Source organism: Mercenaria mercenaria, chromosome 12 (genome assembly GCF_021730395.1).
Source record: "Mercenaria mercenaria strain notata chromosome 12, MADL_Memer_1, whole genome shotgun sequence".
In the NCBI taxonomy this organism is placed as follows: Eukaryota; Metazoa; Mollusca; class Bivalvia; order Venerida; family Veneridae; genus Mercenaria; species Mercenaria mercenaria.
Window position 1 is genome coordinate 63,888,938 of NC_069372.1, and position 72,089 is coordinate 63,961,026.

Consider the following 72,089-nt stretch of genomic DNA (forward strand, 5'->3'; position numbering starts at 1 on the left):
TACGTCCGATACATTTTCATACACAGGTTTATTTTTAGATTACACGCCACGCCTATATGTCATATCGATAGATGTACTTTACTATTCGCATTATGGTTAACGATTTCGCTTTACTCTTTGTTAGCTCACCTGAGCATTGCTCAGGTGAGTTTTTCTGATCGCTCGATGTCCGGCGTCCGTCGTTTGTCGTCTGTCTGTCGTCTGTCTGTCAACATTTAGCTTGTGTATGCGATAGAGGCTGTATTTTTCAACTGATCTTCATGAAATTTGGTCGGAATGATTACCTTGATGAAATCTAGGCCGAGTTTGAAAATAGATCATCTGGGATCAAAAACTAGGTCACCAAGTCAAATCAAAGAAAAACATTGTGTATGCGATAGAGGCTGTATTTTTCAATTAATCTTCATGAATTCTGGTCAGAATGATTAACTTGATGACATCTAGGAGGAGTTTGAAAATGGGTCATCTAGGATCAAAAAGTAGGTCACTAGGTCAAATCAAAGAAAAACCTTGTGTATGCGATAGAGGCTGTATTTTTCAATTAATCTACATGAATTTTCGTCAGAATGATTGCCTTGATGAAGTCTAGAATGAGTTTGAAAGTGGGTTATCTAGGTTAAAAAACTAGGTCACTAGGTCAAATCAAAGAAAAATATAGTGTATGCGATAGAGCCTGTATTTTTCAATTAATCTTCATGAATTTTGGTCAGAATGGTTACCTTGATGAAATCTAGGTCAATTTAGAATATGGATTATAAGGGGTCAAAAATTAGGTCACTAGATAAAATCAAAGGAAAATATTATATATGCAATAGAGGCTGTATTTTTCAATTGGTTTTCCTGAAATTAAGTCAAAATGATAATCTTAATGAAATCTAGGCTGAATTTGAAAATGGGTTATCTTGGGTCAAAAAGTAGGTCACTAGGTCAAATCAAAGAAAAACCTTGTGTATGCAATTGAGGCTGTATTTTTCGATGAATCTTTATGAATTTTTGTCAGAATAATTATCTTGATAAAATCTAGGTCAGATTAGAATATGGGTTGTCTGGGGTCAAAAACTAAGTCACTAGGTCAAATCAAAGGAAAAGCTTGTATATGCGATAGAGGCTGTATTTTTAAATTGATTTTCCTGAAATTAAGTCAAAATGATAACCTTAATGAAATCTAGGTAGAATTTGAAAATGGGTTATCTGGGGTCAAAAACTAGGTCACTAAGTCAAATCAAAGAAAAACCTTGTGTATGCGATATAGGCTGCATTTTTCAATGGATCTTCATGAAATTTGGTCCGAACGATTGCATTGATGGAGTCTACGTCAGGTTTGAATATGGGCTATCTGAGAACCAAAATTAGGTCACTGGGTCAAATCAAAGAAAAACTTTGTGAATGCAATAGAGGCTATATTTTTCAGTTGATCTTCCTGAAATTAAGTCAGAATGGTTTCTTTGATGAAATCTAGGTCAAGTTTGAATATGGGTTATCTTGGATCAAAAAGTAGGTCACTAGGTCAAATCAAAGAAAAACCTTGTGTATGCGATAGAGGCTGTATTTTTCAATTGGTCTTCATGAAATTTGGTCAGAATGATAGCCTTGACAAAATCTAGGTCAAGTTTGGATATGGGTTATATGGGGTTAGAAACTAGGTCACTAGGTCAAATTAAAGAAAATACTTACTTATACTCAAGATGTTTGCTCCAATTTTAATGATAACTGATCAGGATATTTTTTCCATGAAATCACTAGGTCAAACATGTTTACACTGTTTAATATGTTGTTTTATGGTGTGTTTCTCAGGTGAGCAATCTAGGGCCATCTTGGCCCTCTTGTTTTTAAATTGATTTGAATTATTAAAGATTCTTCTATTCTGTTTTTTGCCTTTGCGAGCCAAAAGTTCAAATTTAATGTACGCATTAATTTCGATTTATTTTCTATTAAGGCATAATAGCTATTTGCGATCGTGCTGTATGAAACTTTACCGGTAATTTAACTGAAAATCGGCCGTTTTTATGTAATTTTGTTTAGTTTAATGTTTGTATCTTAATGAAAATGATATTCTAGCTATATCTATCCTTTATCGATGTTGAAAGTTTGAAGTAAATCTATTGGGTGATAAAAGCTCTACACGCGTTACCTGTGTACAGGACACCTAAAATTTCGTGGTATAATTCTTAGCTAAAGTTTGCCTGTTTACCTGTTGCCTGTTTTCGGTTGCCTGTCGTCGTCTGCTTGTTTACTGTACGTCCTCCCTACTGGAATTTCCTATGGTGACTTCTTCCATATACCTTTTGCCCTGCTCTGTATGTTGTTTATGCCACCACAGGTCCCTAACATCTATTTACAAATGCTGGCCTAGCTTATTTAAAATTTGGTTAAAATTGATAAAATTTGATAAAACTTTAATAAAATTGGTAAAATCAAAATCGGCCTTTGCCGAAAAACGAAAACACAATGACATTTGCTTCTGATTTTTATTATGTCAAAAGGTTTAAAATTTTACTTTAGAATTATATTTAAACTAATTAGATAAAATCAGGTGACCATCCTTACCGAAAAGAGTGTGCAAGGATATGTCTCCTGTTGTGTTTTTTTTTTTTAATTATAGTCTAAAATTAGCCTTAATATGGCTTGAAATTATGTATATGTTTACAATTAGAATAATATAAAAGTTTTTAAATAATCGGAAAGTTTAAGGCCTTTTAACTATGTATTATAGAACATTATAAATAAACATGTATATATACATTTAAATTAACTAATATTATAAGGTAAAATAATAAAATTTATAATAATAAAACCTTTTTCGGGCTTTTGTGGTATGTTTCATAGAAAATCAGCTCCTGATACTGATTCTGGTATGCAAGGTATGTGGCCTATGGTCTGCATTTTGGCGGTAAGAGCCAATATACAAGACTGGACGATTGATAGACTTGCTTCTGTTTATCATAATAAGCTACTGTAGAGCTACTGTGTAGTAAATAAATTGCAGGTGATATTTCTCACCTTTATAGCAAATCAGTTCTCACCTTCATAACGAGTTTAGAAAGCTTGATTGAATTAGGGCTAAATAAACAAAGTGATAAGATACAACAGTGTTTTTATCATATTTTTAATAAATCAAGTTTTCTAACAATTACATCTCATCATTGCTGTTTTTTATCAAAAATATAAAAAATGCATTCAGGCACATAGCTTTTAGAAGTAATAAATTATGTGTATTTTGAACAATGATATAACAACAAAAAGAAGCTGTAATGGAAAAATATTTCAGACGGTTTGCTTCAAACATCCAACAAGTACATATCAATATAAGCTAACTATTGACAAAGGGGAAGGAATTGGTAAGGGGCAAAAATGGGGTCGGGGTTAGGGGAGGAATCCGAAGGGGAAAGTTGAACAAGGACTTTTTAAAAAAACGTCGCACTACAACATAAACCACAATAGCGCAGACACTCATGTACCAAAGATAAACACATAACAACGATCAACTGAATAACATAGAAAATGAACAAGCAACACATAAGAAAACAGTTGAGCACCGTTATAGACTCACAAGCTTACAAACGCACTCACACAAGTAGGAAAAAAAAACACAATCAAGTGATTTGGCTGCCAAAACAAAGAGGAGCCACCAAAACTTACTAAAAGTAAAGTGGGGGTGGATGCAATAAGTAGCATAAATGCAAGTGAAAGGAGAGGGCAAAAGGGGTGGGGGGGGGGGGGGCGGAGGAAAATCGCTTACAACAAACAAGAAAACACAATACAAGACAGACAAAACAACCCCTTGAAAATAGGGGCACCGCCTTGGAACGGTCAGTAACCTAATTAAAGGAAACTAGGGTTTAAACGCGTTTAGGGCATGCCAACCTCGCACTTACCCTATTTTCAACAAGTTAAACAAACACAATAAAAATAAAATCCCCGCTGAAAAAAGGCTCTAACATTAGTGCAAAAGTAACAGATAAATAAAGCAAAACATAAAATTAAGGTAAATTTAAGGTACAATTACACAAATGTACTCAACAACTTGTCTGAAGTCAAAGAAACAAGGGCCTAACTTTTAAGGGCACGACTAAGAAAACTATGACAAAAATCAACTCCCTCCGTCCGTTGTATGTACGACCAGCGAAAGTCGCCTTGTTCTCGGTGCTTCCGAGGAATCTACTTTCAAGATTTTATTTACTTCACAAAAGCGGGTTTTTAGTGCTGTGTGGCGGCAGTAATAAGTCGCCGCGACTTGATCTCAGTGCTTTTCTGGTCCTTCGGGATCACTGATTTCAACTTATTTAGAATTTAAGATTGAATACTGCTTAAGCCGGTACTAGGATGTGGGCAGTGTTGCATTTTCCATTACTGCTCATGAATAGACTCAGTCAAACCGAGTCTGCAATTTTCACTGTTTGCCCTGTTCTCGGTGCTTTTCCAGATTTTATTGATATGAGACAAATGAAGACCAGCGAAAGTCGCCAGACATCTTTCCTGAGTGTTTCTCAAAACAATATACAGCGTTGGCTAAAAACTAGAATTTACATGTACGTACAACCTTTAAGGAACGCTCAAGTATTATAAAATTAGTAACTGAAATAAAATTAAATTTGGAATCTTGTCACTAATCGAACAAGTACTAATGAAGCAACGTTATTATGAAAGCATTTAAATTTGTCGGCACAAAATATATTGGTTTAGGTAAAAGAAAACTGGGACGTAAATTCGTGGATTTCAAATGTTTTACTTTAAAAATATATATCTACAGAACTAGATCTAGAATATTATTTCTTTTGTTCTTAGATGTGAAACCTATACATGTCAAACACCGTTCTTATGGTTACCGAATTTACAATCTACGCTGAGGGAGATTAACGAGAAATCATATGTCATTTTACGATAGCGTCATTTTATACGACCCATAATTTGCAAAAATAATGAAATTGTGAAATATTCAGGTGCCAATTAAAGTGTCAAAACCGTAGCGCCTAAGTATAGTGTTGCACAATTAGCCGGGTTATTTTGTATGTCAAATGTGCTATTTTATGTTACTTAAATGTGTTTTCTTTTGTACACGACTAATACAATAGAATTTGTTTAGAATCATGAAGAAAGAACATTCCATACATGGCTGTTGTTTTTATTCCGGAGTACTAGTATAAGCATAGTAATCATATCATAAACTATTATAAACTGGTTGCTAGACTTTACAAAATTACAAGGTGTTGAACTTGTGAATATGTTATTTCATGACGGAAAACGTGAAATGTGGATTGGGTAATAAATGCATTGGAAGCTTATCTAGCAATTAATCTATAATTTTTAATAGTCCAAAAGTACTGGTAGTTTTTTACATGTCGGTAAAAAATATAAATATAATCATTTGAGGCGAGGTCGAATTAATGCAAATAACAGTCGCAGCATAGTGCGGTATTTCACAATAGGATACGTCAAACTACTACTTTTAGTATTTACTTCGACGAGCATGTAGATTACAAGACACGGGTAAATGTCTAAACAAATTAGTCGGTTTTGTTCCGACCCATACCTATGTTTATCATTGATGGAGCTCCATAAACTACACGAAAGCTGCAGGTACAAACGCCTCGGTAGCCTAGTAGTAGAGCGTCCGCTTCGAGTGCGGGAGGTCGTGGGTTCGATCCCCTGGCGACGTCATACCAAAGACGTAAAAATTGTACTAGTAGCTTCCTCGCTTGACCTTCAGCATTAAGAGGATAGTGCTAGGACTAGTCAGCCCGGTGTCAGTATAATGTGACTGGGTGTCTACGGCGTGATATTCCACGTGTTTACGGCGTGATATTCCAGTGGGGCAGCACTATAAAGTTGGGCATTGTGCTCCCTGCTACGTCGTTCATATGACTGAAAAATTGTTGAAAAGGACGTTAACCCATTCCCGCGCCCCCCCCCCCCCCCCCCCCTCCCACACGGACTAGATCAGACGGCTATCGTGCCTTAAATGGGGACACTGAGTACGATATAATTTAAATTATCTTGGGCACAGTTTGTTCGTTGAAACTTAATTTCGCGGTTGTGATAAACCTGAGAATCCACGAAAATAATCGCTTACGAATAATAACGATCTCGTAGTATTTAAGTTATAGAAATAGAAGGATATGAATTTATAAATTTACACCATTGTTACAGGAAATAAAGCACTTTTACTTTCTTATGGTATATACAGTTTATTGAGAAATACCAAGTTAGCTGTCACCAATACTAGATGCATCAAGAACTGAACTTCTATGAATGAACATATTAAGTACTTAAGGTATTAGATCACTATTAAATAGAGAATATCGTTTTTGAAGAGTATTCAATTCCTACCATAAACCTACCTTTACTGCAATTCTTAGAGGAGCACAGGTTCAAGACCTGCTGGGACCAATTGTTTCCTTATTTTCCTTTTTCTCTAGTAAGTTTTTACTTCTTTCAAGACTTATTATTGATTTCTTGTAAAAAAATGGGAAAAAATGATCTTATAAGCGATTTCTTGTTGTTTAAAGTGAATTTACTACTTTTACAGAAGGGGCAGTATTACTCATCTTTAAGAATATTGAGTTACACGCGATGAAATTTCTCTATTATACTTCCACTCTTACATTATATATCGTGGAAGAAATGTAGTTTTACGTCTCACCAAACGTTTTGGATAGTGGCTATCACTTTGAAATTTGTTTCTACTTGAGCTTGAGGAGATACCATAAGTTATACAATATTTATCAAAAACGGCACGGTAAAATTTGTTTAAAAAATGCAAAATAGTACTAAACACGATTACCTTTCAGAATATACCAAGCAAAGGCTATTTTGTAAACATTACTATTAGTGATCTGATACCTTAAATACAATTTTCTCAACTACAACATTAAAATTCTCTAATATGGTTAGCGAAAGATTTTAACGATACGTCAGGCATAACTTTGTCGTCTCAACACAAGAGATTTGTTGTTTCAATATTTTCGTGTTATAAGATCTGCAGAATCACGAGGGATTGGTTGGTGTCCGAGCCCGTTAGGGCGGGGGTACCAACGTATCCCGAGGGATTCTGCAGATCTTATAACACGAAATGAACATGCGCAAACGCTATTCTAGCATAAATAATAAATAAATAAATAAATAATAGCGTAAAATCTGATAAATGAATACAATGTCACTCAACGTCATTAATTTTCCACGAAATGCGCGGGAATGTCTGAGTTGTTTTTTACGTTGAAGTCATTTTGTTTTGAATTATCCGTTTTGGGGCCACAGAATGCGCATATATAAAAAATGGTGTTATAACAGCACGCGAGCGCGAGAATCTTTCTGTTAACACACGTTTTCTCCTGTTAAAACACCCCCGAAAAGTGTCAAGAACAGCAGTTTTATGCTAGAATACACATAAAGTTAGCCTATTCATCCATATAAGTTTGCGATAACTAAACCAACCATGATTTCGAAAATTTAAAATAGGATCTTTTTACAAGGTACAAACATTTTGTAACAATAAAACACTTCGCAGAGCGTAATAATAGAACAAAATCAACGATATATATTACATGTATGTTTTGCAATATTAAAGATATTTCTTGGTTTCCGTCCTTAATTCCTTGCTTAAAGGGAATTCCTATAGTTTTTATGCGCATCTTTCTGCGCAGCCGACACTTTCTATGGAAAACTGAACTGAAATCAACATTTGTTGAAACATGTTACAGACAATCTTAAATATGAGAAATCTTGAATGAAATAACATTTTTGATAAGTTTTAACAGTAATCAAATGTTGATACTGGTTTATGTTGTATTGACAAGTATCATGCCTGACAGGTATTTTGCTATTTTTGTGGTTGTGTTTTCACATCGCATTTTAGTACAAAGACAGTGTTGTTCATATAATATAAGAGAATTGACTTAGTACTGATAAGACAATATCACCTTTCAGATTATTTAGTATTCAGTTATAGAAAGAATTAAGAATTTTTAAAACTTTTTTTAAAGTTTAAGCAGACATACATGTAATTAATTTGGCCAGGTTTGCGCCATTTCCGTCCGAACAGGTGTTGTATTCTAGCGGTCTTAACATAAAATTCAGTCTGGTGACCCATACATTTTTAGCCATTTTTATGCTCACAATACAATTATCTGTACACAAGAAAAACAGGACAAAAATTCTATGAAAGAGTTTTCTCAAAATTTAAAAAAAATATTCTTCACTATGGGTATTTTTCGTTGAAAAAAGTTCACAAAAGTAAATATGAAACAATATTTTTTTTTATTTTTACCCATTATTGTAACGATAGAGTATTACAAATATGACTATGATATCAAATAAATATATAATAAAACCTGTAAAAAGGAAAGAAAAACGTATTGTGCTGTCTTGATGTATATTTTGGTTGGTATTTATAAAAAAGCAGTAAATTATGAAAATGTTGAAAAATCGCTGGCAGTTTCAGCAACAGTGGGTGTGTTCAAAACAATTTTTCACAAAAACAAGCCTGGTGACCTACTGTTTTTATTTGTTCATTGTTTTCAGCACAAAATTTCCTATCATATATGTGCACTTAAAAAAATTCTATGAAAGGAAAAAAACTATAGGAATTCTCTTTAAGGCATTTAAGACTCAACGAAATTTGCTCAATATTTTCCTTTCAGCTGCGCTAAAGGTCTTCGTTGAAGGTGACTGCACAGCATGAAGAACGATCGGCTCCATTCTTAACCTTTAGCATAGCTGATGTTAATTACAAAGACGAAGCAAAATGAACAACCGCTTCCACATTTTTTCCTACCAGAAATTGTGAAAAGCCAATGACATTTAAAGAATTGAAAACGTGCGGTGTGTCGCAAAACTCCATTACTCCTGTAAGTAGTCAAGCAATTCCTTGGTCCGAGAACTTGGTCTTATGATAATAACACTAAGAAAAGAAGTAGCTTACCGTTGATGTCAACCAAACTGATGTAGTAAGTTCAACTCTACATTAGAGCCGCGTCAAGCATTTTCATGTCTTATGGTAATTTTTTACCTTTTTTAGATTTTTAAAGTTTCAAACTGCCCATTTCATTAGCTTTAAGAAAATGTATACATCACAGGGTACAAAAATATTAAACAATAATATAATTTTGGCAGTAAGAATGCATAGTGACGTTACGTGGAAGTACATGACGTCGTTTAAAACGTTAAACGTCTAGATTACGTTCTTACGACGTTATGTATATCTTTATTCAATTAAAGTCCATTCAACACCATTTTGTCAAACTAAAACTATGTAAACCTTTCGTCTTTATTTAATTTGATGATCTAAATCCCTCATTTATAGCGACATAAAATAACACATGTTTACTTAATTGTCATTTATAACTGTCATTTATAAAACTAAACTAAAACAGCCCGAACACTTCTTGATGAATGGAAAGCTTAGTATTTTTTGGAAGGTAGACTGGTGCTTTTTCTCCCCGGCCACATGGAGCTGCTGGCTGTGGAAGCCCTTCCTCACTAGCATAATTCAGGAGAAACTGCACTGCATCTTTAATGGTTTCATGCGAAAACGCGTTAGGTGCTTTTCTACCAAAATTCCCATGAACTCGAGGTTGAGCGCCTTTTTCTTTCATATGTTTCAGGAGAGCTCTAACTGTCCATAAACCTTTGTCATAAATTACAAGAAAAGCATCTTGACATAACTTAATACCATTAAAGATGTATTCATAGCGTACACGTTTCCTTTCACCACTTCTGCATCTCTGGTCATTTCCGATTTTTTTTAATGTTCCCATAATTAACAGCTCCTTTTCTGGTTTTGTCAATTCCCTCAAATTATATATGTTTGATCAAATTTCTTCGACAGAAAACTGCAAGAAACAGTTCTTAGAACACCCACAAACCTTGTCATAAACACTGTCCAGTTTATCTAAAAAACAAAGACAAATATCAAACAGGGAATGCCACGCACCAAAAACGCAGCCTCCTCAAAACGAAACCCACAGCACGCAGACGCGTGCACCAAACATACATACACACACACAAAGTCAAACTGTGGATCATCATTTTCAGAATCTACTTGATAAGTCACAGATTCTTGAGATAAGTACCTGCTAACGTGGGTGTCAATGTTATCTGTGGTCTCTATTTCATCTTCACTGTCCTCATGTGTATCATTAGCACGACACAAATGAGACTGTGTACTGTTTGTGGAAGAAGGTTCAGTTAACCCAAACGCACCCATCAATGTATCTAATTCCTGAAAAATAAAAAATAAAAATGTTATTTTATCTAAAACTTAGAGTAAGTTAAGGAGGTAAGTTACCTTGTTACAAGGGTAAATTCAAATTAGTTGAACCGCAGCATTTTTTGTATGTCGTGTAATATGAAGTTTTAACTGCTACAATCTGAATTTCGTTTGTCTCTGTCCCTTCAAGTTCAATTTTTATCCAGGTTTGAAGAACATGACCCTTCAAAAGTATTTCATATTGAAAGAAGAAGGAAAATACGGATATTTAACACTTTTCAGTGTATTTTAGTTTCATTGATATCCGTAGAAGTCTGCATAACTGATAATTTTACTAGTATGCACGTTAGCTTTCTAATATAAGCTTAAAATGTATATGTTTCGGGGCTCGCGTTTCCATGGTAACGCATTTTCTGTCATTTTTAAACAACTATGTATAAAAATAGGGGTTTTCGACGGCTTCAGCGCCATTCTGTTAATGACCAACATGGAATATTTGGGTAATATTATTAGCAAAATACCAAGCACTTTACATGGTACCCTATTTTTCGTAAAGTTTAAAGTAACCATGGCAACAGAGATGTTTAAAATAGCTGATATCTTGCTTTTTGTCGTAATTTCTTATAAAATAAGATTATCTTTCTAGTTGATGTAGCTTTAAAACATATTATTTCTAACGTAAGTTATATTTTCGTTTTATTTGCATTTATTCAAACAAATTTCACAGCTTCGAATACTTACAGCAGTACCCCTCGTCTGGCATTTTTCATGGAAAAATCGTTCAGCATGCTGCTATTATTCTCATGGATATTGTTGAAATGAAAATAAAAAGCCGAAGCTGTGTTCCTTAAATAGACCAGTGTCAACGCTTTTGAATTTTACATTTAGATACATAGGTCACGGACTTCGTTTCCATGGTAACATCAATTCAATTCAATTCAAGAAACCACAATTTTCTACTGAAATCTGAACAATTTTAGATCTTAGTTTTAGTATACAAGTAACAAATTATCAACGGAACCTGAAAAATAGGTATTACAAATCAAACTGCTAGATTTTTTATTTGAAAATGGCCGTAACAAGTAACCTTTCACCCAGCTATATTCCAAATTACATTGGTATCCATCGTCCATTTTCTTACATTTCGCATAACATTTCAATATAACTACATAAAAGAAGCAAAATATTTATTATTAATTTATTATTGACAGCAAAAGACTCATAAAAATATTTCAGCAAATAATGGTTATTTGAAAATAGTTCAAATAAAGAAAATGCACAGAATTACGTACTTTCAAGATAAAACCTATTAATTTTGCGCGGTAACTGACACGTAACGTCATGACGTCAATGACGTCATTTTAAGGCAACATTGTTTTGAAGCGTTTCTGCGGCAATTTATTCATTATTTCTGCATAACTAAACCATAAAGCATCAGATCGAAGACAAGTTCATGATTTGTTTTCAGAAAAATGAATATACAAACACTTTTAGTTTGTCGTAAACATCGTCGTAAATCGTCATGTTAGCTTCCGGTTGGACATGCGCACATACAAATATGAAGGTAATCTCCCTCCTTAATACAGTGTGTTAATAACGATTTTATCAAGGAATATAGAGAAGGGTATTGTACACATTGTTTTGCATTTATATTCATGCGTTGAAACATAGTTTATTTCTTTATTTTTAAACATGATAAAAAAAGAAACAATGGTCACACAAAAATGCTCTCCAAAAAAAACAAAAAGAATTGGTACCCAGATAATTCGGTCTTCGGTATCCTTGCTCTCAAGTCAAGAGTGCTAACCTCTCGGCCATTCCGACCTTATCGTGAATGAAGTCACTACTTATATATAAACTAGATCTATAGCTTCCTTTTACTTTTAGACTATTATGCTTTTCAAATTTCGATAAAATTGTGGTTTAAAGCTTTAATATTCCTTAATAAAATCGAATGGAATCAATGAATAATAAGAATATCACCAAAATACTATATATACTTGGTTCGATCGAATAACTACATCATTAGTCAAAGCTGGCCCTTTAGCGCAAAATTCTGCGAAACGGTTGTTAATATAGGTATCATATGATGATGATTATTATTATTATACCAGATTTATGATGTTACAGGACCACCAGACAAAGTTAACATTCTATATGCACACAAAAAGTACGTAAAATCCCACGGTGATTTCCATACTGCAAGCAAGCGCAATGTCAAATCAACACAAACTGCCTCGGAAATGTTAACTTATTTCTACAAATTCTAGCAGCCCGGAGAGATTGTGACTTCAGCATCATCTAAAATTAAAATGTGTTCATGATTTATAAAAGAAAATAGAACTCGTACTCACATCAAAAGTGTCCATTTCCTTTGTTTAATTTCAAGGGCGCCGCCATTTTATTTTCATCTCGCTCGACTTTGACGTCACTTTTCTCGCTTACGTCATAAATACCATAAGACATGAAATAATTTAATATCTCTTTCAATGGTGAAAGGTCGTTTCTACATTTTTCGTTGCATTTAAGATAAGCTGAACCTACCATTTGCTATTGTTTTATTTGTTTTAAACAGTGTCTTGAATAGATGTGGTCAAAACTGAGATAAGATATCATCAGTATTGCATTTATTTTTATGAAATCATTGAATAATACAAGTAGAGCTGTTTTGAAACAATAAAATTATAATTTCAACGCTAGGAACATGCAATGAAATTGATAAAATCATTTTCGTCGTTATTCGAGTCCGCTACACTGTGCTTATGATGAAAGCAAGACTTTGTTTCAAACCGTAATTACGGCAGTTTCTTTACGGCATTAAGAGTCTAAAATTGCGTGGATGCGTACATAGTTAGAATTCAATTATGAACCAGTGTTAACAGTTTGCGTATTAACAAGAACTGCAATAATTACCCTTGTTGTCTTTCTTTCATCTTAGTTCCATTGTTTTCTTTTTCAAAGAAACGTTCCCATAGCAACGTAGTTGTAAAACCTAGTTTTTAATAGTGTCTTTGTGAATCTAGACATAATTAACATTTAGAATCAAGAAATAATAAATTCCTCACCGTTGTGTATCGCAGAATTTATTGTGTTTGAGTTACAATGGTTAGTTAAAACGACAATTTTCTATAAATTCCACGATAAACAATGGTAAGGCACAATTTTTATTCTAACATGTTATTTCCTTACCTTTATCATACTATATTTCTTGGCACTATCCTGTTTTTACGAAAGTCACGTTATATCAATATATCGGCTGTTAGAATAGCACCCTAATATACCTTTACGGTATTAGATTTTTTATTGCAAAAAGCAATTAAATGTACAATTATTTTATCTTTAAAATGAGCAAATTGAAGCTACAGTGAAACACCGCTCGCGGTCGCAAGGGGATGAGCAAAATGCTCGAGTTATCCATAGTTTCGAGCGACCCAAACATTAACCAGCATACGAAGAAAAATCAAGTTTGTTTTACCAGAGGAAACGGTGATGCGTAATAGTTATACACTCGTGACATTTTCAAAAAAACGTATTACAAACGTTATCTACGATAGACTTTTCGATATGTAATATCTATAGGAAAAAATCACAACAAATATTAAGAATATTAATAAAAGTTGATAACTGAAACGAGGTTAGTAAACAGAAAAGATATGGTCACCATAAGGCATGACAGAAAGAGAACAATTTCTCTAGATGTATTGTCGCGAAATTGGTTCTTTCGCGCTTTAAGTGCAATTCGATAAATTGTGTCAGTATACAGTGGTCTTTGTAAAAGTCAGAGGTTTTCCCGTAGGTGAGTGACGTCATACGGCCATATAAATAGACACTGCGCATCCAGTTTGGACAGATCATCTTGGGAGCTCGAAGAGTGCACATCGAAGAGAAACTGGAGAAATAATTTAAAATAAATAAGCCATAATTATAACTGGGACTTTGGTAATAAATAATTTAGGTGAGGCACCCTCATATTTGCAGCTTAGGCTCATGCTTGCTGGGTCCTCTTGATAGCTATATTATTTTATAGGTCCGGGTTGCAGTATAAGCTGATGGTTTAAGGTTATAGTGCTGAACCTTGGTAGGCCTGAGACAAGGTTTAAAACATAGTTTTAGACAAGGGTTAAAACAGTGATTTAGGACAAATTGTTAGGTGTTTGAGACATTTGGATTGAATTAGTTTTAAGGTTTGGACCTAGGTGGGTTGTGGAAAGGTCAGTCCCTCATCTTTGCAGCGTATGCTCATACTTGTGGGGTTTCCAATCCATATACTCATTCTAGGTCGAGTAGTTCGAGACAAGTTGTTGAAACGTACGGTTTGAAACAGCTGGTTAAAGGTCAGAAATATAGACTGTTTGATACCAGTAAGTGAACAATAAGGACCACGGACTGAGTTGATTATCTGCTTGATTTTAGTCGATTTATGTTTCAGACAATCATTTACAAATCATTGGTCAAAATAATCAGAAGCAGGGCAGCTTAAGGAAAATTCTTTATACACGTTTTATATTAATCAAAAGCAGATAGCTTGAGAAAAATTATATATATACAGTTTAATAATTAGTACGCTCGGTACACGTGACAGTATTAAAGTTTTAATGTCAAAAACGGTTGGCAGAACTTTCTTCTTAAATGATTTTGCATTATAAAGTTCCTGCTTGTGCTATTTTTGTTGTTGTTGTTGATGATTTTGTTTTGTATTTTTTGGTTTTTGTTTGTTGTTTTGTTAAATTTTGTGTGTGTTTGTGACGCTCACAGGTGTTGAACCGCCTTGCTAAGATTCTGGTTTGAGATCTAATGATTCTGTCATAATTACAGTGTCTGATGCAGCCCCTAACGTCTCACATCTTTTCTCTTATCTCATTGCAAAATTACAATAATTGTTCCTTCTCTTGAGAAAGAATATTTTAATTCGGTAAGTCACACGTGACTGAGCTACTGATATCGACAGCTGTTGTAGTTACAACCTGGCCAATTAAACTCCGTGACCTTAGAAAAACCTCTGACGTTAAACTATTCTTTCCTAATTGAGGCGACTCTCTGACTGAACGCGTTCCATGGATTAGATATTACTAAACCCGAGGATGATTGATTGATTCTTTTATTTCCTCGATTCTTGAAGAACATAACATATGTACATTCAGTCGTTACTAAATATTATCGTTACATTCAAATGCATGGTTAATATGTAAAAACAAACCCCATTGCGACCCTCTAATTATGCGCCACAAATTCATGCATCTAATTGTAATGGATTGACCGGGTCGTGTTTTATTGCCGTATATACTCTACTGAAAGTTGTAACATATTTAATTTGTTGTTGGATTTAACAATTTATGTGAAATAACTAGCATAAATACTTACCTGACATTTTTTGGCAGTATAAAACAGACATTGCAACCAAAATTTCACAAGATGATAATTTTATATTTATATAGATGTGCCCTAGAGGGAACTTTTGCTATGCTTTAACTTGTTCAAAATAATGGTTTGAAATAAACGTGCAATATGCAGTTCACTTAATTCGTGGTCAAAGATCTCACAGATAAGCACATGAACATATACATTTTATTTTATCACATTATGGGTCATATGTTAAATAATAACTATGAGAAGTTTCATTCAAATCTACTTTGTAGAAAAAGCTCGTTTTGCGAAAATGTTATAAATATATGATTTTCCCATAGACTCTCATTATGAAAAATTGTGGGGGGCGGGGGGGTCCAAATTATTCAAATTAATTTTGCAAATATTCGAACAATCATTTTTATTTGCTGAATTGTCCAAGTATATTCTAAGTTCCAAAAATCAGTGTTCAATCAAATTCTACATTGTAGAATGAAACTCGATCCAGACGTGTTGAACTAACTTTACAATAAATAATATCAGAAATAAGCAAACGAAAACAAAATATTTATTAAAAATATCTTTAAATGATGAAAGTTTTGTAAATACATATTTTAAATCCGAGTGTCTTCTCTAAATTACTCGGAAAAAATCATGGATACTCATGGCTTTTACGATTGTGCTTTAATTAATATGTGCTATACTGCCTATCATATATCAAATATTTTAGCTTAATTTACCCAGCTGTCATTTTCCTGGTGATGTCACGACCCAGAAATGATATACCCGTGGTTTTCTTAATTCGCTTGGAAGTGAATTTCCAGCGCTGAGAGCCTACGTCCCACGGCTGTGCCTTAACCGCCAAGCTGTTTACGTTTTGAAACGGCTGAGATATCTCAGTGATACAAACATCGGATATAGGGCGCTAGAATGGGGTCAACTTCTTTGCGATAAGACGGGACAGTATCTTATATAGTGTACAACTTTGTCGTGCTAATCTAAGTTTAAAGTGGAACTGAACATTTGTAAAATCGTCACTATTACATCAAAACATTATAGTTATTTAGCTCAACGTTTTCTTTCCTTCTTTTTGTTATTTTTTTATTCAATAAACTTGTGAATATTGTAAAGAGTGCGAAATTGTTCGTATAGTTTCTGTCCTAAGTTCGACCATCCTGTCACAGAATGATTTGTTATTACACTTAGAAACTGACCAGGGTATATTCTGGAAAATGATGCATATTGTTTCTTACCGCAGCGATGTCTCGTCAATACAGTTTGTTCTAGATCATAAAGACAGTGAAGATATATCAAACAATTTGCAAGATGTTCATGATATATGGAAAGATGGTTATTGTAGGTTATTTAGGTAGATATTTATAACAGGTTGGAAAGAAGTGTTTGTGGTTCAACTATTGTTAATGATGAATTTGGCCAAAATATTAGCGTTCCCAAAATGGTTAAGACAGTTCTAACAGCTGGTAAGCTGTTAGGCTGTTATAAAACCGGCAGAGGTTTTTAAAATGATGCATCTATTTCAGTATTATATAGCTTATTTAATGTTTGTTTCCAAACTAGAAACATTTCAACCACATGTCCCAGAAGAATTATTAGCTGAATATTAAATTCCTGTTCTAAAGATAAAAAAGAATACATTGTCATACCGTGATACTACATTAGCTTGACATTATATAAAGTTAATACAAGTATAGTAAATGAGAGAATTATGAAAGGGGCTGATGCTAAGTGAATACTGGAAAAGATATTGATATTGATAATGAACTAACTTGTATTTTACTGTACGATATAATGATGATGTTCTAATAGTGGAAAAAGAAAGTGACCTTTTGCTTAGAATCAATTAAACCGATTCTGCTATTATTCTTCTTGGATGCATTCTTTGCTTTCAAAAGATCTTTTACAGATTTTATTTACTATTTTAGTATCATTCTTATAACAGCAATCTTGTGGCGGCTGGTAAAAGTATCCCCATACTTGGATTCAGTGTCGTTTTGTTTTCTGGTCCTTTGGGATCGTGGAGTCTATTCTATGGATGTGTAATAAGTGTTTCGCTTTAGGTAGTGTTAGGGGGCGTGGAAATAGCTGATATTGCAGTTGAACATTCTTGTATTGCAAAAAAAGGTAGATAAAAAATTAGGGTAGATTTCACAGAAGCATAGAGCACCTAAACAAAGTCATAGAGCCATGCATAAATATTGGTTCTTTAGCAATATAAAATAAATTGAAAGTTTATTTTTGCTGCATTTCACCATATCGTACTTTAAATTTCAAAAACGCTATGCTCAAAATGTGTAAACATCCTATCAAGTAAAGAGACATTTCTTTTTCAAAAATTGTATCTAACATAGGGCTGCCTGTATAAGCATAGAACTTTCCGCTTAAGTTTATGTAACGTGAGTTCACAACTTATTGTCTAAATATTTGGGAGTTCAACATTTGTTTTTCATCTAATGGGCAAATTTGCCCACAAAGTGTCAGTATTTCTCCACTTCATTCATGCGTGCTGTCATCTTTGTTTGTGAGGGGAGATCATATCATAGTTCTGTTTTTATAGTCAAAGTGTCCTTGTTGTCGTTTATTCCCCCCAATAGGGAAGTATATTATTAGACTCCTTTGAACGGCGTCCACACTATACGATAGGAAAATAGGTTTGGTTATAAATTTGTTTGTGTGATCGTGGAGTACTTCTTCCCTTGCCCATTTTACCTTATTACACGATAAAGACGTGCTATAATATATTTCTGCCTAGTATGCCTTTTTATCTGAACTTCAAGACCTTCAAGACCTTCTCTGGATCCATTTTGAACGTATGTAAAGAGTAGTGTAAGGTGACGGGAACTCACTTTCTTTGTGCATCCAAAGCACATATGATATTCTACTACCAATACTTGATTCGAGTTTATATCAGTGACTGTGATGGTCCTGGGTTAATCTCAATATCACCACCTAATGCAGGTATCAGGTCAGTTGAAATGATGAAAATTATACATCAAATAATCATACATGGTAAACTGAATTGTATTTAAACAGAATTCATTTGCAATCTTTGAACATTGTATCCAAAGTTTCGGAAAAAACCATCATACAAAACTTAAATACGCATTGAGATTTAATTCTTAATTTGTTAAATTCAAATGAAACAGCTGCTCAAATATATGTTAATATGTTTATTTACAGGGTACTTTAATTATAGTAGTCGCAACTTGACCGCGATGGTTGACCTTCGGCTGATTATTCATATCGGTTATTTCATTGTAGAAATAAAGGGTGATTAGGGTAGTCATGTAGTCATGTATATTTATATGGAATTTGTTTGTATACAGAGCATTATCAAAATGGGTATACTTACATTTGATCGGTTAAAACTTTCCACTACACTAATTTATAATTTCACAACTTTATATTTCCACTTTCTCATGCAGCTCGTATTTTACGTACACTACTTTTCAATAATAGTTTGTGTCTCAATATGTATTATAATACAAAGGTCAACCATCGGGGTCAAGTTGCGTCTACTAAACTACGCATGACCTTATTCTATAAGAATCGTACAGGGAGGTAAAAATGTTGAGTTCAATAAAACTTCCAATTGCATTATCAATAAAACTTCCTATTCTATCAAATCAGACAAATATTAGAGAAACCAATTGTCGAAAAACAGGATTAATAAGAAATCAGACGCCACATTATAAACAAAGGCATTATACGTTTTTAAGTTTTATTGAACATCCGTGAATATTAGTGAACATGGAAAGGTCGTGCAAATTACGAAATTTACAGATTTAGGGAGGTCAAGATGTCTAGCTAAAGGTCCTTCCTCTCGTTACTAGTGGAATCATGTGCACACTATATATAGCGACAAGTTCTGAAGACTAGCTTATCTTCGCGTAGTCTTTATTGGTCGGATAATGCTGTCTAGCACTGAGCACCTGCATACCTCTTAAGAAAATATTATCTACTCCATTCGAAAACCTTTGGAATTTTTTATCCACCAAATAAAACGTACAGTTTAAATAAGCTTTTAAATGACCTTCACGCCAGATATTTACAGGAAGTAAAGACGGAAACAATTCCAGCCCGTGGTCGTGAAACATCATTTATTGCTGTGTATTAGGTAATATTTGTGTTTTAGATTGAAACAAACTTACCAACTTAAAAGATAATATACCTACGAAACATTGCAAAATCAATTGCATATTAAATTGGATACGCAATAGTTACATGAGGCTACATCAAACTACTATTTTTGGTATCAATTTTTACTTTTACGAACAGGACATAAACAGACCACGGATATATGTCTAAATAAAATAGTCGGTATTGTTTCGACGCATACCTATGTTTATCGTTGATGGAACCACCATTAACTACAAGAAAGCTGCAGGTCAGTAATGCCGCATGTACACACCTACGGTCTTGTTACGGACCAGATCGGACGGCCATCGAGTCTTTTATGGCAACAATGATTTAAAAGTATTTAAATTACTGAAATACTAGAATTGGAAATTATGAATTTACATCATTGTTACAGCAAGAAAAACACTTCCTATGGTATATACAGTTTAGTGAGAAATACCGAGTTAGCTGTCACCAATACTAGATGCATCAAGAACTGAGCTTTCTATGAATGAACATATTGAATACTTCAAAGCAGTTTTCTCAACTACAACATTAAAACTCTCTAGTATTGGGCAAATGATTTGAATGTAAACAATTTGTCATGTATATGCACTTTTGTGGTCATGTTTGAAAACACCTAGTTTCTTCGCTTGTGTCTATTTTGTGAAATGAAGATAGAGCCATAATTCTAGAAATAAAATGACCACAGAAAACAAATGTCCGTTTTAAAAGGCCATCTCCACACCAAGATCCTTCATTTGTGAGTATGGAGTTGGACACATAATGTTTTTCCTTAGATTTAACTATCAAAAGGCCTAAACCGCGGTAATAATATACACAGCAAACCAGATAGGAGTTGGACACACAAAATTCCGGGACGTACGTTATATACTTCCCCAATCCCCACCCCCACCCCAAAAAACAAATAACGAAAGGAGGGATATAAAACATCAGAAGTAAGGGTGCGGTGTACCGTTAGGAGTGGTTAAATATAATGCATGCATATTACTGACACAATGAGTTTATTCTAAGATAGTCGGTTAATGGTAGAATAATTAGCAAGCATTACATACAGAATTGATTTTGATGTATCATAATTGTAACATACAAATGTATATGGCATTATCATTCAGTCATTCCGTAATCCCGCATGTACACAACTACAGTCTTAGTACGGACCAGATCGGACGGCTATCGGGTCTTTTACGGCAACAATGATAAAACGTATTTAAATTACTGAAATACTAGAATTGGAATTTATAAATTTACATCATTGTTACAGCAAGAAAAACACTTCCTATGGTATATACAGTTTAGTGAGAAATACCGAGTTAGCTGTCGCCAATAGTAGATGCATCAAGAACTGAGCTTTCTATGAATGAACATATTGAATACTTCAAAGCAATTCTCTCAGCTACAACATTAAAACTCTCTAGTATTGGGCAAATGATTTTAATGTAAACAATACGTCATGTATATGCACTTTTGTGGTCGTGTTTGAAAACACCTAGTTTCTTCGCTTGTGTCTATTTTGTGAAATGAAGATAGAGCCATAATTCTAGAAATAAAATGACCACAGAAAAAAAATGTCCGTTTTTAAAGGCCATCTCCACACGAAGATCCTTCATTTGTGAGTATGGAGTTGGACACATAATTTTTTTCCTTAGATTTGAATATCAAAAGGCCTAAACCGCGGTAAAAATACACACAGCAAACCAGATAGGAGTTGGACACACAAAATTCCGGGACGTACGTTATATACTTCCCCAATCCCCACCCCACCCCAAAAAACAAATAACGAAAGGAGGGATATAAAACATCAGAAGTAAGGGTGCGGTGTACCGTTAGGAGTGGTTAAATATAATGCATGCATATTACTGACACAATGAGTTTATTCTAAGATAGTCGGTTAATGGTAGAATAATTAGCAAGCATTACATACAGAATTGATTTTGATGTATCATAATTGTAACATACAAATGTATATGGCATTATCATTCAGTCATTCAGTAATCCCGCATGTACACAACTACAGTCTTAGTACGGACCAGATCGGACGGCTGTCGGGTCTTTTACGGCAACAATGATAAAACGTATTTAAATTACTGAAATACTAGAATTGGAATTTATAAATTTACATCATTGTTACAGCAAGAAAAACACTTCCTATGGTATATACAGTTTAGTGAGAAATACCGAGTTAGCTGTCGCCAATAGTAGATGCATCAAGAACTGAGCTTTCTATGAATGAACATATTGAATACTTCAAAGCAATTCTCTCAGCTACAACATTAAAACTCTCTAGTATTGGGCAAATGATTTTAATGTAAACAATACGTCATGTATATGCACTTTTGTGGTCGTAACATATGAGATTTGTTGTTTTAATACACACATACTTATAACAAGTTTGCAATTGTGTGACAGCCTAACGCATCTAAGTGACTGTGTAGATCTTAAAAAACAATGATGAATAATGTTTTGCAAATTTTAAGGTCATTCTTGGTTCCAGGTTCCTTAATTCTTTGCTTAAGGCATTTAAGGCTCAGTGAAATTTTTTCAATATTTCCATTTCAGCTACGCTAAAGGTCTCCGTTGAAGGTGACTGCACAGCATGAAGAAAGATGGCCAGCCACCAGGCAGCACCATTCTTAACATTCGGCATAGTTGATGTTAATTGCAAAGACGTAGCAAACTGAACAACCGCTTCCAAATTGTTTCCTACCAGAAATTGTGAAAAGCCAATGACGTTTAGAGAATTGAAAACGTGCGGTGTGTCGCAAAATTCCGTCACAAGATCCTCTAGGTAGTCAAGAATTTCCTTTGTCTGCCAACTTGGTCCCTCCCATAATACTTTTGCAAAATGTAAAAGATGATAAGCATAGACAAAGGGATGAATGGCCACATATTTTTCTCCGTACTGTGGAAGAAGTGCGCATGCAAATACTACAGATGCTGGCACTACTGCATAATCTTCTTTAGCAAAAAGCATATCAAATGTTGTTTCTAAAGCATTTATCTCGTTGGGTGGAATATCAAACCCAGTTTTCTTTAAGGGTTTCCCATTCTCGATTTCCATGAACTGGTTTGAAGAGCAGTACCCAGCGTAAAACATTTTACTTGGAAGATTTGCTATACATTCTTCAATAACAGCGATGCATTTTGTGATATCTTTAATGCACATATAGTATGTGGCAAGATACAGTGGTCCAGACAACTTATCTAATTTCGAGCCTTTTTCAATTTCACTCAAAGCCATGTCTTGAAGGTGTCTCTTTTTCCACTCGTCATCTGAGTGTGTGGCTTTTTGTAGGTGTTCTAAACCTCTTCGGATGTGCAAGTAATGCCTTGCTCTTGCGGCAACTGCTTCATCAACATCATGATGTTTTTCATTTAAGAACTGGAGTGTTTTACTAATAACTTGATCTGAGGTGAAATTTGAAGTATATCTTTTCATTATTCCAAACTCTGCACGATGTAATACAGTCTTTCGCCGAAGTAATAAAGACACCCGGTGATTTTCTAAAAATTCGTTTTTGACTCCTTCTGACAGAAACATTGGTAGTTTTTTACCACTATCTTTCCACAGTTTACATATTTTTGATTGCGGATGTAGACCTGCATTAATTGTCGAAATAACTATATTGTCTGTTACATTTCGTAGTTTTTCTATTGCGTCTATTTTCTCATGAGGCGACAAGAAACGATGCCTGAAAAGGTTTGCTTTTCTAACGAAATAGTGAGGCAAATTTCTACGTTCAATGCATTGCGACAAACGTGCTAAACAATCCTTCAAACAAAGAAGCAGTTTTGCCGGAGTCCATTCATACAATCCATGTTCCTCAGATACCCAAAATATCACTGTCTTTAGGTTGTATGAGCTTATCTGGTCGGGCGCAAGAGGATCAATGTATGTTTTGACAAGCCTCTTCATGATCACATAGCACTGTATTTGCGTATCGTTGAAGTTCCAGATAAGTTCCTTCTCGCATAACAGAAACGACTGTCGCCATTCTAGTGAGCATGTCGTAGAACTAGAATCACCCACAGGAACAACATGACAATTCATTTTAGATATTTTACTTATCAATGTAGGCGCAGGCCAGCCAAATTTCCTATCCCTTGTTGTCCATTCGATTGCTTCTTCTGGCCAACCTGTGTACGTCAAAGCGTAGGCTGCGTCGTATTCTGTTACAACCGCTCGCTTACTGGCAATATCGTGGTACAAATATTCGTATTTTATCATCGTGCATGGGCCATGTTGAACTATTTCAAAGGGGAACTCGTCGTCATTTTGCGTTAAGCTTACCATCATATATCGAAACCATTCACTAGACAAGTAAGACCCGTCTGACATTGGTTGAAGGTAATCACAAAAATCCGTTTTTAAGTTAGTGTGGTACATGGATTTGTTATGCTCACTTGGTAACAGTCTGACATATCCCGGATTACATCTACTTGAATCAGATACAAAATAAATAATGCCCTCCTTCACGTTTACACAGGTATCCCTGGACTTAAGAATTTCTATTCCTCTCAACTGAAACATCCTATCTGCGTCACTTGCCTCAACTGCTGTACCCTCTGCTATACTTCCGGCTTGATGCACCTCTTCTATGCCCATGTTACAAACTTCAAATGATATAATCTTGTCTTCTATTTTTGTTTTTGTTTTACTTAATCTTGTACTCCATTTGTCAAATGGGGAAAGCTGTAAATCTTTTGAGATCAACTCTGAAACTGATCTCAGATCCATTTCTTTGGAACTCATAATCTGAAAGAGAATAAAATTCCGGTCAGTTACCTGTAAAATGGATTTCTGGAAAGAAGCGCAATTATCAGACATGCGTCTACTGTTTTTTGTTTGTAATATTGAAATTATGACCGTAACATGTATATTCGTAATTAGTAGCAGTACTGGGGGTGGGGGAGGTGGGGGGTGGGGGCGGCGTGGGGGGAGGTGTTAGAGATGTGTCATATTTCAAACCTCTTACCTCTTATGAACATACTCAGTAGAACCGAGTCTGCTATTATTCTGCTTGGTTCCATTTTCTGCTCACAAATTATCTATTCAGAGATTTTATTAACAACACTATTTAAGTGCCGCGTGGCGACTGTAAAAGTTTCGCCGAATTTTGTTTTGTTATATTTTCTGGTCCTTTGGTATCATGGAGTCCATTCAGTTGAATTGTAATGGAGTTCAGCTTAAGCCGGTGCTAGGGAACGTGAGAGATGTTCCATATTTCATTAACTCTCATGAACAGACTCAGTCAAACCGAATCTGCTATTATTTTGCTTGGTTACTTTCTTTGCTTCAGAAGGATCTTTTTACATACAGATTTTATCTACTAGAGAGTTAACTCAAGATTTTTAAATAACAAAAACCTGAAGAGTTTAGGTTTCGAAATCGGTGTTACGAAGCGCAAAAAAAGTTTACATATTTCATTATTCCTTCACCAAAATAATATGACCTTATTAAAATTATTTCTTAGACAAACAAACAAATGGATTTATAAAACTAATAATATAGAGATGTAACCTAAAAAATCATATTGTAATTATTCTGAAATTGCTTTCTAATAAATAATTTATACCTGTGTACCTCAATTTTACAATGGTTAGGATTTCATGCCTCAGTTTTCATTCCAAAATTAAATACTTTGTCCTTACTAGAAAAGTGGAGTCAATAAAAGAAAACTCTTATAGGAATATTCAAATATCTGGACAATGTATGTATAGATCAGGAAGTGTTTCCAAAAGGTATAGGAAGGGTTTTCTTAATCAAAGAAGTTAACCGTCATCTCTCATCATAAATATATTGAGTTAAAGAAAAAATAGATTCCATATGCAAAACCAGTACCATACCAAAAACTGTGCAAACCCCCCCCCCCCCCCCCCCCCCCAAAAAAAAAAACCGAAGTCTGTATTTACCACATAGTTCTAAGTAAAAATCCTACTATTTCGGGAAAAGCAATATGTGCTTCCAATTTGCTGTTGTTTTCGTTTGAAATTTTGGCTACACACACGACTGCTGTCATCAAATATAATTTTAATATGTTAAACAAATTTGAATCCCGTTAATGTTGCAAACAAAATATGAGAGCTGGTTTAGAAATCCACAGCGTTCTACATAAAAAGCATTAATAAATGAAAAATGTTTGTAGCTCTGCCGGCCCCTAAAATCCGTGAAACAGAAGTCTACTAGAACCATTTTGAGAGTCCTCAGAAGTTTTGTGTTTTTCTGGCTAGAAGTATCAAATGAATAGAGATTTTTATGTAATTTTGTGGACGAAAATGTTAAAACGACCAGCGGGAAAACTAGGTTGAATTCTCATATTCAACTTACAGACGTTCCGGCGAGTACGTTAAGCGAGCCACCAGCTACTAGTAGAACTTGAGCAGATACATGTTTACAAGGCAAAGATGTCTGATGAATCTAAACGACTGTCTTTAAAAGGGGGAGAAACTATTATATGATTTACACTTAAGCTCCTTACTTTTATAGAAGGAAACACTTCGAAAGTGCTCACTTAACATACTCAAAATTTTAAAAAAAGGTTCTTAATTAACATTTTGGGTTCCGATATTAAAAGTTTCAGAAAGAAGAAACGCATAATCACGCATTCGTATTCATTAGAAGGCAATATTGTGAAAAGAAAATGCACAAAATTAGTTGAATACTTGTTTCCGCCTATGCGCAAAGCAGATTAATAGAAACTCATCTATCTTTTTGTTAGTATTGGCATACTTAATAGTTAAAGATAACCCAGTTTCGAAATTGTTCTATTAAAAGCAAAATATTCCGATTACGTTTGTCTGTCCTGAAAATTTACCGTTACCTTTGAACTTTTCATATGCTCTCAGGTAACCCCTTTAATGGTAACTGGGTAGAGCCTCTTTACAGGTGTGAACTGAATGTCTACAGATCAAGTCTGTATAAAGATTTCACGTTACAGGTATGAATTGAATGTCTACAGATCAAGTCTGCACACAGATTTCACTCGGATATTACGTCTTGTATTAACAGCAGATTGTTAGCATAATGAAAAATTCAGATATATATTTTAAACAAGTACAATTTTCTTATACAGAGAGGAATGAAACTAGAATAAACACCGTCCACATTTTTGCAAAATTAGTGTAGTCATTTTAAAAAGATCCTGATTTAGCTAAATTAGGGATATGCGATAAACTGACACAAATCGCTATGTAGTAATATTTCGCGATTGTAAGTAGCACTTTTAGAATGTATTTCTTGTCGCCATTTTTCTTGAGAATGTCTCTCGTGTAAGGTTTCATTATTACAAAATCATTACATTTTGTAAGCTAATAGTTTAGAATTTGTTTAGCATTACGTGATTAACAGCTTTTTTTCACACAAAAAGGTTTTATATGATGATTTGATTTCTGTTGGTGTTCCCCTATCGCCAGTCCGTACTAAGTCATGCACATATGCATCGAATCACAATTTATAAACAATTCTGTCTTATCATCTACAATGTTCAGGGTGACTGCAGGGTTAAAATAGCATTTTAGACCTTTTTTAACGACAAGTCCAACTCTGATCAATCAGGTTAACATCTCTCCTGACATCAGCGATCAAAACATTGCCGAGGTCAAAGTAAACACTTCCGCCAAAATTTTTGATCAAAAGCCTTGGAAACTCCAGCTATAAAAAGAAAAGCAAACTGGTAAAGATTTAAACTGTCAACTGATAAATACCATCAGAAAATGTTAAAGGTCAAATATTCCACCCTGTCAATAGAAAATCTACGGAGAAATTTCGTATCCACTCTAAATAACCTATCAGAAGAATTCATTCCGTCAAAAATGCCCTCTATAAAAAACCACCTTCCCTGGGTAACGCAAAGTATAAAGAGGATAATCAGAAGGCGCGAAATAATTATGAAATAACAATAATTCTTGAACCTGAAACATACAGTCCTAAAGAGAATAAAAGAGGCTTATTAAAAATATAAGATCAAGTCTGTCATTCTTGAAACACTTTCAAAGGAACTTTCACTAATCATTGAAATCATCTTTCAGAAATCCATTGATGTATGTTCTATACCTTCTCAGTGGCAAAATGCAAATGTAACCCCCATTTACAAGACGGGCGACAGGTCAGACCTAGCTAACTACAGGCCCATATCCCTTACATGCGTATTTTGAAAAAAACCTGGAGCATATAGAATCTTCAGAAGTTACAGCCGTTGCTCCCATTTGCTTGGCTAGATACTTTTGTCTCAAAGTGTTCCAACCTAGGTACAGATAATCCTTTTGCAATTTTCAGATGTTCACTTTTTGTTTACCCTTTCATGAATTTCATCCGATTTTCTTTACAAAAGTTGCCGTTTTACTGAAATTGAATGTAATCCTGCGCACACCTTTCAGGAATTTTAAGACCCATCAACACCATCTAGTGACCATTTTTTTCCGCCCACTTGGACTTCGAGAAAATCGGATTGCTCTCCTTTCATGCTATAATGGCTTAATTATTTTGAATTGCTGTTAATAAAAGGTTTTGTGTCATTTGTGGCTGATTCAAGGATTCAAGTTTTAAGGCCAGCGCATAGAAATTTTAGCTGAATGGTAGTTGAATGCTATAAAATATAGCAAATGCAGGCTGAGCATCGGAAGTGTGACAGAGACCCAGATTTTTGTTATCCATTGAGACAATAGAAGAGTTCCAGCTTATAGACGGTTCAGCGTTATTGGCAAAGTTCAGCTAAATCATCAGGGATATACCTATATGGTAGTTGAATGCTACATGTGTGATAAGCATCTTGAAGTCAAGGCAATCATGTAGAGTTGCAACTTCAATTTAGAGGACAGATATGCGATAGAACTGGTATGTTGTTGATTCAAAGACATTGTCTGACGGGAACTTCGACAAAAAGACCTGTAAAGTATAGAGTCTATAGCCTATAGGAGTTTGAGCTAATTATCAGTTATTGAAGATAGTTTGAAATATTTAGTGATTGAATGATCCCTCAAGGTGTCTAGCTCATAATTGAAATCATTTACGAATCATTGATACACGAATCATTTAGGCAAGGTAGCCAGAGGAAAACTCTATATGTGAGATAGTTGATCTCACCAGCTATACGTTATAACATAGGTCATTCAACTTTGTTTGTCAGCTAATATAAGACATAGTCACCTTTACGATTTGACCCATCTCATTATTCAAGATACTAAAGGCGTAAGCACTCCCCTGGGTCATATAACTCGTATCCTGACAAATCAGTCATTCTCTTTTAAGTATAGGTTTATGAATAGAGAATAATAACTTTCATTCTAGAAACAAAGTATGGTCTAAACTAAAATAAACTAAACTAAATACATACATCAAGCACGGTGCATACTACTACATAATATATTTAGACATTAAACACTTTGTCTTGGCCGTATATATGTCACTGTCAATTTATAACTAGATATTTCTTATTTCCCTTCTCTACATGCAAAGCATGTATAATTATCAGTATGGATATAAAAGGAGACAGTTATTTTGTGGCGCATCTTTAATCAACATGGTTTTGTCAAAAGGTTATATAACCGGAATTTAATCCAATCTATTTTTTTCAGAATTTAATCAAACCTGTTATACTTTAACGAATTTGTCTGACTGAATCAAATTTTCAACATTTTCTTTCCGGAATTTTATCAAAAGAAATAAATTTCATGTTAATTCCAATCTCATCGCAATTTTTTGTGTACGTACCTATGTGTATGTACCTATTTTTAGTTTTAACGTAGGCAACATTATCTAATTATACAGTATATTTGAATTCTCCATTGAACTCTCCTAAGGGTGCGGCATAACCAAGCGTGATACATACACCGAATGGCATGGTACTTTCATTTAAGGAGTTATGTAGAATGTATATTCAATGTATTACAAGGATGAAACGAAATAACAATAATGCTTGCTTTTACTTTGTGTCAAACAATTCTGGTGCATTCATATTAAAATTGGTGTAATTATTTGATATCAATAACGAAGCATTGGATTTTATTTGCTTTAAACTTGTAACCATGCAATAATTTGTACTTCTATGCACTTTGGTATAACGATAATATTTCTATAATATCTCAAAATAACGTAATGATTATTATGCAATACTAATTACACCAGCAATCAAATTGTTTGCGTCATGTCTTATAAATTTGAAACTTTACCAACAAATTCATTTGAAAATGTAAGAATTTTGAATATTTTTATATGAATAAGAATATTGTAAATACAGAATCACCTTTCAAAAAGCCAGCACTCCTCTTATCTCTTTTTCCCTGAAAATCTGAATAACAGCAACGCACTATCATATTAAGAAAAAACGTGTAACTGTTTTTTATCGTTTATTATTACGCCGCTTGTGAATTGCAATGATTTATCGCAGCTATTTAAAACGGTATTGAATACACAATTACAAATGTACATGTAATATTTGTAGAGATTATTAGTCATTGTTTAATCCGAATATAATCTTATGAATTCTTTCAAATTGATTGAATCCATTGATTACATGATAGCATAAATAGAAGATATTTATCTAACCGTTTTGTTTAACTGGTAAATTTGTACATCAATATAATACCAGACACAAGTTCTTTCGGCATTAAAGATCTTAAAAAATATTTAAGTTTATCTGACATGTTTAAGGTACATTCTATAGCCAAAATATCAACATTTTAGTGCTTTTCTTTACTACCATTTTGCGAGATTTTACTGAAGAATAACACAATTTGATCAATGAAACGCCTATTTAAATTGATTTAGCTCTCTTTAGAAGTATATATCTTGGAAAATTAACTTTTACCTGAAAATCCGGACAGAAGACAGGAAAATTTTTTTTAGGAGGTCATGTTCTTTTCAAAATCGACAGCTACTACACGCAAGCAGTATTCTGTCTAAAATTGTGATCAAAACCTACCTAGATGAAAGATCTACTTCCTGCGAGCAATAATGTTATAAATAAATTTGATGAAAAGGTCTGTTAGAGTCGATCATTTCAAATAATATTTATTTTCTGTTTTTTTTTTCCATACAGACATCATCATTTCACTATTGCTTTGAACCAAACCTGTGTATTTATGATAAAAATCCATGATATCATTACAAGGTCAATAATTGAATCTTTCTACTCTATTATATATTCAAGTCTGACTTACCTTAACCTGTAATTTAAACAACATTTTACTTTCTGCAGAATTTATTTTGTGGAATTATCATTGGATTTACGAATAACTTTGATGTAAAACAATTGTAATTTGACAAATATTGGGGTAACGTTTCAATAATTTCAGTCAGTTTTGGTGAACAACATCTCACTCGAAATTATGGCTAATCCGTGTACAGGTAGACAATACAGTAGAGACTAATTACTGGATTATAGAGATGTGCCTAGGAGGTATACAATACCGAATAAAGAAACATTAGCTATGTTGAAAAAGTATAATCTTTTGAAATACAGAGGTAAACGAGCTGGTCGCCCGAGGATAAAATCTAAAGCTGATATTCACTTGACAAATTCGACTCAAATTAAACTAAATCATACATTTATATCAAATGCACACAGAAAGAAACAACAGGAACGTTCAAATTTGATCCAAATTAAACTGATCATTCATTTTTATTGAATCCCCAAAAGAATGAAACAACTGAAACTTTCTACTGTGAACATACGGTCTGTGCGAGGAAAGTCTGCTGACCTTCTCCAGCACATATTAGAGGAGTGTATAGACCTCTGTGTGATCACAGAAACTTGGCTACAGCGGATGGGGGATGACGTTGTCAGGGGGGAATTGTCTCAAGATGGTTACTGCTTTGATGATGTCCCGAGACCCGACCGTAAAGGTGGAGGACTTGCCCTGTTATACAGAAACAATCTCAAAGTGTCAAGATGCCCAGCAGAAACCTTTCAGTCTTTTGAATGTGCTGAATGGAAAGTACGTAGTCAATCATTCATCCTCTACATTTTGTTATTATAGACCGCCATATTCGGAGAGACACCCAGTAACTCAGGCTATGTTTATGACAGAATTCACTGAGTTTCTCGAACAAATAACGTCAAGATCCGAGTCTCTGGTGCTGTTAGGTGACTTTAACATCCACATGGATAATAAGTCAGACTGCTACACAAAACAATTTCAGCAGTGTTTGAGATCTTTGGACTGGTTCAACATGTCAATGCTCCTACTCATTCTGGTGGTCATATTCTTGACCTGATGATCACAAAGCTAGAAGACAAACGTGTGAATGTCTCAGAACCTTTGCCAGACTATTACATCTCTGACCACTGCTTTGTAAGTTGTAACATTGAACAGTGTCGCCCTCCCTTGATCAGGAAAGAAATCAAATCTCGCAATTGGAAATCTGTATCAAGTGACATATTACAATCAGAATTCGGTCAATTAAATGAAATTGTAGTGAACACTTCCAATGTCAATGATCTTGTGTCTGAGTTCACTAGAATCACGTCCGACATTGTTCAGAAACATGCCCCTCTAAAGAAAAGAACTATTCTCTGTAGACCGACAGTTCCGTGGTACTCTGGATACCTAAACAGCTGAAACAATACAAACGATCAATAGAAAAAAATCTTTATGAATGACAAATCTGACCTTTCAAAGAAAGTGTATAGTGGTGTAAGAAATGTATATAGCGCTGAGCTTTCTAGGGCCAAGGATGAGTATTACCAGAACAAGATTGGAGAAGCAGAAGGAAAACATCAAAAAGCTGTATGCCGTAACATCCGATTTACTGGGAAGGACGAAAGACAATCCGCTCCATTACACACAAGTGCAGTATCTTTGGCAAATGACTTTCTACGATACTTTGCTGATAAAATAAGCAAGTTGAGAATGATCTTGACAACATATCAACTGAAACCCAATGGTAATTCTTCCTACTCAAATCCACCTGTGACTATGAATACATTTACTGCGTTTCAAACCACTTTCCGAAAACGATTTTTTGAAACTTGTATATGCATCAAAATCTACAACTTGTGAACTTGATGTGATACCAACTAAGAAATTAAAGGGAGCATTTTCACAACTTGTTCCCGTTGTGACAGAAATTGTAAATCGATCACTGCTATCTGGTGTGTTCCCTGATGAATGGAAAAGTGCTGTGATAAAACCTTTGTTGAAGAAGAAGGTCTCCCACTTGAAACTGCAAAACTATCGCCCAGTGTCAAATTTAACATTCCTCTCCAAAATTCTTGAAAAAGCTGCACTAAATCAAATCAACAAGCATATTGAAGCTAACAATCTCCTCCCAGCTTACCAAAGTGCCTATAGAACATATCATGGGGTTGAAAACAGCAATGCTCAAAATGTATAATGACTTTTGGAAACCATAGATGAAAATCAAATAACAATCGTGGTCATGATCGACTTGAGTGCAGCGTTCGATACCATCGATATCCGATACTGATTCAAATCCTTCAAGATGACTTTGGTATACATAGCACTCCCTTGAAATGGATAGAATCTTATCTCACGAACAGAACAATGAAAGTTTTAGTCGAACGTCAGCATCTGACACGGAGCCACTAAGGTTTGGTGTCCCGCAGGGTTCTTGTGCCGGACCTGTGATCTTACCCTGTATATATCGGCTCTTAACCGAGTGGTGCAGAAATCCAGCTGATCTCTATGGATACGCGGACGACCACAAGATTGCGTTAAAAATTCAAGCGGGAAATTCTCAAAATGAGACAACTGTTCTTCAACAACTCGACAGTTGTCTAAATGAAATCATAAAATGGATGACAACCTTCAAACTGAAAATGAATCAGTCTAAAACTGAAATTATTATGTATGGAACAAGACAACAGTTAGCGAAATTGGACATCACAAGTGTAAACGTTGGTGGGTGTGACGTAAAATACGTCGATCACGTCAGAGACCTAGGTGTAACTATGACCAATACACTCAACTTTGACCATCACATTCAGAAAAAGTGTCAGATAGCTCATGTTACAGTACGAAACCTTAGGGCTTACGGAAACATCTCACACAGAAGTCAACTGAATCATTAGTGCATGGATTGGTTCATTCTCACATTGACTTCTGCAACAGTTTATTTACAGAAATTCCAGCCTACCAAATCAATAAACTACAGCGAGTCCAAAATCATGCCGCTAGAGTAGTCAAGAATGCTTCCCATGAAAACCAAGTACCGAACTTCTGAAAGAATTACACTGGCTTCCAGTTAAGGCTAGAGTCATGTTCAAAGTTTTAGTAATAGCCTTCCGTGTCATCAATGGTACGCTCCAGTATATCTGAGGGAAATGTTTGTACCTACTCGACAACGATACAGACTTCGCTCACAAAGTGACACTAACTTTAACATCCCTAGACGGCGAACAAAACTAGCAGACAGATCTATGGCAGTCGTTGGTCCCAAATGGTGGAACGATTGCCTAGCTATCTGAAAAACATTCAGTCTGAAGCCAGCTTTAGATCAAAACTGAAAACACATTTATTTAGGCAGTTTTATGAACAATGAGTGTAGTCTTGTTAAAATACAAAATATTCAGATGTGGTGTAAAATAGTATTTATATATGTCCAAATCTTTAAATCTAAGTTCTAGAATCCTGTTCATATTTTGTATGTATATATGTTAAATGTGTGTTATGTAATTGTAAAGCGCAATAGAATATTTTATAATTTTTGCGCTATATAAATGCCATGTATTTGTATTTGTATTTCATTATTATTTCTTTTCACGTGCACCCCTTTTCGGGCCTCACGAAAACTTGAATATGGATATTTGAGCCTGCTATCAACCCTGTCTGAATTTCATATACCACAACGAACATTTTGATGTATGATACCGTATTGTACTAAAAATGCCTACGAATTTTTTTCTCAGGGCTTTTGCCAACTGTCTATCGGGAGATTAGGTAGTGATTGTAATGTTGGAATGTATACGTATGTTTCGCCAAACGGGGCGTCCGTTATTGACTATGTTATAACTAATGAAATTAATTGTTCAAGTATAAGTTCTCTTTGTATACAAAGTATAAACGAATGGAGTGGTCACGCTCCCGTTATTTTTTCATTATACACAAATTATAGCACACCTGTTTTAGAAGAAAGTGTTAGTACTAAATATAAATGGGTACATGACTTACAAAACACCTTCCGGGTCGGGTAGGTCTGATTGCAAAATTACCTGATATTAATCGCCTTATGAGCGATTTTGAAAAAAATGATCGCGTGTCCATTTATACTATGTTAAATGGTTTAACAAGTCAAATTAGGAAAGTAGCAGATCCACTCTTTTTCCAAAACTTATATAAGAAAAATAAGTATACTGGTACAAAGGATGATATATTTTTAGATGAATTCAGAGATTATTTCGAAAATTTATCAAACAATAAATTTCAGTCCCAAAATGATGAATGTAAAGCTTTTTGTAATGGACATGATTTTGATTCTTTGGACTGTAGTTAGGAAGAATTGAATGTCCCGATAACATGTGAAGAAATACAGAAGGCTGTAAAGTCGCTTAAGTCAAACAAAGCTGCAGGTTTAGACTGTCTTTTAAACGAGTATTGTATTGAATCTATAGACGATTTATGTCCTCATCTTTGTGATGTATTTAATGCTATCCTAGAGTCTGGTTTTTCCCAGAAAATGGACAGAGGGTATTATTGTACCCGTATTTAAAAAGGGTGACCCTAATGTTGTGAATTATTATAGAGTAATAACTTTTGTTAGCTGTATGTTTAAGTTATTTACTACAATATTAAATAATAGAATTGAAACATTTTGTAACAATTATTCAGTAATTTCTGATTACCAGTTCGGTTTTAGAAAAGGAAAGTCGACTGTTGATGCTGTGTTTATTCTGCACTCTGTTATACAACGTACATTACCTAAAAAATTATTAACGCTTATTTGTAGGAGTTATTGATAGTATTTGTAGAAATCCTGTTTTGATAGTATTTGTAGAAATTCACTATGGTTGAAAATGTACATGTGTGGCATTCAAGGAAAAAATTTGCACATTATAAAGGATATGTATGATAAAGTAAAATCATGCGTAAGATGCTGTAATTCATATTCTGATATTTTTTCCAGTATGTTATAGGCTTACGTCAAGGGGAGGTAATTTCGTCCATTTTTTTGCTCTCTTCGTAGAAGACCTTGAATTGAAATTCAATATGGCATCCAAGATGACTGACCTTCTTGCAAAAATGTACTGGTAACAATAAGATGGCGGATATTTCTAACACAAAAAGGCAAAGAAAACTGTAAAATGTTATTTGTTATATTCAAACTTGATGTAGATTTTATCAAGGCCATCATTCTGACAAAATTTCATGAAGATCAGTTGAAAAATACAGCCTCTATCACATACACGAGGTTTTTCTTTGATTTAACCTAGTTACCTACTTTTTGACTACAGATTACCCACATTCAAATTTTACCTAGAATTCATCAAGATAATTATTCTGACTTACTATCAGGAAAATCAATTGAAAAAAACAGCCTCTATCGCATACACAAGGTTTTCATTTGATTTGACCTAGTGACCTACTTTTTGATCCCAGATGACCAATATTCGAACTTCACCTAGATTTCATCAAGTCAATCATTCAGACCAAATTTCATGAAGATCAATTGATAGAATGTACCCTCTATCGCATACACAACGTTTTTCATCGATTTGACCTAATGACCTATTTTTTGACCCCAGTTGACCCATATTCAAACTTGACCTAGATTTTATCAAGGCAATCATTCTGACCAAAATTCATGGAGATAAATTGAAAAATACAGCCTCTGTCGCATACACAAGATTTTTCTTTGATTTGACTTAGTGACTTAATTTTGGATCCAAGATAATCTATATTCAAACTTGACCTAGATTTCATCAAGGCAATCATTCTGACCAAATTTCCTGAAGATCAATTGAAAATATAGCATCAATCGCATACAGAATGTCTTTCTTTGATTTGACCTAATGACCTAGTTTTTGACCCCAGACGACCCATTTTCGAACTCGTCTTAGATTTTATCAAGGCAATCATTCTGACCATATTCGTGAAGATTATTTGAAAAATACAGCCTCTATCGCATACAAAATGTTTTTCTTTGATTTGACCTAGTGACCTTATTTTTGACCCAAAATAATTCATATTTAAATATGACTTAGATTTAATCAAGAAAATCATTCTGACCTAATTTCATGAAGCTCAATAGAAAAGTTTAGCCTCTATCGCATACAAAAAGTGTTTCTTTGATTTGACCTAATGACCTACTTTTTGACCCTAGATAATCCATATTCAAACTTGACCTAGACTTTGTCGTGGCAATCATTCTGATCAAAATTCATGAAGATTAATTCAAAAATAAAGCATCTATCGCATACAGAATGTCTTTCTTTGATTTGACCTAGTGACCTAGTTTTTGACTCCAGATGACCCATTTTCGAACTCATTCTAGATTTTATCAAGGCAATCATTGTGACCATAATTCATGAAGATTAATTGAAAAGTACAGCCTCTATCGTATACACAAGGTTTTTCTTTGATTTGACCTAGCGACCTAGTTTTTGGCCCCAGATAACCCATTTTCAAACTCGGCCTAGACTTCATCACGGTAGTCATTCTGACCAAATTTAAAATCAATTTAAAAGTACAGCCTCTATCGCGTACACAAGCTAAATGTTGACAGACAGACGACAGATAGACAGACAGACAGACAAACGACGGACGCCGGACAGTGATCAGCTAAAAATGGGGAAAATCTACACTCGTTAAAGGGAGTCGAGGTTGAGAAAGTAACACATACACCAACCAGCAAGAAAGTACGGGATAGGAAATGATTGATGGTAATGAAACGTGTTTAAAAAAAGTAAAGAACAGTGTTTAAATGAATGTGAAAATTATACTGATCAGCTTACAGCTGAAGTTCGAAGGACACTGTATGGACATCCTTCATCCAAACAATAGTGGAGGGTTTGGACTTATAATGAATAAACTTGGTGGTATTGTGGATGAAATAAAAAAAAAGTGTCAATACCATTTTTTCTATCAGAATAGATCAACTTGAAAGCGAACAACTCGGAAGAAAATTATTAGACAAACTTGCCCAGTTATAAGACAAATGTGTAACTTCAGAAATGAAGCGTCTAAATAAGTGTTAAGATGGAAAAATCGATACTGTTCGGGCAGATATTTACAATGATAAAGGTACATTTACTGGGAAAATGAATTCCATAACTGATGCTGTACAAGATATTCAGATATTTCCGTCAGACGAAAATTTCGGTAATTCAAGGAAGCTTAACTCCCTGAGGCCGATATCGTAACATATCTGCTGCGGCGAGATAATAATTACCACTTTACGTCTTCTGATCTTCTCACAATCTCACGTGCATGCAGTCAATTGAAATCAAACAGGGAATCATGGGTGAAAATTAAATTAAACTTACAAAATCTTCAAAGTTTGAAAAAAGTATTATTTTATTCTATTTCATCGGTAAACTATATCCAAATAGAAAGATATTTTCACTTCGAAATATTTACAGTTTTAACGAACCTACTGCGTTAAAATATTTAAACGTTTCTGGTTCTCTTACTTTTTCACACGCTATAAATAGAAATACAATATTTACAAAGAATATTTACATAAGCATACTTAAAATTGACACCCGTTGATCATGGTTAATTTTGATGCATTCATGTACACAAACGTTTTGTGACTCGCGCTGAGACAGTTATGTTGTAATATTTACATTTACCTTTGAAAGTCTTTTTAAGATTATTAAATTTACAATCATATGTTTATTTAGTCACGTTGTTTTTGTATTTTATAAAATATGTTTTGTTGTGTTCATGTTTTTCCGTTTGTATCGTATTCGATGTAAGTGTACGAATATTTAAGCCGTCTAAAACTTAACTTTTTCCGACCATTCATTTCTCTGATAATGGAATTTCGTCGTCTGAATCATCATTCGACGGACTGACATGTCAGATGCTGCATGATAATGAATGTTTTCTTTATTCTAAGAAAGATATTTGGCAGACAACATTATTTTACTCCTTTGAAATACAGTATAAACGAAACACAATGGATTTCGTTTTTACATGGCCGCATAATTGTAAACACTTATTTTAACAAGGGAACTAATTAGCACTAATAATAACATCTGAGAAATAATACCCAGTATGCAAAATAATTTTGCTTTTGTCATGATTATCAAAAATTAACAAGTACATGTCACAGTTAGCATGATCTCGGTGCCGCGACTATACTCGTCAATCGCCGTCCTGGGGAGTCCTGATAACGCGCGTATAGTCTGATATCGATGCTACGGGGGTAGAAAATATAACGCCTATAGTCGCATTTCGGCTCCAGGGAGTTAATGTGATAATCAGAAAGCTACCTGAATCTGTGAATTAAAATGTGGCAGAAAAAGTTAATGCGACAATGACCACATGAAGGTAGATAATTTAAAGGTTACTAGTGCCCGTCAAATTGCAAATACCAACAATAGAGATTCTTTTCTCCTTATGTTGTAATTGCCTCCTCCATTGCCGAGGATCGTTCTAAAGTCATGAAAGTTATACGTAACCCTCCTGACACCCTATTTCGTGATGTTTACATTCAACAAGACCAGTCTAGAGAGGAAAGCCTAACCACCAGCAATCTAAGAACTGTTGTAAATGCTGTCAACAGGGGTGGACCCCTGTCTTTGCGTGGTAATCGTGTGATTCATGGTCGGTCTATTGCTTTTTATCAATGCGAATAACATTGAAAATACTCTAAATCTGATGATATACCGGTAACATTGAGAGACTATAATAACAATAATAACTCTGATAATCAATCCTTCATGTCTTCATATGATAGAATGATCTTTCTAGTATATTCATAATTGTATATTTAGATTGGAACAGACTTTCAAATGTTAATCTGATTGACAATACTTATGCTGGTATATGTGGTATTAGTTAATATGCAATGTATAATAAGATAAGTTACAAAAAAGTTCATAAAATAGTTGAAACGCTGACAAAAAGAGGGGAGCAGGTAAGACGCTTAACCGTTTTATTGAATAAGTACTGTGAAGCAGAGAACACTTGGATAAAGTGTACGGTTTTGTCCGAAACGTGCATATCGAGGTGTGAACTCGAAAGAGTTTTAAGTGCTTCTTTATTTATATGTACTTAGAACTCTTTCGCATTCACTCCTCGATATGTAAAGCAAATTTTATTGCATCATAAGATTTTTGATAAGGAAGTTCAAAGGCCAAATCTTCAGAAGGAACTGCAGGCTAATAGTGATAATAATCATGAAATAGTTTAGAAGTCCATAGCCAGGATAGGCGTTTCTCAGTCCAAGAAAAAATGCTATTCGTATGGAAGTTGCCACAGAGAATGGCATTTCAAACGTGTGATATTGTTTTGAACAAATGGAAAATGGATTTTAGTAAGCATTCTACCAGACTAGTAGATAGAGATAATGTGCAGTTGGTATTAATGATGTAAATGATACCGGTCTTGTGTTATAATCAAAGTGGTATGACGATGCAGCCCAAACATGCTCCGTTTTAATAGGCTGTCTTCCGTGCTGTTTGTCTCAGTAACCTAACAACCCGTTGCGCTAGGCCCTAAAAATCCCGTGCACATCAACTGATATTTTTCAACGTCATAAGTAGAAGTTTTGAAGAACTGACGTTGTTTATGCATGTGCAGTGACAGTTCTCCAAGGTTAATCTGCTTCTAGATATACGAGAAAATGGCGACGTCAACGGACAAGGTAGCGCAAAGAACCGTAATAGAGTTTAGTGTCGGCCTCGAATTGACACCAGTTGAAACTTACAAGAAGATTACGGTTCAGCAGTCCCATGAAAAGCATACGATAAAACCCGAAACAGATGAAAATGTTCCGATTGTAAATCGGGTGTAGTTGGTTCTCTAACAGAGTTGTAGAAATACGGTATTCAGTGAATAATTTTTAATCTTAATTAAAATAAAATAGATATAGAATAAAAAAAAAGTTATTTATCACTGTACTGTACTAGAGGCTCGCCCAATATCAGGCCCGAATCCAGGGCCGGGCCGAGGGGGCCCGTGCATCCCTGCCCCCCCCCCACACCAGTTGGCTGAGAAGTGACCTATGCTCATCAAAGATGCACCATACTGTTTTGGTAAAGGTACATTTTTTTCTTAAAATTTAGACCCAGAAATGCACCAGGGGCCACCATTTCATACCTGTATTTCATAATTTTCCAGAGGGAGAGCCCCCGACACCCTCACCACCACCCCCCCCCCCCAAAAAAAAAGAGGGGAGTAATATACCCCTGTAACACCCCAAAAATTCTCCAGATGCCACCACTTCATGCCTGCATTTTGAAAATTTCAAGAAGGAGAGACCCCTGACCCCCCTCCTCACCAATAAAAAAGAGGGAAGTAACATACCCCTGTAAAAACCCAAAAATTATACCTAAAAATTTACCAGAGGCCATCATTTCATGCCTGTATTTTGAAATTTTCTAGGAGGAGAGCCTCCTGGCCCCACTTACATGAGGGGAGTACACCAACCAATAAATGCACCTGAGGATACAATTTCGTAACAATATTAAAAGAAATCCATGGAAAAGACCACCCCCTAACCCCTGAATCCCCTAACATCGGCAAAGGCGACCCCCTCAAATACCTTGCTATGCCCCTCGGCGGTGACGACTTCGTTCAAGACTGGTGCCCCCCCCCCCCCATCCCCGCCCCCAACCACCCCAGTCAAAAATTTCTAGATCCGGCCCTGCAATATGGTTGTCTCAGCTGGGTACTCGTCTAAATATATCACCGTAATGTACAGAACCATGTCAAGATACCTAATATTATTTTTGAAATTCATCAAATAAAGGTTTATATTTGAACTTTTACATTCATTTTTTTTGGCATCTAATACATGAAAGTATGAGAATTTATATGAAAAAAAATGTCCAAAAATGTCAAAACACCCCTAAGAGTATCTTCAACTAATATCATCTTTGATGTGACACTAAATTTACATCTGCAATATCGACTTATGACTTACTTTTCCACTGAGAAAATAATGAACACTGAAAAGGAATGGAAATATCTTTTACAACCTTTTTGAGTTCAACAATGCATGAGAACCATAACAATCAAACAATGATATAGATATGCTGACGTTTAAATTGTCGTGCGGGAGTAGTAATCCGATCTCATTATCAAAATAATAATACATCTTTAAAGATAAGATATCTGTCAATCTTTTACTGACCTTAATCATGGATCTTTATGTTAAATACAAAACCAATTTTACTTACTGTAATATTTTTATACAAGAATCTTTTATTAAATTTATCTATCTGTGATTTATCTTCTTCCTTTTAAGTGACATCCTAGATAGGCATATGTCATAGTTTAAGATTGTTTAGATATTTTTATTGGTATATTGTGCTAAATGCTATTTAACTCGTTAACACTAAAATCCATATTATCATTGCAGCTTTTATACAATTGTTTTAATATATACCATATGTTAATCTGTAGTCGGTTCAAAAGCCCCCATGAGCTTATGTTGTACTTGTTCGATGTCTTGCCGACTTTAAATAAATTTTATCTTAAAGATCAAGATTATATACGTAATACTTTGATTGTTTGTTATAGATAACGATAAGGAATTTTGTGGTACATTAGGTACTTTGGAGCTTTATTTATTATAACTATTTTGATATAAGTTGACATTGATTGTCCCTTCGTCTGTTAGCATAACTTAAAATATTTGGAAGGAACAATTCTGATCATATCTTTTTCAAAAGAAAAAAATTATGCCGTTCCCAAACTCTTAATGGGCTTTAAACTACATTGTATAGGTAGACTGCATGTGATTACAGAATTAATTAGCCTGATTATTGATACGCATGAAGAAAAATCGTACACCCCTAAATTTTGTTTATAAAATATCCTTACTAACAGGTAAATGATCTTTGTGTGGAAGGGCAGTTTTGAAGTACACATCACACTGAATAATTTGACATTATTTATATATATTCTACTGATTCGAAATGATTATTTCATTACATTTATGTGCAATGATTATTATGTTTATCTCCATATGTATTTGACAACATTTGGCGTGTATTGGGGAGAAAATAAATCTTATTCCGGACCTTTATTGTGGCTTTAATATATGGTATGGATAGATCTTATAAGGGATGACGCGCAGGCTATTGAGAGAACATTATAACGTCAATAAAGACGTCAAACAAGCACGTGGTGTCAGGTTCATTTCTACTAGATTAATGTAGTTTAGCATTTTTGGTATCATCATCGGGATGTTAGAATGAAAACAAGAACTCCATGTTGTTTATCGTCTGATTTACCACGATTCATAGTACGGGTAAACGCTCTTGTAGTACAGTTCCTACGTATCTTACCCCTGAACTGTGGTAAATCAGGCGATAAACGACACGAAAAATGATATCATGAATAAATCAAAGCAGTATTGTAGTATTTCCGTACAAAATAAATTACACTTGAATGAATTAGAAAATTCCTTGCATTGTTCTTAAAATAGTAAGTAGTAAAAATACTGATCCTAGTAAACCTTTCATTTTGAATTCCCTAACACGAGCTAATACGGTTTCATTACAATAATGATAAATATACAAAGGAGTTTAAGCATGCCAATGTTCATATATTCGTAAGGTTATTCCCCTTTGTTCACTGTCAAGATGACATTTTTCTGCCCGATTGTTGTTTTTTCCTGCTTATGTGTGTGCGTTTGTTTGCCTGTGAATCTGTGTGTCTTCGGCGGTGCCCTACAGTGTTGTTTTATCTTATCTATGTAAGTTAGTTGTGTGTTTGTGTGTGTGTGTGTGTGTGCGCGCGTGTGCGTGTGCGTGTGCGCATGTTTGCGCGTGCGTTTGTCGTTTGTACATGAGTGTCTGCGCTGCTGTGGAATACGTTGTAGGGTAACTGTGATTGAGGAATATATATCCTTGTTCCACTTTCTCCTTCAACGCCACCCCCCCCCCCCCACCCCCCACGACTCTCCACCCCCACCCTCTTTCTACCCCTTCCTTCCCCTTTTTTCTATTTTTGCATAAAATTAACATGTACTTGTACTCTTCCCTTCAACAACTCCCCCTTTCTACCCATTCCACTACCTTTTTCTATATTTTGCATAAAACTAACATGTACTTGGATTTTTGAAGCAATCCGTCTTTAATATTTTCTTTGTTGTGGGTTGCCCTGTGCTTTCGAGAAATCTACCCTTACCTATTATTATTTGATCTAATTTTAATATTCTGTAAACTTAGACATGACTTGTACGTAGTAAGTATCTGGTGATTTTCAAGATGCACGGAGTCTTTTATAGTTCTGTAATACGCAAGTTTAAGAAAAGCAACAAGCAATGTATTTATAATATTGCCATTTAGGTCTGGTTCAGTATTCCAAATGCATCGTTGGCAACGTTAATCATAATTGTTACTTATCCAAAACTACTAAGAATACATTTTCCTATATACTTAAGAAAAAACTGATGTATAATTTTCTTCAGCTGAACACAAAGTCCTCACTGTGAGCTGTTGTAAATTCCATGTTTTCGTCGTAGTCCGTCAAATGAAGTATTGTGTTAGTAAAGCAGTGCACGTCGTCAATGAGTTTAACTTTAGATATCACAGTTTTGGCCCAGTCTTAATGACACACTACAGGTCATATTTCAATGTGATACATACGTAACTTGGTGAGAATGTTTTCTTTATAAAATCTAGGTAAACTTGGAAACTAGTTGACCTTGCGTCAAAAACTCTGTCACAGAGACAAATCCTTAAAAGCTCTTGTAAACGGTGCAGAGAAAGGTTCAGTGTTTGGTCATTTTGGATACAATATATTAGTCACCGGTTCATTACAAACAAAATCTTTGTTTACGCTTTAGATGCCACGTTTTTAACTTGATCTACATGCCAACTTCTCAAAGTGTTTGGTCAATCTTTTGCGGTCAAAGGTTTAATCGTAGAAAAGCCTTATTTGCCATAATGAAAATTATCTGATATACGTGCATATAAATGTAACATGTAACTTTGTAAGAAGAGCAAACACAGTGGTCCAATGGTGACACTGTCTGCCTACGAAACCAGGGGTCGTGACTTCGAGCCCCCACTACTCCAGCCAAACATTACTAACATTGGGATAGAGTCCCGACTATCGGTGCTTTACACCTGGCACGCTAAAGAACAAGGGCAACTTCTGGAATTGGAGCGTCATCTGTATATTGCAATATTCTCCGATTAACAATGCTAACATTCTGGGGAGGTCGTCCATATGGGTTACCGGTAGCTTCTAAACATAAGCATATATACACACACAACTTTGTAAGAATGTTTTTAATTCACTGGTCGATTCGTACATCGGTCAGTAGCTATACATGGCCAATATTGTTTGTTTACTTACTAATCGATTTTTTTATTGAATGGAATATTTTAGTTTTATATATACAGAAAACCTAGTTAAAATATTTGTCTTTGTGAAATCTATCTTAACTACGAAATTAGGTTATCCTGAGTGAAAATGTCTCTCAGATAAATCATAAAAAACGCCTTGTGAACGCTTTTGAGGACGAATTTTGTACCTATATATATGAAACGTAATCAAAATGATTATTTTAACTAAAATTTAGATAAGGTTAGGTTTGTGATCAGAACATATAAAAAACGTTGTAACACTGTTGTGGATGCCGCGTTTTCTACCTGTTCGGTGTGATACTTTACAGTCACACGTGACTGCTTATCTTGTTAAAATGTAAGCTAACTTTGTTAATCTTTAGCCTGCTAAATTTCTAAAATGGACTGGTTCATCACCATTTATTATTTGATGGGTTGTTCACTGAATATATACTGACTGAATAGCGACCAGTGCAGACCATGACCTGCCTTCACGGATTTCAGCCAAATTGATGACAGAGTTATGAACTAGACAGGGAAAAGCCCTTTTGACATTTGACCCCCTTAGTGTTGCCTAGAACTTTAAGCTATGGGTCCTGGAAAGTTCGCCTCATTATGGGCAAAATGTTTGCTAAGAAATATTACAAAATTCCATTATTGATGATAGAGTTACCTGGACAATGTCAGACAGACAGAAAAGCGCAGCCCTATAGTCCCGCAACTAATTAAAAGTCTATCCAAACTCCTTTTAAACGTTAGGACACGTTGAACTGTGTTTGCATTAAATCTAACATCTTACCTGACATCAGCGACCAGAACATTGTCGTGGTCAAAGTAAATATACAAAGCAAACTGGTAAGGATTTAAACAGTCAACTGATAAATACCATCAGGAAAATGTTAAAGGAGGGCAAATATTCCACCCTTGGGACACCTGCACTTTAGCGGTACGCACATTCAATAACTACTCCACATTTATTCTTATGGGGGCTACCGCACCCACACCTCCGTTTTTCCTTTAATTAATAGATAATAGTTACAATTTATTTAAATGATTTCAATTTAAGATCTACGGGAAAATTTCTAATCCACTCTAAATAACCTATCAGAAGAATTTATTCCGTCAAATATATCGTCCATTTGAAACCATCTTCCCTGCGTAACTCAAAGTCTAAAGAGGATAATCAGAAAGCTTGATAAAAATCAAGAAATCAAAAAATGACCCTGATCGTTAATATTTCTTGGACCTCACACATACAGTCCGAAAGAAATTAAAAGAGGCTTATCAAAAATACCTCGAAGATATTCTAAATGTAAACCAGTATGATGCCTCTCCTTCTTCCATCGAAGCCAAACGCCAAAATATTCTACTCCCTCCTCAAACATTCCAAACAAGATTCAGCATCCTCACTGCCCTTGAAATACCAAAACAAACTTCATTCCAATGAAACTTCGAAAGCAACAGCTCAAAATAAGCAATTCCAGTCGGTATTTAGCCCAGAATTACCTCTTAACACTTAGCATCCTACTGCAAGATGAAACTCCAAGACATATCTGATCAAAAGCAAAACTCACATCTGGAGACACTGAAAACTACCCATGAATACAAAATATTCATGTAAATGCCAATGACATAGAAAAGCTGCTGTCAAATCTCAACTCTCATAAGGCATGTGGGTCAGACAAGATCAAGTTAAAACACTTTCAAAGGAACTGTCACCAATCATTGAAATCATCTTTCAGAAATCCATTGATGAAGGATCTTTACCTTCCCAGTGGTAAAATGCAAATATAACCCCCATCTACAAAAAGGGCGAAAGGTCAGACCCAGCCAACTACAGGCCCATATCCTTTACATGCGTACTTTGAAAAACCCTGGAGCATAAAGTGTCCTCATAAATTACAAAACATTTTACAAACTTTGGCATTCTGTACAATCTCCAACACGGTTTCCGAGAACAAAGATCCAGTGTGACACAAATAATTATGCTTGTAAATGACCTTGTCAAATCAGTGTACAGCAAACAACAGGTATACAGTCCGAAAGAAATTAAAAGATATCTCCTGATACTATAACATTTCAGCAAAACATCTGAAAAAGTGAGCCGTGAGAACGTCCTGTTTAAAATGCATAACTATGGTATCCGTGGTGAACCCTGATATGGATTAAGAGCTTTCTCGACAACCGGCTTCAATCCGTAATCCTAAACGGTACAAGCTCCGAGCCCATACCTGTCTCTTCTGGAGTTCCGCAGGGGTCGGTGCTTGGACCCCTACTCTTCCTTGCATATATAAATGACCTTCCATAAAATATCCATTCTGAAGTGCGTGTATTTGCAGATGACACTGCAAGATACGTGTCACTTACCTATCTCAAGCAATCAAATACTCTCAAGAACGATCTTAAAACTCTAGAGAAATGGGAGTTGTACTCGGATATGGAAATCAATCCCTCCATGTGTCAAGTTATTTACGTCACAAGAAGGAAACATTCTATTCCCTCACAATACTACCTGCATAATAAGTTATTAGAATCTGTTACGGTAACCTCAGCAAAATACTTTTCCGTGGATATCTCAAACGATCTCTCGTGGAACGCCAACATAAATAGGTCAACCAAAAAGACAAATCAAGCTCTAGTTTTTCTTCGCAGGAATATATAAGTCAACTCCAAACCCCTTAAGTCTATGGCATGTCAGACCCACGTCAGACCTCGGCTGGAACATAGCTCCGAAGTCTAGTCTCCATACATACAAACCCATATAGATCAAAGAGAAGCGGTGCAAAGAGGGGCATCGCGTTGGACTGGTCTGGATAGTTTAATTCTGTTTTTGTTTTGAAGTTGTGTCATTCGTATGATATATTAAGTTTTGGCTTGAAATAATTATTTAATGCATCAATTGCAGCGTCGACACTATTATCATTAACAGTGTTGCCCAGTGTTTCGAAAATCCCTTGCCCTTCCGGACCGACCAGATGCAGCGGTAGTGTTCGTTTTTGTGTTTTGTCTATGACTCCCGAAACGCCAATAAACTATTGAAACGGTTTCAGCCATTGCTTCAAATTGCTTGGCAAGCTACTAGGGTCTCTTGCCATATCAAAGTGTTCCAACCTAGGTACAGATAATGCTTTTGCCATTTTCCATTGTTCACCATTCTTACCCCTTCATGAATTTCATCCAATTTTCTGTACAAATGTTGCCTTTTTACTAAAATGGAATTTAATCAAGCACTGGAACATAGCTCCGAAGTCTAGTCTCCATACATACAAACCCATATAGATCAAAGAGAAGCGGTGCAAAGAGGGGCATCGCGTTGGACTGGTCTGGATAGTTTAATTCTGTTTTTGTTTTGAAGTTGTGTCATTCGTATGATATATTAAGTTTTGGCTTGAAATGATTATTTAATGCATCAATTGCAGCGTCGACACTATTATCATGAACAGTGTTGTCCAGTGTTTCGAAAATCCCTTGCCCTTCCGGTCCGACCAGATGCAGCGGTAGTGTTCGTTTTTGTGTTTTGTCTATGACTCCCGAAACGCCAATAAACTATTGAAACGGTTTCAGCCATTGCTTCAAATTTCTTGGCAAGCTACTAGGGTCTCTTGTCATATCAAAGTGTTCCAACCTAGGTACAGATAATGCTTTTGCCATTTTCCATTGTTCACCATTCTTACCCCTTCATGAATTTCATCCAATTTTCTGTACAAATGTTGCCTTTTTACTAAAATGGAATTTAATCAAGCACACATCTTTTAGGAAATTAAAGACCCATCACGACCTAGTTACCTACTCTTCCTTCCACATGGACTTCATGCAAATCACTCTGATAATACTGGTATAATATAGCCATTCTACAAGATGGGAGTTGTACAACTTAATTAATGTCATTTCACATCTTCATCAGCAATCTTATTTAGTCATTCTCTTTTCATTATTGTTTTATAAACATAGAATTATAACTTACATTGTAGAAACTAAACTCACTTTAATACATCAAGCACCTTATAATACTACATTAATTTAATAGCATCTTTAGACATTAAACACATAGTCTTTGCCTATTATTTGTCACTGTCAATTTATAACTAGATACTTGTTTTTTCTCATTTTCTACATGCAAAGCATGTATAAGTACCATCATGGAAATACAAAAAGAAATAGTTATTTTGTGGTGCGTCTTTAATCAACATGGTTTTGTCAAAAGGTTTGATTCACGGAATTTAATCCAATCTTTTTTTTTTTTTTTTTTTTTTTTTGGAACTTATACAAACCGGTTTCAATTTAACGAATTTGTCAAACGGAATCAAATTGTCAACATTTTCTTTCCGGAATTTAATCAAAAGTTTTAAAATTCATTTATATCCCATTCTCGTGGTAATTTGTTGTGTTCGTACCTATGTGGGCTCTTATATTTTAATTATAACCGTGGCAACATGAACTAATAACATTTATTAATTCTTCATTCATACATTATAGACGTGTGTTCATTTTCATCAAAGAACGCCCCTCTCAGAGGGAGTGAAGCTTAACCAAGCATGCTACATGTATTCAACAAATGGCATGTTACTTTTGTTTTAGGAATTGTGTAGAATGTATATGCACTGTTTTACAAGGATGCTACTTGCTATTCGTATGACTTTATGCCAATCAATTCCGGGGCGTTCATATTTAAATTAGTGTAATTATTCGATGTCTAATAACAGTCCTTGGATTTTATTTGCTATAAACTTGTAACCATGGAATAATGTATACTTCTATACACTTACACACTTAAGTATAATCACAATAAAAACAAAATATGAAATATTTCTATGATATCTCAAAATAACATAATGATTATTATGGGAGACAAATTATACCAGCAACCAAATTGTCTTAGTCATATCTTTTGAGTTTGAAACTTTACTGACAAATTCATTTAAAAATGTAAGGTTTATATTGAACATATAGAATGTGAGTAATATGATCACCTTTCAGAACGCCTGCATTCCTCTTATCTCTTTGTATATCTCTGGAAATCTAAATCAATAACAGCAGCACATTGTCATGTTAAGAAAACGTGTTAATGTTTTCATATCGTATATTATTAATAAATATAAAATTACACCGTTTGCGAGTTGCAATTATCCAACGCAGTTTTACTACGCTTTGCAACTGAGTTTGCCCTTTACAGTTATAATGTCTCATCGAAAAGCCAATAGTCAGTTACCGTACTCGCCTGTCACATTTATATTTATCTTGATTGAAATTCTGACTCCGCCCTTCAGTTAAACAGCCAAGATTTAGTGACGGCTTTGTTAATTGTGGAATTAGGGATAATATAATAGCTAGTTGTCTTTATTACCGTTTCGACTGACTGATAATTGTACAATAATGAAATACCAAACACAAGTTGTTCATCATAAACGATCGGTTGGTCCAATGAATGTATTATATTAATATTTTGAAGTTTATCTAACATGTTTACCTAGATATAGTACTAGCGATCAGTCAGTGACACATATAATGAGCCAACCATGCATTACATTTTTACTGCCTGGATCTGAATTTATGTTACTACACTTAAAACATTTTCTAATGTCTTATAATATGCGTGTATTTGACAATTTATTTGGATTAAGATAAGTCCTCCCCGCAATGATTCAGTTATAATTGAGCGTTAAGGTAGTTCTGCACGTTTGATAAGCCGATATAGCGTTAATATCACACCAGTTCAACGGTTTATATATGTTTTTCAAACCTTTCCCACGTGCTTATTCTTTGTTCAATATTTACAAGAAAAATGCATAATAAATCCGTAAGTAAGCTTTAAAAACTTACATAATTTTATTTTAATTTAATGCTCTAAAAATTAAAATATACTCATGTATTGATTTCAATGTTCTCAATTTGACATTTGTAATAGTGCTTATGAAAAAAAACTTGCAGAACACAGTAGCTTATTTTTTCCACGAATTTAATTGTTTGAAAACTTAGCAACTATGTTTAATATTAATTCTTTTAAAATGATTTGCACGCTCTAAAAATGACCTTATCGTCTAAAATTCTGCAAAAAAAAGCATGGCTGCGATATGTAAATAACGAGGTGCTTATTTGAAAACTGTCCCAATATTTCCCAATAAAACGCCCTGTCAATTTAAGACCCTGATAACTTGCATGACATACCAATGAGCAAATAACAGTTACTGTTGTAATTACACCTTTGGTAATAAGTGTGATTCGAAGGTTATAAAGTCGTCATTCGCTGCCGGGAAGAGACAAGGTACAATAGTACTTAATAGGTAATCAAGCAGCACTCTCAGATAATGGCGGAAAGAAAAAATCTTTCATTTTGTCCCGACTTAAAGTGGCATTTTTATGTTTTATGTAAGCCAGTTCCTGTTATTATTTCGTTATGGACCTATACTTGACATTTTGGTAGCATTTACAGAAACAATCCTTATTACTCATGTCTTCATACCCACATTTTAGCTGTCAGTTTGGGAGATATTCCATAGTGCTGACAAAGAAAATTCTCTTCCTCTAATGGCAAATGTTAACTTAATGATACATTATGGCCATGCGTAGGGGGTCAGAGAAAGTAAAAGACAAATTAAAGCAAAACAATTTGTACTAGAATTATGGTGTAAACATCAATGTAGCCAGTGCTGATTTGAATCCGGAAACCGTTTCAACACTGCCTACATGAGATGATAATGTGTACTTCTGAATAATTGTTCTAGGGTAATATGAATTTTTATAATAATCAGCTGTAGTAGATGGAATCGGAAGTGCCAGATAATTGAAGTGTCTGGACTGTCTTGTGTAAGGAGCAACGTATTGCTTTGGATCAACATCTGCATGATAATAAACCATTTTGTGAAATAAACTTAGTGTACTTTATATATTGCCTTCTAAATAGAAGCAATAGTTATCAACAAAATCTAAAGGTTTGTTACATTCTTATAGGTGTGTGTGTGTGTGGGTGGGTGGGTGGGTATCTGTGTTTACAGTTTTTGATTGCCAGTTTAAAGTAATTAAGGCCAAAAAATCACAAGATTAAAAAATTTTGATATAGTGTAATATATTCTGTTAATCCCATATCTGTATTCTTTTTTGGATAAAGTGGTTTTAATTGTTACCCTTATGTATTATGTCTTAGTATTAATGTTTTTGTCTAATGTTTCTGTTTGTGTACAAACTGAGAGTTGAATGAAATAGACATTTGAAACTTTTGCAATTCATCTATGCATATAAAATCCTTGTCACACCTGTATGCACTACAAACAAGCATATCTTTCTTTCCTATCTGTTTTATATTTAGTCATAGTTTTTAGAGTCAGACTTAAGTTCTGAAGGTAAAGCACTTTTGAACTTTCTAGAGACTATAATAAAAAACAAATCCTTTTCATTCCTGTAAACATCATAATCTTGAGGAAAACTTCAGAATTTTAAACTTTTGCTGTTAGCCAAGATTCATTTCCAGGTACTACATCAGGTTTCACTGTAACAAGCATAGATAAAAGTCCTACATATTTCTTCCTTACAGATTGACGATTCACTGTAACTACATGTATTTTCAAATATTGTATATACTGATATTTAGAATTTGATGGTTTCAACTGATGTTAGAGTTTTTGCTGTTAACTGAAGGTTTGCTGATTGGTGTGCTACACTGTACTGGTATAGAATGTTTTTCTCTACTGATGACTGAATAGATGAATTATCTCTATCGATGGAGGATGATGACTGATTTTGAATAATCGAAAAATAAAGACTTACATTGTGGTACACCACAATTTGACCATTGCCATGATTTATTTGAATGATCAGAATGAAACTGTACATTATAGTACTCATAGCCTGATGAAACCAAGTATTATAGTCCTTACAAAATATGCCTCGGTCTGGATGCAATTTCACTTCTAAATAACAAGTGCCACAAAGGTCAGACCTATCTGGTATGGGATTTGACTCAGTATTAAAAGCCATTAAAATAAATATAAAACATAAGTAAGTGAGTGCGAGACGGTTCTCGCCAAAGGATTTCTTATGGCGAGTGATTAGACCAGAACACAGTCCAAAAAACAAAGACAATTTCATAGATGCAAAAAGCTGACCAAGAATATTATAAAAACGGTTAAATAAGGTTGCTGCAGGGTTGCGAGCATAAGCTCCATCACACAATGAGTATATGTATACATATGATACAAAAGGGGAAGATTTCGAATGTAAACAATAAAATTTAGGTCGCGAAAACATGTGACACAAATGAAGGAAACAAAAACAAGTTTCCGAGGTGGTAATTATTATAGAAAGTGAATATTTCTTATTCTGATTTTTTTTTTTTTTTTTTTTTTTAAAGTATAAAAACCCTTACTATTTTAACCTTCACTTTAATTTTGACATTGACCTTCTCTTAGAATATACATGACCCCGACTTTTCTTGGTGTTTTGGTAGTTTATAGGTCGTTTAAAGACATATGGCTTTTAAAATAGGTCTGGCTATGCGTTACAGCTCTCAGAAGATTAATTTTTTACAGAACATATAGCAAAGTTATTTACTATTGTACAGCCACAAAATTGCAGGAGTATATCTTGCAAAGGCAAAAGTAAGTAGATTTCTGACTTTTGCACGTTTGACATCATCTGTTTCATCATATATGCATACAGCTGTAATACGGGTGTCAGCTCTTTCATTCTCCCAAGCCTTTTCACTACCATTCCTTTTCACTCCCAAGTATTTTCCTTCCCTAACTGTTCACGCCCATTTTTTTCAAACAGGTGAGTTTTTTTAACTCCCAATTTTATTTTTGTTTCTACAAATTATAATTATATGTAATTGGGAGTCACTAAATCCTTTTAAAATGATATTTTTATTTACTAAGTATGCAGATCGAGTAAAATTGCAAATTTAGTATATTTTAGTCATTATTTTTATGCTCCCTGAGGGGTTGTTGGGTCAGTAGAATAGCATAGAGTCGCCGCCTTATTCGTCCGTCCGAGTTTATATTTGTATATAAGGTTGCTATAGGAACAATAGGTAACAGTACTTTTTGATGTCATTCATTCCGTAAGCTTTTATGTGGCTAGATGTTGGCGTAGAAATATCAGAAGAGCAGAATAAACAGCTGACTGCAAATGTTTCTATCGCAGGTGAACCTGTATCAATTGATTAGACGTTCTGAAAAAGTCAGAGTTAAATCAAGAATATTAAAGAAATCTAGTCATATAATGTTGTTGTTGGTACAACTGTTATGTGTGAGGTTTGTCTAAAATTCTGAAGTTTTGAAACTTTTATCCCCATGTGGTCTTAGGAATAAGTCATTTTGAACATTCTTGAAGGTTTCCATTTTACCACAATTTAAGATGAAACAAATATCTTTTTGAAGTGAAGTTTGAAATTTAATATCCGTTTAAGACTTTTAAGACTTCGCTATATGTTTGTACCATTAAAAAGTATTTTTTAAAGGTATGCATGCAATGCAAATGTCTTGGTACACTGGTTATTAAAAACGTTTCAAAATGTTAACAAGTCTTTTGGAAAGACAAGTTTAATTTTGTACCGCTACAGTGTTAATTCTGCATTCATAGCTAAAACAAAAATAAATGACACGTTCAATAAATTGCCACAGACTAATATCGTTTCAATTATAGGTTGCTTTGATCAGTGTCATTAATCATCTGCCGGGAAATGACAAACATTTACATATACCAACGGCTTTCTACTAACTGGTGACGTTAGATAAGGGGTTATTTGAAAACTATCTGGACCAACAAATTCAAAAGCCAGTAAAAATGGAGCTATAAAACGCAACGCAAATTAATAAAATACAAATTAGATATAGGAAGTGAAGGGAACATCATTTCAAAGAAAGATAACATTACTCTGAGCTCCCGAAGAAACAAAGTTATATTCATCAAAATCTAAACTTAATTATTCAGAGATGAAGAAATTTAACTTCATGCATATTGAAAGTAGAATATAAAAGATAATAGGTAAGGGTAGATTTCTCCGAAGCATAGAACACTAAAAACACAGCCCCAGGGCCACGCATTTGCAAAGTAGGCCCGCAACAAATCGAAGCAAACAAAAGTTACAAGCTACATTGTATTATTTGTGAGAGGGATGTCATACCTATTCTTGGAGAAAACTGGAATTTATTCAATGCGTTTTTTTTTCTTTCTGATAGACGATGCTGAACAAGATCCATTAAATAGAAGGAAATAAATCAAATTGTTAAATATTATAAAGATGCGTTTGAAGGTTTAATTTGTCTCAAAGGTGAATAGAAGATAGACGTTGCTGAAACTGTCAAACCTGTTGTTACTTCATGTTGGAAAATTCCATTTAAATTACATCAGAAACTCAAGAAATAACTCGATAGAATGGACACACGAATGAGTTATTTATGGACTCGATCGACGGAATATTGACTCCGATAAAAAAAAAGAATAGGAACTTGAGAGTATGCTTAGATCCGCGACCACTGAATGGGGCGAAACAAATGTGAGCATTATAAGCTGCCGCTCGAGAGGATGTTGACATGCTGGATAAAAAAGACGCATCGCAAGAATTTTGGCAGCTAAAAGTAGACGAGAAATCGTCCAAGCTGACATGATTTAACACTTTAACTCCGTTTGGTAGGAAGCGTTGTTTCTCCATTTATCATTTTGGCTCAAATCAGCACCAGAAATCTACAAGGAAGCGATTCAGGAGTTGTGTGAAGATGTTCAAGGTGTTGATACCAGCATTGACGATATTATAGTTTATACAGACACTCCTGATGAACATAATGTAAGACTGCGTAAAGTGTTTTGAATTGTTAGAGCAGCACATTTGAAGCTGAATAGGGGAAAATGTTTGTTTCGTGTCCAGGGACTTAATTTTCTAGGAGACATCCTAGGGAAAGCCACGTTCCAAAACCGCATAAAGCAAGTCAGCTTTAGAAATTTCTGACGATAAAACAGATGTTGGAGCCTATGTAGATACGATTCTATCGAATCTTCAAGTGTCGGAGGCAAACGTTCAAAAAATACAGACCAAAATGAGCAAGGACAATAGACTATCAAATGTTGAATAGTAACATAATCTCAGGCTTCCCAATGAGAAATGGAAATCCATTAGAAATTCGGGATTTCGGTTACATGTACCTGAACTCTATATTCATAAGAGGACTGAAATTTGTATTTCAAAGTCTCTTCGTAAAGAAATGTTGACGAACATAAATGTTGGACACCTTAGGGTTGAAAAATGCTGTAGAAGAGCGCGTGAAGCTCTGTATTGGCCTTGCCTGAATAGTAAACTTACTAAAACGGTGAAAGTTGACCAGCGTGTAATGTTTACGGATCACGACAGCCACCAAATCCGCCGATGCCATACATGGTTGAAACATACCCGTGGGAGAAATTTGGTGATGATCTTTGTGAATTTAGATTGAATAGTAAAATTACTAAAACGGTTAAAACTGGCCAACGTGTAATGAATACAGATAACGACAGTCACTAAAACCACTGATGCCGTACATGTTTGCAACATACCATTGGGAGAAAGTTAGTGATGATCATTGTGAATCTAACCTGAATAGTAAAATTACTGAAACGGTGAAAATTGGCCAGCGTGTAATGAAGACATATAACGACAGCATCTAAAACCACCGATGCCGTACATGGTTGCAACATACCCGTGGAAGAAAGGTGGTGTTGATCTTAGTGAATTTGATAAGCAAATGTATTTTGTGATGTATTACATGTATTATGTTAGTAGTTACCCAGCTGTTTGTCATCTAAAATCCACATCAAGCCAAGCAGTGATTAATGCGATGAAGTACGCATTCATTGCATTTTGAAATCTGCAAGGAATGCATATCTGATACCGATCCACAATTTCCTAGTAATGAGTTTAAGTCCTTTGCCAGAAAATATGAATTTAAGCATATCACATAATCGTCAAGTTGTCCAGAGAGCAATGGTTTAACTGAAGCTAGAGTTAAAGTAGTGAAAAATGTATTTGAATAAAGTCTGAAGTACAATATAGCAAGTTATCAGCTAAAAAAGGTTAGGACAAATATACCAGTAGTAGTCACAGAGAAAAATATAGCGGTTTTGTGGAAGAAAGAAAAGCCAAGAAAGAAAGTTGTATTATGATAGGCAGGTGAAAGATTTTGTCTCCTCTGAACGAAAATGAAAGTGTGAGAATCAGAAGTTCAGTTGATACAAAGTGGTCAGAAAAAGGTATTCCTAGTTCATTTGTAGTTAAACACCAAGTGGTTCCTATAGACGTAACAGAAAAGACATATTGAAAACTGGGGGAAAAGTTTATAACTAGATGTTGACGAAGAAATAACAGAAGAACAGAATAAATAGCTGTCTGATGCAAATGGTTCTATTGCAGAAGAACCTGGATCAATTGATTTGCCACTTAGGCGATCTGAAGGAGTCAGACTTTAACCAAGAAATCTAGTCATATGTTGTTGTTGGTACATGTACAATTGATCAATATATACACATAGGTTAAATGAATGACAGAGAACTGTTATGTTTGAAGCTAGTCTAAAATTCTGATTTTTTCAAATTTTTATCCAAATGTTTTCTTAAAAATAAGACATTTTGAACACCCTTGAAGGTGTTTAATATTACCACTATTTAAAATAAAACAAATACCTTTTTGAAATGAAGTCAATCAGAAATTTAATATCTATTTAGGACTTTTAAGAAGGCGATACGTGTAAAATATTTGTTTAAAGCGGTTTTGTTGGTTGTATGCATGCGGCGTAAATGTCATGGTACACTAGTTATTAAAACGTTTCAAAAAGGTTACCAAGTTCTCTAGAAATACAAGTTCAAAGCTTTACCGCTACAGTGTTTATTACACTTTCATGAGTCCATTTTGAAGAAGAAGAGAACATTTTGATCATTTTGTTCTAAATTAATTATTCTGTTGAATATCATTACATATATGCATACAATGTTCATTTCTTCATGTAAAGTATGTTGAGCTTTGAATTATACATCGACAATATATCGTCTTATATTTGAAATTTTTAAATGATAAATGATAAATGATAATGTACGTTTAACTTAAAAGCACCACTCGATATTTTATGTCAAATAATTGTTTACAAGTCTATATTGAAAATTTCAATAACATCACTGTCATAGTCATGAACAATGATGTAGTCTTAGCAATAGTTCTACACACTGCCCCCTCCAACACACACAAACTACCCCCAGCCCCACTCCGCTGTTTTCTGTAGTTAGTTGTGGATGTGTATCGGTAATTATTGATGTTAACTTTACTGGAACTTTACTTAGGTCATTTGTGCTGAAAGTTATATAAAGAAAGTGTGAAAATCATGTGTATTAATGGACCTGACCTTACTATCTTTAAAATAAAACTAGTTTCTCAATCTTCCAAGGTTTCAAATGTTTACTTTATAGAAAGCCCAGTTCACTTGTTTTAGTCCAATACAATTGATGACCTTTGCCCAGACCTGGATCTCGAATCATTATGACGAACCCTGATCTAGATTTATAAGTTTCATCAGAAACTTACCTATTACCTAGCTCAAACAAAAAAATAAATGAAACTTTCAATTAATTGCCACAGACTAATACCGTTTTCAATTATCGGTTACTTTGGTAAGTGTCACTAATAATCTGCCAGGAAAATGACAAACCTTTGCATGTACCAACGGCTTTCTACTAACTGATGAAGGAGTCGTTTCCGTGCTATTTTTTCCGAGTATCATTACGGTAGTAAAGTCACACCAACAAGGTTGATAAATGTCCTGGAAGAATTTCATCGTCATCCCGCACAGGGAGTGTTGTTTTAAGAATATACAGTTTTTCCCTTGATCATGAGAAACTCGAACGGATCTTTTTTTCTAGGAATATTTCTTCCTATTAAGATATCTAAATCATCTATTAATCGTGTGAGGTAAATCTTAGTTTCTGTTGGTTACGTTTTAATTTATGAAGTTAAATATTGACATTGAGTCAAAAGGCCCTACGGTATGCGAGATATTTATTGTTAGTTTGTACATATTATATATTTTATTTTGCTTTATATCTGGAGCTTTTCCTTGTTGGATTTCTAACTATTGTGTTAGGAGTAGGTAGTGATGTTCCGATTGTCGCCGATGTTCGATTAATCATCGCCAAAGTTTCAAAGTCGGCGACATCGATTATGACTAAAAAGAATCGATTCTAGTCGCCGATTTTGTTAAAAAATTAAAATCCCGCTTTCTAGACTTTTTCAGATACTTCTCGCTCTTTAGCTTAAATACATTTGATACGTTTGCTCTTTTATAGTCTTTGGGTTAGTATTTCAAAATATCTGCTCTTTAAAATAGAGAACGCTGTCAGGCCAGCTGTCATGATTGCAACAATAATAAAAATTGTGTTGCCCTGGTAGTAAAAAAGCAGACGCCTTGAAATATTTTGGGTTCTGCATGAAGCCTGAATGCCGGGTATTGGCTCCTTTTAAGGAAATCTTTGATATTACTAGAGCTGTTTGCAAAATATGCTTTAAAGCGTACATTAACGAAGGTACCCCACCCACTTTTTTTTTTCTAACTGGAAATAATTTTCAGATTTTATTTGACAAGTTTTTATTATTCATTCAATACAAAATAGTGGATTTCCTTAAAAAAAGATGATAAACTAATTCCAGACCTGCCAGCAATGTCCCCAGCATATATTCTATGTCAAATTTGGCAGTGCATCTAGCATGGCTTGAATCCCACGCCTTGAGTCATAGAGAAAAGATGAATTATAGTTACTTTTGCATTTCGTCCAATAGTTTCTCCCAGATCGCAGTTTGGACTTATTTGTTCAAAGCTTTGAACAACCGGTTAAGCTATCGGTTGGTTAACTTTTAAGGCTATATGTCGACATTTTAGAAGAATTTGAAAAACAAATCTTTGAGTTAAGGACTGCCTTTATAGTGAAATAAAAAAAATACCATCAAGACAAATATTTTGAATCAAGATCTAACCAGCAGATAGGTTAACAGCCGGTTAAAGATTCAAACAACTGGGTCATAATTGCCCAACAGTTGCTTAAGGCTGTACAGTACAGTAGCTGTGTCATAGAATTCTTCATAAAAAGTAATAAAAGTAGTCATAAAATAATCTGAAAGTCTTGAGAAAGGTTTGCTGTTACTACCATATTGCCACATTATATAAGTCTGTTTTGATCTTTCGGTTCCGATTCTTTCGATTAATCGAATCGGAGAGAGATTAGAATCGGACCGATTAATCGATTCTGCTTCAGCTGTCCGACTTATCACTAGGAGTAGGCATTATTGTAAAACATCATGACAAAGTTATATTTGAACCAAGAAACAGTAATTAAGATTATCTTAAAATTGTTATGACCAATAAGCACAACACTAAAATGTAGTTGTTCATTTCGTTTCGAGAAATTAAAATATATCCATGCATCTAATTAATGGTCCCTTTGAAATTAGGGAAACGGACAACCAGGAACTTTGGGCAACCCACACCTGGCGATCTGAACATTAAATGGGCGACTCAGACCACATCTTATGACAAGACTATTTCTGAGAAGGTCTGGAAGGAAAACATATCTTCAAAAAATATATTTTATACTAATGTTTTAGAATAATCATTTGTATTGTCACGTTCACATGACGAAATCTTTATTGGCCTGTTGTAAACATTGCGACCGCACAATATATGACGAAATCTTTATTGGCCTGTTGTAAACTTTGCGCCTGATTTGCGTAATCGTAAATGTATCTTGTTCACACGGAGTAAAGGGGCTATGTGCAAATATATATATATAATTATTTGGTTTACATGCTACATTTACTCCATTCATTTGTGATGGATTTATAACTATTGTTTTATTAGATTAACCATTATATTGTGTCAGTATAATGTTTTTACATTTAAAGCTAAAACAATTATCATGAAAATTCTTTTAAATGAAACAACCTAAACCAATAACATGATAACATGTTTTGTTGTATAATTTTCATTAATCAAGTTTTTTTCCATTGTAGAGTTCCTTTTAAAAATATTATTCGAAAAAATTCGCGCGGAGGGTTTGTTTGGTTCACATAACGTAGAGTAAGCGCAAATGTGTTTGTACTAAACTCTACTCTATGCAAAAAATACACGTTGTTTTTACTAAACTCTACTCTATGCAAAAATACACGTTGTTTTTACTAAACTCTACTCTATGCAAAAATACATGTTGTTTTTACTAAACTCTACTCTGTGCAAACATACACACTACGCTTATTTTGCGCGGGATGTATTTTCGTTCATATGACAAAATATTTTGCGTAGGTTGAAACATTTAGTGGGGTCCTAATCATACGCACGTAAACAATAGACACTTGACTGATACTTAAGTTATATTGTGGAACTATTCGCTGGTAAAATGTGTTCACATCACTTTTGGTGTTATGCAGCAGAATTTGTCTGACATAAGCTTCAGAATGTTTGACTTAATGATATTATGTAAATCTGATAATGGTATACTCGGTCAAGCTCGAAAAGACAGTAGATAACTTCTAAAAAAAAAGAGGTGATTATAAGGGTTAACATGATGAACAAAGGTATATTTAAAAGGTACAAGGCATTATTTTGTCCATTTGTATATGTATATACAGTTTCACGTGACTAAGCTCCAATTCCAAGTAACACGTTTTTTAATGAGATGTTTACGTTGAAATCACTCACTAGTAAACTAGTTTTAGTTGAACGTTTTAGGCTTACCGGGAACGTGAAGGAAGTAAATTGTAGTTTGGCTTCGAAGAAATTTGTCATTCAAAATGATGTCTTTATGTTATATTGCTTATGCGTGTTTTGAATAGATGAGGGATGCTGTTGTACTTGGATTTGAAATCTGAGGCTTTGCAAATCCTTTTGTGTGAGTATACTATTTAATACATATTATATATTTTGTATTTAATGAATAATTAATATGTTTTTAGCAATTATGATAACAAAGTATAAAAAAGTCTATTTTTTATTTTCTTTCCATAACAGGTACATTTTTCCTCTGTAGTAAAACTTCTCTCTTAAGATATATCAATTTCGTGATCCTGTAAAATAATCATAAATTAAATTGCCATTGCAACGAAAGAAAAAGTATAGACAAACAACATTCGAGATTGACATATGATTTTATTATGATCTCATTTCAAATAAGAGACGTTTGAAAGTGCTATTTTTCAGTTCAGTGTCATTGAATTGATAAATAAATTGTATTACGAGATGGGCTAGCTCCGCCACCCACGTACCATTTCTATTCCTATGCATGTGGGTTGCTCAATTTCAAGCGCAGATATGCTCTTCAGTGCATATGATTATCATAAACGCTACTTCTTTTAAACGTTTGGCTAATGACTTATCTGCATTAAGAATACATTAGCTCAATTAAGTAAAAAATTGATTGGTCTAATTGCAGCTGCAAAGTACGATCGCACGAGATATATTTTGTTTTCTCCATCAATCAATTCTGAATGCTAGACAGGTGGGTGAACTTTTAGGGGATAAAGTTTATATCTTTAAAATAAAATAATGTTTTTGCAGCTTTACTTGCATTACATGAAGAAGCAAAAATAAAAATTTCGTAATATCCAAGAAAAATCATTTCATCTTATGTTTCAGTCTTCATGTTTAGTGGTAATGTAGTTTAAGGTAGGTACAAAACATCGTTGACTAAGTCTTTTCTAACAAATGGATGTTACTCAAAGTTTGGGCTTCAGAGAATTTATATTAAATTTCAAAAGAAAGAAATACATCCTAAATTCAAATGATGCATGCAGATAAGTTAATTGCTTTGGATGGGTAAAATGATTTTATGTATTCGTCTAGGCGAATAAACAGATAAAGTTATAAAACTTATTAACCTACTGGCCGATTCCTAAAGGCAGAAGCATATATATGATATTATATGATTTTTATAGTTTTTAGTTTATTTTAAGTTTTATTTATTTCCATCCAGAAGGTCTGAGACCCATGAGGCAATGCAACAATACATATAAATATGGCGACATGTAAAAGACGTATATATCCTAATGACATACGTAAATGTGTCATAATAATATTATTATTTAACAAACTTATCTGCCAACAACATTCTATCCAATACGACTTTATGAATACACATGCAAAATACCAATTCACACACAATTTGAATTATAACGCTCTGTATATCACACGTACAAAACGAATATTTTCTTGTAAAATGTCTTCATAAATGTTTCTGTCATTTCTTAATATTCCAAAGTTCCAGGTCGACTCACAACTTGCTCGAAATCGAAAAGTAACAAGGTGTGACATCTGGATTTTTTAATTTTTTCACCAATAGGCGAATATCAGACAAAATAATACATTAGATACCCGGAACAATATATTTTCTATGTAAATATTTAACATGTCCATTATTTGCATTTTGGAGTGGAACAATATGTGATAAATGCGCATATACTAAGCGTAGTAATATTGCGTATACGTACACTCAATGAGTCTATTAGCACGACCTAGAGTCACGTCTTGCTCGAAAGCGAAACTAACATGGTGTGACGTCTATATTTTTACAATAAACGAACCTCAAACAAATAAATACAGCAGATATACAGAACGTTAAATTTTTACTATGTAAACATTTTATAAATTCATTCGTAGAATTATGTATTTAAACAACATAACTAATTATATGTGTATCTACCAAACATAGTAATGATGCGTATACATACACTCAATGAGTCTATAAGTATCTTTATATATTGTTATAAACTATAGATCTGTTAGATATCTTAGACCAACGTAATATGTTGATTTCTAAAAAGTGTTGCCTCTGTAAAGTTCCATTGTTCTAACTGCAAATACTTTTTCTACATAACTGCTTAAGTTTCTTATGACACGTTTATTTTCTGTAATGATTAATTCAATAAATTTTTGCATATTTGGTCGCCTGAAATAATAGGCTGGTATAAGCTGTTTTCCTAGGTCATTGTACAAAACACATTCTAAGTAAAATGATATTCATCCTCTAATCTGTTACATAAGTTACATTTTCGTTCGTTTACTGGGGTGCTTACAGGTCTGGTCCAACGACCAGTTTCAATGAACAGTCTATGAGAAGATAAACGTAAACGTGATAAATATATACGAAATTTCTTAACATTAACAATATCCAAATATGGTTGAAATCTGTGATTCGCAATATATCTTTAGAACAAAGCTCTTACTGGACTCATTTAACCTACCAGACCAATTTTGTAAGAATTGATCTTTTAATCTTTGTCTTACATTATACAAAAATATCGTAGAGTCTCCAACGGTCTGAAATAACCATACTTCATAAAAACCAAGAGTACACAATAAATCTTTTAACAATGAACATCAGTTTTTTCTGTTTGGGTGATCCATGATGTCTTGTTTCAACATTAAATACACCTTTTTAATATATCTATTTTCATCGGTCCGACTTATTAAATCCAAAAGTGAAATCGACCAAACAATGATCAGATAATATATTTGGTTCATCTACTCTGAAAAATCTAGCATATTTAAATAAATTTTGCGAGCTGATTACATAATCCACTACGCTAGACCCTCTGCTGCCAACAAATGTATACCGACCAATACTCTTGTCATCGCCAATCTGACCATTCATAATACGTAAACCAGTTTGCTTACATAAATCCAATAAAAGTAAACCATTGTTATTTAAACGACCTTTATCTTGTGAATCACGTTGCTTATATTCATCGATATTATAATCGTCAGGTTAAAAATCGTTATGTGAAATATTGTCATCCGCTACGAAATCTGCACAATCAGATGTATGCGAGTTCATGTCACCACAAAGTAGGAAATTAATGCAATGTGTTCTAAAAGCCTATCAAAGGTATGCGAATCAGACATTGCTTGACGACTACTATTTTCTGGAATTACATAGCATAAACATACAAACAAATCATTCTCTAAGCCTAACTTTGAAATACTAAAGTCTCAGAGGAAACAAAATCATTTCGCAAGTATATTATTATACCCCCTGATGAACGTTTGGTAGTTTCCTTATTTTTCGTTTTATGTAACACAAAATGTTCGAAATTTTCAACTTGTAGCTCTGTCAAATCATTAGACCAAGTTTCAGTGAGTAAGATCAGATCATGATTTTTATAAATAGTCTGTACTTCTGGTGATAGTAATTTATTTGCTCGCCTTGTCGAAACACCCTGTATATTCAACAATACATAACGTAGCGAGACCCTCTGGCCAATGACCTATTGTCCTACTTTCACACCTGTAGGGGAAAATCCGTCGTCTGCTGAATTGTCAACCTGTGTATATGTGCTATTTATAGCACTGGGTAAAACCGTGTCATTTTTACTACGCGTTGTGCTTGAAATGTTCCTTCTGTATGGTTTAGCCGAATTTGAGCGATTAACTGACCTGGATACAGCCCGAGAATTTCGTGCAAGCTCCCTCGTCTGGGAATTTGTTGACTGTTTATCCGCCTGTGACTGACATATATGGTCTACTAAAATAGATTTGAGTTGTGTCTCTTCAGTATTTTGCTTGTCAGTGCTATTTTTTTTTTTTTTGTGCGAGATAGTGCTTTTTTTAACTGGACTATTACTGTCTGTCAGCGAAACAGAGACATTGATATAAGACTGCATTGTAACATTTTGCTGGGTTTCACGGCTTACCATGTTTGTGTTATTTAACACTGAGTCGGTCATTTGCTGACTTTGCGGATCAACAGTGGAGGTATTAGTGACTGAAGGATATTGCGAGTTGCACAAGCTATCCTGAGAATTTGTGGTGGGCATTTCCATCGGACTTGCCTGGGATAGGGAATTCATAACGCAAGGAACACTTGCGCCTACATTACCTGGAACAGATGTTTCAGATAGCGACTGTACATGCGAGTTGGTTTGATTAAAAATTCCTGGAAATAATGATTTCAGTTAAGTTAGTCTGCAGTTCGCAGTTCGCGTTTCGAATTGTGAACTGCAAACTGGTCTGCAGTTCGCAGTTTGCGTTTCGAATTGCGAACTGCAAACTGGTCTGCAGTTCGCGATTCGAATTGCAAACTGCAAACTGGTCTGCAGTTTACGATTCAAAATTCAAAGTGCAGTCTGATCAGCACTGTCTAGCGCATTGTGGACAAAAATGCATTTCACAGTTGGTCTGCAGTTCTTGTGTCCAACTGCGAACTGCAAACTGGTCTGCAGTTCGCGATTCGAATTGCGAACTGCAAACTGGTCTGCACTTCGTTATTCGAATTGCAAACAGCAAACTGCAAACTGGTCTGCTGTTTAAAATTAAAATTTCAAGGTGCAGTCTGATCAGCACTGCCCTGCAAATTGTAGACAAGAATGCGTTTCACAGTTGGTCTGCAGTATGCAGTTTGCAGTTCACGTTTCCAAATGCGAACTGCAAACTGGTCTGCAATTCGCAGTTTGCAATTCGTAGTTCATAATTCGAATTGCGAACTGCAAACTGGTCTGCAGTTTATGATTCAAACTTCGAAGTGCAGTCTGATCAACACCGCCCTTCGAACTGTGGACAAGAATGCATTTTACAATTCGAAGCCAATAGCTTTGTAACCGAATTTCGAACTGCAGACCAGTTTGCCTTTCGCAAATCAAACTGCGAACTGTAAACTGGTCTGCAGTTCACGATTCAAATTTAATAGCCCAGTATGATAAGCACTGCGCTGCGAATTTCAGACTAGAATGCATTTCACAATTCGATGGTCATGGCTTGGAATCGAATGACAAACTGCAAACTGTTCTGCAGTTCGCAGTTCGCAATTCGTAGTTCATAATCCGAATTGCGAACTGAAAACTGGTCTGCAGTTCGCGATTCGAACTGCGAACTGCAAACTGGTCTGCAGTTTTAATTTCATACTTCAAAGTGCATTCTGATCAGCACTGCCCTACGAACTGTGGCAAAATTACAGTGAGACCAAATGACCAGCCATGGATTACCAACACCATCAAGAGGAACACACGCAGTCGAAAAAGGGCATATCGAAAGGCAAAGAAGACACAGTCAGCATACCAATGGCAAAAATTTAGAACTCTTCGAAACAGGACCAATCTTCTTATTCGCGAATACAAAAATGAATATTTTTCTAAACTTGCAGTCAAGCTCAAAGCTGGATCCTTTTCCTCAAAGGACTGGTGGAAGACTCTAAAATCATTTATATCTACACAATCAAGTTATACAATACCTCCCTTACAACATCCAATTACCCAACAGCCTACTTTCTCTGACACTGATAAGGCGAATCTTCTGAATGACTATTTTCAAAAGCAGACCTTCATTGAAGATGACAACCGTGAAGTACCCGATCTCGGCCCTCCTATGTCTCAGTCTCTTCTCTCTGAAATATCTCTTAACCCAGGTGAAATAAAAAAAAGTGTTGAAGTCTCTAAATGTCGACAAGGCTGCAGGACCAGATGGCATTAATAATCGAATTCTTCATGAAGCATCTTATGAGCTTTCACGTCCTCTTTGTGATCTTTTCAATGCATCTTTACAAAGTAGCAAAGTCCCAAATACATGGAAAGAAGCTCATGTCTGTGCTGTTTTCAGAAATAGTGATGCTTCACTACCAAGTAACTACCGTCCTATTTCTCTTTTGAATACTATCGAAAACGTTTTTGAACGTCTTATCTTTAAATCTTTCAATCATTTGAGAGATATTCAATACCTCACACCTGCCCATTCTGGTTTTATACCGGGTGACACCACTGTGAATCAATTAACCTACATATATAACACATTTTCTAAAGCACTGGATGATGGACTTGAAGTACGTACTGTATTTTTTGACATAAGTAAAGCCTTTGACAAAGTATGGCACAAGGGCCTTCTATCAAAACTCGTACACGCATGTATAAGTGGCTCTCTTCTCTCCTGGATATCGGATTATCTTTCAAACCGACGCCAACGCGTTGTTCTTTCTGGCATTTTTTCTTCTTGGGTGTATGTGAGAGCAGCTCTCTCTTGATCGTAGATCACTGGAGGTCATATATATCTCTTTTATAAGGCTAATTCTTGAATATGCTGATGTTGTCTAGAGTAATTGTACTCTATATGAAATGGACCAACTTGACAAAATTCAGAACGAATGCGCCCGCATCTCGACTGGAGCTACAAAACTTGTCTCTTTAGAAAACTTAAAGAACGAAACAAAATGGGAATCCCTTGCAGAAAGAATGTATAAACATAAACTCATTCTTTTCTATAAAATGGTAAGTAATCAGACACCCGACTACCTCTCTTCTCTTGTTCCCCACTCAAATGAGCCTCGATATAACCTTAGGAACTCGGAAGATGTCCGCGGAGTTCAAGCTCGTACCACACTTTATTTTAATTCATTTTTACCTTCGGTAATTCGGGACTGGAATTTACTGCCTCTAAATGTTCGACATTCTGCATCACTTTCTTCGTTTAAAAGTTACCTGAACAAAGACAAAAACAAAGTCCCATCCTTCTACTATGTAGGTACTAGAAGACTACAGGTCTTTCACACACGTCTTCGTACAAAATGTAGTTCTCTCAACAATCATCTGTTTCTGAAAAACGTATCCCCTACACCTTTGTGCAACTGTGGTGAAATTGAGACAAACTTTCACTTTTTCTTCGACTGCAGGTTTTATAATGACATTCGTACAATTCTGCTTGGCAGTCTTCAAAATTTTAATATTAACCTGGATACACTATTATTTGGGGACCCAGCTCTTTCAGATCAAGATAATTCTCTCATTTTTACATTAGTACAATCTTATATATCAAGCAGCAAGAGATTTCTCAACTGATTCAAACATATCCAACTCACCGGAAATGAGGCATTGCTTTTCCCTTCCTCTTTTCTTCCTTTCTTTCCTTTCCACTTTCAGTCACTTTCATACATTTTGCAAAGAATTTCTTTCGTTAGAGTTTTGGTCATTTTCATTTTTTTTTCAATCAGATATTCCATATTTCGTTAATCTTAAAGCTCAGAGCAGTAGAAATAATAAAATACAAATATACCAGACATAGGAGATGAACTCTATAAGACATTGTCTTTCGTTCTAATCCTGTCCATACAGATGTAATATATGCTTATGTAACTATATGTACATATATATGGAATAAATATGTTTAAACTAAACTAACTGTGGGTAAGAATGCATTTCAGAATTCGAAGCCCATAGCTTTGTAATCGAGTTTCAAACTGCAGACCAGTTTGCATTTCGCGAATACCATTGCGAACTGTAAACTGGTCTGCATTTCGAATTTCAGACAAGAATGCATTTCACAATTTGAAGGCCAAGGCTTGGAATTGAATGAAAAACTGCAGACTGGTTTGCAGTTCACAATTCGAACTACAAGCTGGTCTGCAGTTTACGATTTAAATTTCAAAGTGCAGTCTGATCAGCACTGCCCTGCGAATTTGGACAAGAATGCATTTTACAGTTTTCAAATGCGAACTGCAAACTGGTCTGCAGTTCTCAGTTCACGATTCGAATTGCGAACTGCAAACTGGTCTGCAGTTCGCAGTTCGCAATTCGTAGTTCATGATTCGAACTGCGAACTGCAAACTGGTCTGCAGTTTGCAGTTCGCAGTTCGCAGTTCACGACTCGAATTGCGAACTGCAAACAGGTCTGCAGTTCGCAGTTCGCAGTTCGCGATTCGAATTGCGAACTGCAAACTGGTCTGCAGTTGAAGATTCAAAATAAAAATATATTCAAACGTTACTCATATACTTTTAAGTAATAGGTCAGTATTCGCTAAATATAAATGAGCCGTGCCATGAGAAAATCAACATAGTGGGTTTGCGACCATCTATGCTGTTCGCTAATGGTTTCTCTAATTGCAGTAGGCTTTAAAGGCGAACAGTATGGATCCTGACCAGACTGCGTGGATCCATGCTGGTCGTACACCCACTATGTTGGTTTTCTCATGGCACGGCTCAAATGTTAATGGTCTGCACTTCCTCCCTCTTCATTAGAACTGCAAAGTGCCGGCTAGACTGCGGCTCTTAGTTTTCGATTCGAACTACGAACTGCAAACTGGTCTGCAGTTCGCAGTTCACGATTCGAATTGCGAACTGCAAACTGGTCTGCAGTTCACGATTCAGAATAAATGTACAGAGAATTTTACTACCATAATTTTAGTACTTAGTAGGTGGTGACTAAATTGAGGTCTGTACTCCCTCTTTCTCCATTAGAATGGCAAAACCGCCGGCTAGTCAGTGGTTCTCAGTTTCCGATTCGAATTGCGAACTGCAAACAGGTCTGCAGTTCGCATTTCGCAGTTCACGATTCGAATTGCGAACTGCAAACTGGTCTGCAGTTCACGATTCATAATTGAAAGTTTATTGAAACACTACTCTTATGATTTAAGTACTAAGCTAGTGCTAGCTAAATAAATGTTAAGGGTCTGCACTCTCTCCCTCTCCATTAAGAATTTCAGGGTGCCGGCTAGTCTGCGGTTCTTAGTTTCCGATTCGAATTGCAAACTGCAAACTGGTCTACAGTTCGAAGTTCACGGTTCGAATTGCAAACTGCAAACTGGTCTGCAGTTCACGATTCAGAATAAAAGTACAAGGAATGTTACTGCTATAATTTAAGTACTTAGTAAGTAGTGGATAAATTGAGGTTATGGGTCTGCACTTCCTTCTTCTCCATTAGAATGGCAAAACCACCGGCTAGTCAGTGGTTCTTAGTTTCCGATTCGAATTGCAAACTGCAAACTGGTCTGCGGTTTAATAAAGTTTTCCGTGCAAGTCACTCTCCAAAACTAATGCAGATACTGGATAACATTTAGGATAATATTCCTACTTCTGGGACAGTGAATCAAAAAGTCGAGCACTGGCTGGCTTACGGACAGGTCTTGTTTATTTTGCAATTTATCATTTAAAATAAATTGTCATTTGTTTTTTGTGTGTTTTACATACGACACGCTAAAGAGCTAGGGGAGTGTCTGTCATTATCTTGCCGTATCCTCCCACTAAAATTTGTTGTCTACACTCCGAAGGAGCCGCCTATGTGGATTACTATTGGCGACTATAAATAAATTTAAATGCAAACAAACCAAACTTAGAGCGGACGCAGTGATCCACTGTCCAGCTACGAAATCAGGTTATTTGTTCGATACCCAGCTCTTCCAATTAAAGTAACTAACACTTGGATAAGTGTCACGTGCATGGGTGCTTTGCAAAGAAAGGAAGATTCTTGAAGTGGAGTGTCCTCTGTATCTTGCAGGATTTCCCATATCAGTTACCAGTGACGAATATAGATAAGCTTAAATATAAACAAAGAAAACATGTAGAAGTTATAGCATGTATGTCAAGGGACGTAACATTTCATGTTCTTTAAACTTAAGAGTGGCGTGCGCCGCGCATAGCGGGGAAACTAATACTTTTCCCTCGCGGTATCGTCTGCTGTTTAATTGAATCGGATATCCTCGGCAATGTACGTTATATCACGAATATTAACGGAGATGACTGAGGCACTTCATCCTTGCCCGCACAGTCTTTGTGAATTCTTATCATGTATGACCAATCTTCTTGGTTTGTTTTATGGGTATGAATGAGAGATAGAATGAGAAAAAGAAATACACTGGTGTTCTTTTTAATCTCTTAGTACTTTTTACTGCCAAATTCCTTCTGCCCTCAGAGTGTACGTCAAACTGTTAACATTGACCATGACTTGACGGTGCGCAATAAAAGACAACAGTTAAGAAATAAGAAACATGAAGTAGAATATAATACAGTAAGAAAATAGAAACGGTCAAGGATGTGTTGCAAAAAGTAAAGTAAGAAGACAAAAGCATGAGAAGTGCCTTCTAATACATCCCATCTGAGTGACCAGTCCGGCTTGCGTGGCGCTACCAGGACCCAAGGTCCCGCCGGCAGTGCTCCCTCGTCATTTGAGGTGTATCAGAAAGGCATACTGATCCCTTAGAATGGCTGGGAAGAC

The 72,089-nt window shown here is 34.9% G+C and overlaps 1 protein-coding gene across 2 annotated transcripts; it reads right to left on the reverse strand.

Moving 5' to 3' along the window:
* Positions 1-18,570: 18,570 nt before the first annotated feature.
* LOC123534178 (uncharacterized) lies at positions 18,571-50,318 on the reverse strand. 2 transcript variants are annotated; one of them, XM_053520220.1, is made up of 2 exons: positions 50,106-50,318; positions 18,571-24,461 (listed from the first exon to the last, which is right to left on the reverse strand). In XM_053520220.1, the coding sequence occupies exon 2, from the start codon at positions 24,456-24,458 to the stop codon at positions 22,233-22,235; it is 2,226 nt and encodes a 741-aa protein (XP_053376195.1). In that variant the 5' UTR covers positions 24,459-24,461; positions 50,106-50,318; the 3' UTR covers positions 18,571-22,232. The 2 variants fall into 2 exon arrangements, with proteins under 2 accessions (XP_053376195.1, XP_053376196.1); XM_053520221.1 differs by lacking the exon at positions 50,106-50,318 and adding an exon at positions 29,947-30,097.
* Positions 50,319-72,089: the final 21,771 nt, after the last annotated feature.

What these genes read in the sequence shown, in the direction of transcription:
- LOC123534178 (XM_053520220.1), bottom strand. Translation starts at nt 24,458, where the DNA reads ATGAGTTCCAAAGAAATGGATCTGAGATCAGTTTCAGAGTTGATCTCA.